We start from the raw sequence: 71,733 nt of genomic DNA, 5'->3' as shown, positions 1-71,733 counted from the left end.
CTCCAGTGTTTGCATGCATGTACGTCTCACCTTGTGTTCCCATCTAGAAGGGATGCTCCTTGCGGACAGTGGTTGCCTCCTATTAGCTCAGGCCTGTGCACACAGGAACACAAAACTTATGTGAGGCTTTGACTCCTTGTGATTTAGGATCCAGCACCTAGGAGCTCCAAAAGGCCTGACAGGGTGTCTCCCCCACCTCCTTTTCACATGCTAATAAGAGTGATTACATCAACAAGTACCTACCCTGTGCCCGCCACTGTGCCAGACACTGACAGTGATGGAAATATATGAGGCTGCTTCCCTCATGAGTTCACATTCAGCGTGGTAGGATGAGAAGAACGGAGACAAACAAAATAAAACCAACATCAAGTGAGTAGATGACTGAATAGAACTTTTTTTTTTTTTTTTTTTTTTGAGACGGTATCTCGCTCTGTCACCCAGGCTGGAGTGCAGTGGCCGGATCTCAGCTCACTGCAAGCTCCGCCTCCCAGATTTACTCCATTCTCCTGCCTCAGCCTCCCGAGTAGCTGGGACTACAGGTGCCCGCCACCTCGCCTGGCTAGTTTTTTGTATTTTTTAGTAGAGATGGGGTTTCACCGTGTTAGCCAGGATGGTCTCGATCTCCTGACCTCGTGATCCGCTCGTCTCGGCCTCCCAAAGTGCTGGGATTACAGGCTTGAGCCACCGCGCCCGGCCAGAACTTTTATAAATTGTGGGCTGGGTGCAGTGGCTCACGCTTGTAATCCCAGCACTTTGGGAGGCCGAGGTGGGTGGATCATTTGAGGTGAGGAGTTCAAGACCATCCTGACCAACATGGTGAAACCTGTTTCTACTAAAAATACAAAAATTAGCTGGGCATGGTGGTGCATGCCTGTAATCCCAGCTACTTGGGAGGCTGAGGCAAGAGAATCGCTTGAGCCTGGGAGATGGAGGTTGTGGTGAGCAGAGATCGCGCCACTACACTCCAGTCTGAAAGACAGAGTGAGACTCTGTTTCAAAAAAAAAAAAAATTATACATTGTGGACATGCTAGGAAGGAAATTAAAAGGTGATGATTGAGAATAGTGGGTTGTGGAGGAAAATATAGGTGGTAAAAAAAGTACATAAAGGGAAATCATTTAAGCTGAGACTGCAGGGCTGAGCCAGCCATTCACAGGGTGAGAAGGAAAATTCCAAAGAAAAGGGCATAGTCTCTGAGGCAGAAAGCAGCTGGCTTCTCCAGGGAACTGAGAGTGAAACCAGTGCAGCTGGGATGCAGTAGAGAGGGAGAGGCTGCCACGAGGTGAAGTGGACCTGACTCAAATCGGGTAGGGCCTTGGAGACCATGGTATAGAGTTTGGATCCTATTCTAGGTCTAAGGGAAAACCACTTAGAGTGTTTTAGGATGGAGGAGCCCAGTTACATTTTTAAAAGACCTTGCTGGCTTGCAGTATGGAGATTGTGGTTGGAGGGGGACAAGTGGGGAATAAGTAGAAAATGTTGCATTGGTCTTACTTGAAAAAGTAAGATGGTGCTTCTAATTATAGTGATGGTGATAGAAATGTGGAGAAACTGGTGCTTTTTAACATAAATTGGAGATAGAATTAGCAATATTACTAATGGATTAGATGTGGGCTGAGGAAGTTGGGAGAGAAAAAAGACATGAAACTGGATGTGTGAAGTTTGATATTTCTGTAAGACATACAAGGAGAGATGGAAATGAGGCAAATATGTTAGTCTAGAGCAGTTGTTCTTCAACTTCAGTGTGCATCACAATCAGCTGGAGAACTCATTAACACACAGACTGCTGGGCCCTACCTTCAGAGTTTCTGATTCAGAAGGGCTGGGTGGGGTCTCAGAATTTGCAGTTCTAACAAGTTTCCAGGTGATGCTGATGCTGCTGGTCCAGGATTCCCACTTTAAGAACCACTGGTCAAGACAGAGGATAATTCTTGGAGTCTAGTAGGCATCAGCATAAAGATAACATTTAAATCCGTGGAACTAGATGAGATTGCTTAATGAAGCTGAGCCAAGAAACAAGAGAAAGGGAAAGAGGTTCCAGATTAAGCCAAGAAAGGGTAGAGAAGAAAGACCCAGTAGAGGTAGGATCAGAGGAATAGAAAGAAAACCAAGAGTGTGGAGTTTCAGAAGCCAGGCGAGTTGAGGGTTTCAGGTCCAGATTGATTGATGATCATGATAAATACTGTTGAGAAATAGAATAAGAAGAGAGCAGTGAAGTGTCCATCAGTTTGTCATATTAGAAACATGATTAGGAGCAAGTACTTTACAGACATTATTTCCCCAAATCCTTCGAAAATCCTATTATATTAGTTCAGCTGGCCCTCTGTATCCGTGGGTTCCTCATTCACAGATTCAACCAACCACAGATCAAAAATATTTAACACAACTACAGCAATAAAAATAATACAAAAAAAAGCATAACAACTCTTTACATAGCATTAACAGTGTATTAGGTATTATAGTAACCTAGAGATGATTTAAGGTATACAGGAAGATGTGCAAAGGTTTTATGGAAACATTACACCATAATATATCAGGGACTTGAGCATCTGCCGATTTTGGCATCACTGTGAGTCCTGGAAACAATTCCCAGCAGATACCAAGAGATAACTGTACTGTTGTTTCCATTTTATAATGAAGGAAACTGAGGCTCAGAGAGAGATTATACAGGTCGCTAGGGCAACAAAGGGCCTGAAACCCAGATTTTTTTTTTCTCCTAACATCCTAGGGAATGTGAAGATTGCTGCATCCTCTACTTGCTGTGAAAATGCACAAGGCTAGCCCACCTTTGGCAAAACCTTGAAGCCGGTATCCTGGTCATTGCTCTCCAAGGCACCCAGTACCTGTGGCTGCTCCCAGATTCTTGGCAATAATGGCCTCTTCCCTCCATGTTCACCTTCCTTCCCAGGGAGCTCTTTGTGCCTCCCAATATTTTCATTCACTTCCCAGCCTCAAAACTAACCTGGACTTCATTCCTTCTTAATAGCATACACTCATCTGTGATCAAGTGATAATGGATGAAAGTGGTTGCTAATCGGTAGTGTGCAGTAAAGGTTCACACTTTTTTCCCCCATAGAGGTGGGGAGAGATGAACATGGTTGTCTCTCACGAGCTGCTGTGAGCTAGTTCCAGCACACCACTGGAATGATTTAAAATGCTGATTTTCAGGTAGCATATTACCATTCTAAACATGGCCTTCCAGAGAGAATATCTCACTCTCTCTTATAGGGACTTCAGGCCATCTGCTCAGCTAGTGGAAGGAGATATTAGCAACAGGGAGGCCTGTGTACACTTGTTAGCCATACCTCAAAAGCAGTCACCTGCTTCCTCAATGTCCAATCTAGCCCAGGAGCAGAAGGTATGACAGTTTAAAAGCTAGCATTCATTACTTTCTCTGGTTTCTAGGGTTCATGAGTGTTCTTTTATGAGGATTACAGGCTTGTCCTTCATTGGTGTCAGCAGGTGTTTATGATGGCTGGAGCAGAAATGAGAATTGGGGTCTGGAATAAGCCTTGCTGTCTCTTGCCAGGATGCAAAAGCTTGCAGTGGAGATCAGACACAAGTCTTGCTCATGCCCATATGCTACTCTTCTGGAATCTGAGGAGGAGGACACATCATCACACAGGCAGGAATGTCTGCTGAGGGCTCAGTCCTGAGGCATGAGGGATTTCTAATTACCTCTTGTGACTTCCACTGGCTCTTACTCTTGTAGTCCTAAAAGCAAAGGCCACAGACTTGGTCTCCTGTGAGTTACGTGATGTACTATTTTAGTGAATAGTGTTGTAGTAATCGTACCTCATACCACTTAGTGGCGAGGGGATTGAGTTGGTGGGAGTGGGGACAAATGGGAGGAAGCGGAGAAGAGGAGGAGAGCAGCAAGAGGTGAAACTTGGCCCTGCTGATGTGCAAGGGGCAGAACATGGCTGTGAGAGCAATTGAAACTTTGCAGAAGGTGTTTCTTTGCAATCTGATTTTATGGCTGTGTGCTTTGCAAGTAGATATAGTTCATTTGGGAACAAACTCTTTGAGGCTCAAGGTCATTTTTTTTTGGTTGAAAAAAAAAGAAGTCTGAAAAAGAGTTATACTTCAGAATGGATGTGATGGCTCATGCCTGTAATCCAGAACTTTGGGAGGCTGAGGTGGGAAGTCTGCTTGAGGCCAGGAGTTTGAGATCAGCCTGGACAAAATAGCAAGACCTTGTCTACAAAAACATAAAAACAAAAGATAAAGAATTACACTTCACTGCTTTTAGGGAGCTGATCACATAGTCAGGTCTTCATCCTTATGGGCAGCTGGAAGGATCATGGCACTAGCCAAAGAAGGAAAGGACCTAACCCTGGGCTATGGTTGATTTTATACCAGTTACCCAATGCAGTATTTCTTTTTCTGGGCAAGTTCTCATTTATAGGACGGTTGTACTGTGTATAAATTGCTCAGACATAGATGTCCATGGGCTGCCAGAGGTACTCATGGGATGATACTTGAAAGTCACACACTTTCATCCGATGCTCTCAGGTGCAAATTTGCCCACACATGCATGCAGGCATGCAAATGTGTTAACATAACACTAATATTTATAATAATACTTTGCAATTCTGTACTGCCTTTCATCTGTACATCTCGGGGTACTTTGCAAGCATTCATTAATTCTCCCAACATTCCTCTGAGGAAGGTAAATATTATTATCCTCCTCTTTACAGATGAAGCAATTGAGTCAGATAAGTGATTTGCCTGAGGCCGGTTAGGGAGTGTGGGTGGAAGACTGAGATTAAGAGCTCAGAGTTCCTAGAGATGTCCATTAGGGAAGAAACCCAGCAGTGAAAACACTGAGGGTGCTGTGGCATGCAACACACTGGGGTGTTGCTAGGAGTCGCTTTTTCCTGTTAAATCTATCACTATGGTAATAATAACTACTACTTATTAGACATTTGCTATGTTAGGGGTGCTTTACATATATCATTTCCTCTGCTCATATTAAAACTAGAATTATCCCATGGGACAGATAAGGAACTGAAATTTGCAGAGATGAAGTATCTGGTCCAAGATCACTTAGTTAATAAGTGCCTGGGCTGGAATTCAAACCCAGATCTGTTTGCTTCCCAAGGCCGTGTTCTTGTCCCCAGCACATACCTCATACTCCTTTGAAAATTGCAGGGAGGCACCTTTCTACCCTTCCTAGTCTCTTCCTTTAGTCTTTGAGTCCTTATTTGTTCTAGCTGTCTACCGTCAATTTCTTTGTCTTTGACAAAGTTTAGAGACTGATATTTACAGCATGTCTGATCTGAACAGTTGAGTTTTAAGCACAGGAAAGAGGAATCACTAAGGAAAGAGGCATAAATCATAAGTCAAGAGAGAAAACTTGAATTATTACTACTTTTTGCTTTACTTTGTGTTATTTTTGGTGAAATAAAACCACTTAGCATCCTTTATACAGAAAAGGAAATACCACAAAATCAGAATATGGATTTTTCAAGTAAAAAGTCAAAGGACTTAGATAAACTTGTAAGGTGAACTTAGTTTTCCTCTAATCTTCGGACTCCTCAGAGTTCTGCTGCTTTCAGGAGCTGAACTGAGCCCTAAGATTTTGATAACTCAGCTTTCAGTCAAAATGGTGTATCTCATGGGCTGGGGTAGCCATGCAATTTATGGAGTTGACAAAGGATTTCTAGAAAGATCTGGGAGCCTGTAGCATAATTGCTGAAGTAGGAATGAGCTTGGGAAATGGTGCACCTCAGAGACATACCTAATGGTGACAGCATAGTCAGTGTGCAGGAGGTGGCCTGGCTCACCCTCTGCAGCAGCTCCTGGAGGGAGGATTCATAAGAACCAGCCTCAGGCCACCATTGCCTGGTTGAGAGTGTAGGGAGAAAGGTACAGAAAGGGGAACCTAAGATTCAGCCAACTAAACCAAAGCAGATAGGATCCGCACCTTTTGGAATTAGACTCTGAGAAGTTGGCTGCGTAGTTTGATTCATTTTGTAAGAAAGATAAGAAAAATCAAGTTTTAATCATGACTCATTTGAAACTGTATTTTTCTTGGAGAAGTGAGAACTAGCTTATAAAAATCAGTGATTATACAGGAATTTGAACCCAGATGACCTGTCTGTTTTGTTCAAATTCTTTTATAATTAGTTTGGTTGTAATCCCAGTGCCCCTTCCCAGCCGTCTCCTCTCCTCACACAATCTACACACAGTTTCTACCATGCTATTGTTGTACGTTTAAAAGCAAGACTTTAAAAAAAAATGATTGATTACACATAGGTTGTACTTTCAGCACTAAAATCCAGGGAGCCCCAGGCAAACTGGGATGAGTTGGTCACCCTAGTTCACGAGGATGTTAAACTGAAAAACCCAAGGTTTTAAGGCATCCAATTGTTTGAAACCCTCCAAACTGTTAACAGACACATCCCAAAATATCAACACAAGCCTACCTTCCACCCTGCCCCGTGGAAGAAATTAGCACTACACAAATTACAGGTAGCCATAACCATTGGAAAACCTTTAGCAAAAGTCCAACATTAAATTTTTGTCTATCTTCAAAGTCACAGAATAAAGATTCTGCTGGAGTTTTGGTTTTTAGCATGAAAGAGAAAAACAGGGCCGGGCGTGGTGGTTCATGCCTGTAATCCCAACACTTTGGGAGGCCGAGGCGGGCAGATCACCTGAGGTCAGGAGTTCAAGACCAGCCTGGCCAACATGGTGAAACCCCGTCTCTACTAAAAATATAAAAATTAGCTGGGCGTGGTGTCATGTAGTCCCAGCTACTCAGGAGGTTCAGGCATGAGAATCGCTTGAACCTGGGAAGCAGAGGTTGCAGTGAGCCAAGATCACGCCACTGCATTCCAGCCTGGGCAACAGAGCGAGACTCCATCTCAAAAAAAAAAAAAAAAAAAAAAGAGAAAAACAGAAAGACAAAAATCCCACAGTGTTCATTCTGTATAGACATATAAACATTTTGAAAAGTGTTAAGTGGAGGCAGTCCTGGTAATAGGACTGTAATAGTAATTGGTGAGGCAGAAGGGCCTACACCTGCTTTGAATGAATGCAGGGATCTGCAGAAAGCCAAGAGTCCAGTGTGAAGTGGCCGGGTTGGGTGACGTGCTCCCATACTCCTGCTTAACCACATAATCATTCAAGAGCAGAAACCTCTCCTCATAATCCTCTCCTATAGGACAGCAGGGAGTGTTAGCATATTTGGACTGCTTCACATTCCTTCTTGCCTACTTTTGAGAACATACTACATTTTAAAACTTGTTGGTTTCTTTCATGTTTTATTTGACCCTATGTAATTGCATTCCTGAAGGAATAACAGGCCCCCCTAGTGATTTACACCCTGTATTAAATGTCAGTTTTGAAGAGACACAGTTAACAGTTTGGTTTAACCTCCTGCCTTCCCTCTCTCTATTAGCTTAGACCTGAATTTGAGCTCCAGCCCTGAGAACTCTCAGGGAGGGATGAAAAGATAAAAAATGAGCTGAAGCAGCAGCAGTGTTGAAGGCAGCCTCTCAGCTCTTGCTCTTCTTACACCTTTTCCCTGAACATAAAGACACCCCCTTTTTTTCTTTAGGCGATCTGTACCTACTGTTTACTTCTGTCCCAACACAGTGGTGAGGACAGTGAATCAGAACCACATTCTGAACTAACTGGGGTTCTACTTCATATTGCCACTCATTGCTCTGGCCCCAGGGACACGAGCAATGGCCATAAACCGTGGTTCTACCTCAGCCATGCAATACCCAATGAGTAGTGGGTTTGATGAAACTGGGCAGAAGGAGGGGGGAAATATTTTAGTAATTTGCCTTATTTTATTTTATTTACATATTTAGTTGCTATAATGTTATTGTCTATTAAATTTTCATTTGCCCTGGTAGATTCACTGAAAATATATTTAACAATTGCTTAATTACCTGTTGTAATGGCATATTCCCTGTGTGTGTGTGCACTTGGGCATGTGTGTGTATGTGTTTAAAACCCTGTGTTACAACCTGACAGGCAACATAAGCAATCATTACTACTTTCAGGAGTTCATATAAAAACATGAAACAAAAGAGATTTTGTGTTATAAACAGTTGTCTACACAGAACACGCACTAAAGTCATCCTCTGCTCTGTTCACCCTTCCAGTTTTTCTCCAATGGTCACAGTCTACAAGGCTTGATTAGAAATGGCTGCAACTTTATGCCAGGAAGAATAAATTAGGAAGTAAGGGCAATTGTGCTCAATTCTCTGCCAATACAAAGAAGTGGTCTAGTGTCATCATGTCAGCACCTGACACCTTAATCCTCAACTCCCACTCAGGGGCCACTTATAAGCCATTAGCCAAGCCATTTACCCTGGACCTCTGTGTCTAAAGGGAGAAAAATGAACCCTGACTTATGAGATGAGAACGTTTGGCTCTTTATGCATGTATTTATTTTGATCTTATTTCCGAAATTATTTTAGGTGGTTTGTAAAATGGATAAAATATAAAAATGAAGGAATCAGGGCAAAGAGAAAATGAGGATAGGAGAAACAAGGGAATCTCAGACAAATGAGTACCCATGAAAGATGTTGGCCAACTATTGAAATAAAACACAATCATCATCGCTACCACTAATGCAACTAATAGCCACTGCTAAAATGGTATAGCTAACACAAGTGCTAGTACCATTACTATTGGAAACCATCGAGAATGACAATTATGGCTTGTGTTCCATTCCAAGTGATTCGTATTTTCCAGTTGTCAGGTCCTGCAGAGATAGACCCTATCTCCCAGAAACAATAAAATTAAAAACTTGAAGTTCATCTTCCGTCAGGTCCTGCAGAGATAGACCCTATCTCCCAGAAACAATAAAATTAAAAACTTGAAGTTCATCTTCCGTTCGCAAGTATCTATTTCCAACAGACAGCTGTTACACTTGGTTATCACGTGTAACTTTCTTAGTGGGTTACTGTCATTAATACTATTATTATTTTCATTATTATTCTTATTGTCACAACTCTGATGACTATGGTGTAACACATAAAAATAAAGTCTGCGGCCAAATATATTATAGCCATATTTTGTAATATTACAGAAAGAGCCTAGGACAATGATTTTGGTCTTCTTTTATTTAAGTCATATCAGCAGAGAAAAAGACCATGATAATCTTCCTCGTTATCAGGCACACTTGCAAAAATTCTCTCCAGAACAAGACACGTTTTTAATGAAATTTAAATTTTCACCAGGGAAAAATCCACTCATAACCATATTAGTTATGAATGTGTACTCTAAGAAAGTTATCACTTGGAAACTTAAGAGAATCTATATCCAGTGCCAATAATTCCCAGACCTGTTTTTAAAACCTTCTGACCCCAAAATCTACATTCTAATTAGCATCAGGCACAACTAAGTGCCAGATATCAATATGTGTGTAACTACCCCCATGCCTGAGATTGTGCACTGTGGAGGCGTTGAGATCTGGGCTCAAATCCTGTCTCTTCTACCCTGTTTGTGGGGCAGATTACTCAACTTCTTGTAGCCTCAATTGTCTTGTAGTAAAAATGGGGCTAAAGTAATAACTACAACTCATAAAGTTGTTGTAGGGATTAAATGAGATAATGTATGCTAAGAGGTTAATATAGTACATGTGTGTGAGTGTGTCTGTGGGTATGTGTGTGTAGAGAGAGCACTGAAAAAGTGTCAGTTACGTCTATGCATGCTATTTTCCTATCTAAAATTTAAAATTTAAGATAGGAAAAATTCAACGCTCAGGAATTTCTTATTTATTTATCTATTTAATAAAAACATATATTGCTTATATGGCAGGTACTGCTTTAAATATTTTTAAAGTTTACTTATTTAATCTTAATAAAATTTAAAATTTGTTTGTATTTTTTAGAGAAGCCTTTGTACCTCATTTGATGACTTATTTTGTGATGTTGTAGAGCTGCTCATCAATGTCAGTATTTCAGTCTCTTGGCCTTTGGAAGTTGAGGCATATATAAAACCACGTGTTAAGTGCCCTGGGCCAGTTTGATATGTGACATGTAGAGTGAACCTATTGCTTTGTAAGGTGAATACTCATTATTTCCATTCTAAAATTCCAGATTGTCATATAATGGACTTTCTTAAAATTGTCTTTCTAGGGCAGGCTTAGCAGTTTGTGAAACTGATCAAAGTAATATTCTAAAATCTCTGCATCTGTTGTTTTAATTTGCATCTGATTGTGGTGGAGCATCACTTGGTGTGTTTATTTGGCAGAAAGGTTCCTCTTCCATGAATTATCTGCTCCCATCCTTTGCCCATTTTTTAATTGAATAGCTTGTCCTTTCTAATATTATTTAATTATTTGATTTAATATTTAGTGTTATTATTTTAATATATTTTACAGGTTTATTATATTTATATATTTAAACACTTTAATTAGTAATAATCATTTAATATTTTAATATTATTATTGCTTGTGACAATTATTTAACTGTTGATACTAATCCTTAATATATATCATATATAAGAATATATCTTATTGTATATAAAATATATTTTATAAAAATAATTATGTTCATTTTAGAAAATGCAGAAAAACAAAAGAAGAAAATATTTTTTCATATAATTTCCACAGCTAGGAATATCTTGATGACTATCCTTTTTAGTCCTTTTTCATACAAATATATATGTATTTTTTAACATGTTTTATAATCTGACTTTTCTTATTATCTATATATCTTGCACATGTTTCCACATTACTACTTATCTACAATATAATTTTAGTTTCTGGATAGAATTCCATTATATTGCTGTGCCATAATTTATTTAATAATCTATATTTAGACAATTTTGGCAATTTTTTAAAACTACTTGATGAAATTATATTAATTATTTATTTAATTTTAAAAAATTGTTTTTTACAGACAGGGTCTTTCTGTGTCATCCAGGCTGGATTGCAGTTGCATGATCATAGCTCACTGCAACTTCAAACTCCTGGGCTCAAGCAATCCTCCTGCCTCAGCCTCCTGAGTAGCTGGGACTACAGGTCTATAACACCATGTCCAGCTAATTGTTTTTTTTCATTTTTTTTTTTAGAGATATGGCCTCACTATGTTGTCCAGGCTTAATTACTTATCTAATATTTGTCTCTTCTGTTAGACTTATGACTTTTATACCTTTCTGACTGCAGCTCAGGATAAAAGTACATAGTAATTTGTGACCCAGCACTCACCTGTGTATCGGACGTATGCATGTAACACACATATAAGTGGAAAAAAAGTCATGAAATGAAACTTACTTTCTGGTAATTTCTGTTCATTTCAATATCATTAAAATTTTTTCCTGGTCACAATCTACTAAAGTTATTTCGTGATCCACAGATGAGCTTTTACCCTCAGTGTGAAAATCAGTGCCTAAGTCACTTCTTCCAGGGGAACAAAGACTGCGCTTGGCACACAGAAGACATTAATGCATTTGTATTGAAGGAACAGCCTGTCTCGAAATCTTTCTGTTCATCCGTGACGACTGGTTAAGTGGTATAATGTATGGTTACCTCTAAGGTAGAAATAGACTTCAGAGTCTACCTGACTTCAGAAATCAGACTGTAAGGGTTTAAATACTGGCTCTGCCATGTACTAGCTGGTGACCATATGTAACTTACTTGACCTCTCTGTGCCTCATTTTCCTCAACTATAAAATGAGGGTAACAATAGTGCCTAACTCATGAGATTGTTATGAAGATTAAATAAGTAAAATTCAAAAATATTTAAAACAGCACCTGCCATGTGATAAACAATATATTTTTATTAAATAAGTAGATAAGTAAATAAATAATAAGAAATTTCTAGAAGTTGAATGATTAGATCAAAACATATGTAAAAACTTAAGGCTTTTGAAATGCGTAGGTAAATACCACACATCCCTCTCTCCTCTGCTTCCTGCAATATTTGAACCAGCTTTTATTCCCCCCAGCAGTACAGACTTGTGGAAGTGATATCCTGTGGTGGTATTCCCTGTTTATCACTTAGCTGAGGATGTTTGGGCTAGTTAAGAGTTAGAGTGCTAGTGACTCAAGTAGTGCAAGAAGAGAGGCCTCAGCCAGTTGCTCATGAAAAGCGGCATTGAGGGGATGCCTATGGACACTGGGCAGAACTCTCTGGCGCATCAGGGTAGGTGAAACCTCAGGGGTACTCTGCAGAGGGAGTGGGAGGATCTAGCAGATGCCTGGGCAGTAAGACTCACAGGCAAACACTGCTCTCCAGGGCACGTCTTTCTTACTGCCATAGTCGCTACTCTGCCACTTCTTGCTCTAAAATCCTGTCTCAAATCTGCAAGTAAATATCTAAATCCTATTTAGTCTGTGTAGATAGGTGGCTTTGTGAAAAGCAGGCGTCCTCCTGAACTACACACACTCGCAGACACATACACACAGCCTGTCGTTTTCTGTTTTGGTATTTGGAGAAATACGTATCCAATTCAAGTTCCAACTTGTCTACAAAGTCTCCCCTGACAACTTCAGCCCAGGTGGATCTCTCTTTCCTCTGAGCTCTCACAGCAATTTTAGGCAGTACCACAGTATTTAGTACTTAATTATACACTGTCTGGTTCTGGAATTGTCTCAGGGTGTTAGCCATTTTCCCCAACTAAAGGATAAGTTCTTTGAAATCAACTGCCATGTCTTATTTTTTTTTTTTTTTTTTTTTTTTGAGACAGAGTCTTGCTCTGTTGCCCAGGCTGGAGTGCAGTGGCACAATCTCAGCTCACTGCAAGCTCCGCCTCCCGGGTTCACACCATTCTCCTGCCTCAGCCTCCCTAGTAGCTGGGACTACAGGCGCCTGCCGCCAAGCCCGGCTAATTTTTTGTATTTTTTAGTAGAGACGGGGCTTCGCCGTGTTAGCCAGGATGGTCTCGATCTCCTGACCTCATGATCCGCCCGCCTCGGCCTCCCAAAGTGCTGGGATTACAGGCTTGAGCCACCGCGCCCGGCCTGCCATGTCTTATATTTCTTTTGGATCCCTCGTTGACTTGGCATGTAGTAGATCTTTAGTAAACAGTCACAGATCAGTTGATTGATCCAAGTGTACATTGCGTGAGATTTGCATTGAAATAAAATTACATCAAGAAAGATGTTTGCCATACTTTACAACTTTCATAAAATAAACTCAAAATGGAGCAAATATTAAAATATTTTAAAATCAAACAATAATACTACTAGAATAAAATATGTGTAAATTTATTTATAGCAGTAGAATTAATGAAATGAGCCCAGCCTTTCTAAACAGGATGCAAGCCTGGAAGCCATTAGAAAGAAATGATGGATAAATTTGGTAACAAAAATTTTAAAACTTTTCTACGGCAGACTTTGTTAATTTATGAGGATCTTGTACAAATCAAGATGACGAACAACCCTTTGTCTCCCCAACCCAAATTGTAAGAGGTGGAAAATGGCTCGATTTTCTTTCCAGCCTTGTCCTTCACTCAACAAAGGATCTTTCACCTCAACTGAGGATCTTGATCCTGCTCCTTCAAATTCTGTCTCCTTAGCTACGTCTTTCTCCTTTCTTTCCTTATCAGTTTTCCTTTATGCTCTGAATCTTGAATATTCAAAAAGTGAGGAACTTTGTGATAGTGTTTTAAGAAAAGAAGAGCTTTCTTTGAACTTAGTGCAGTTGGCAGAAGTGTTAGCAAGTGACTTTCAGTGGGCATCCCAGTCACATATGCCTTGGATATGTCAGAGTGTCCAACACTGCATGGTTGTCAATGGTTAATATCACTGGCTAAACGTTGTGTGGCTAACTTTTCCTGAGTAGCGTGCTTTACCCAAAAGTCAGTGTATTAGGTGATCCACTGAGAAAGGCTATTATTATAACACCACAGCATGTAATTTTGGAAAACTTGTAATATCAGAAATCATATGCAGCTTCATTTTAGGGTGAAAACTACAGCATATGCAGGAAAGAGAAAATCCTGTGTCAAATTTTAAATGTTTGCTTTCTAGTTTTAATTTTATTTAGAATAACAGAATCAAAACAGGAATGTGTTTTCTTTTCTTATCACCAAGAGAAAACTCAAGTCTTCCTAATGTTACCAAGCAATTGAAAAAGAGCTACTGTTCATAGAGAAGATGTTCAAGACAGAGGTGAATAGATGAGCTCTGTTGGATGATGTTTTTAAGGATATTGTTAAGAAAGTTGGTGTATAAATAAGGAAGTCACTGAAATTGATCTAGGTTAATTTTAGTTTCTTTGAGAACCCATTAAAAAGTATCATTGTTTATCAAGTGGAAAGAAAAGTTGATAGTGAGAGAAAAGCTTATCTTTTATAGAGTATAAACTATTACAAGGAATAAGGAGGAATTAAAACTATCGGGTTAGAATACCTGAGGGTGTTCCCTTAGAAATGCCAAAGTCCTGACATTCTGATTATTTCAAAGAGCAATGAAAAGATATGAATGTACAAAAGTGGATGCCTTTGTTTTCCTTTGGAGATCCTTCAATATATCCTGGAAAATGTAGTTTTCTCAAGCCATTTTTATTCAGCAAATTTGGAAAATAATTTTTTTTTTTTTTTTTTTTTTTTTTAAAGACAGAGTCTCGCCGGGCGCGGTGGCTCACGCCTGTAATCCCAGCACTTTGGGAGGCCGAGGCGGGCGGATCACAAGGTCAGGAGATCGAGACCATGGTGAAACCCCGTCTCTACTAAAAATAGAAAAAATTAGCCGGGCGCAGTGGCGGGCGCCTGTAGTCCCAGCTACTCGGGAGGCTGAGGCAGGAGAATGGCGTGAACCTGGGAGGCGGAGCTTGCAGTGAGCCGAGATTGCGCCACTGCACTCCAGCCTGGGCGACAGAGCGAGACTCCGTCTCAAAAAAAAAAAAAAAAAAAAAAGACAGAGTCTCGCTCTACCGCCCAGGCTGGAGTGCAGTGGTGCAATCTTAGCTCACTGCAACCTCCACCTCCCGGATTCAAGTGATTCTCCTGCCTCAGCCTTCTGAGTAACTGGGATTACAGGCATGCACCACCACACCCTGCTAGTTTTGTATTTTTTTTTTTAGCAGAGACATGGTTTCTCCATATTGGTTAGGCTGGTCTTGAACTCCCAACCTTAGGTGATCCCCCAACTTCGGCCTCCCAAAGTGCTGGGATTACAGGCATGAACCACCACACCCAGCCAGAAAATAATTTTTTAAAATCATAAATATCACCGACTTTCAGCAAGGCTGCGGCTACCATGTTCTCTTGTACAGGCATCGCTGGGCTGTTGGCCTGGACCTTGCAGCCACAATGGATTCAAGTTTGAAATACGGCAGCTTCGAAAGATGTTACTATGTGACTAAAGTCCATCAAAAACATCCAGAAAATTACCAAGTCTATGCAAATAGTAGCAGCAGCAAAATACGCCGGAGCTGAGAGAGAGCTGAACCCAGCTTGAATATATGGATTGGGATGTTTGCCTCTGTATGAAAAAGCTGATCTCAAGGTGCCTGAAGACAAGAAGGAATACCTCCTTATTGGTGTGTCTTCAGATCGAGGACTGTGTGGTGCTATTCATTCCTCCATCGCTAAACAGATGAAAAGCAAGGTTGCTACACTAACAGCAGTTGGGAAAGAAGTTATGCTTATTGGAATTAGTGACAAAATGAGGGGCGTACTTTATAGGACGCATTCTGACCAGTTTCTAGTGGCAGTCAAAGCAGTGAGAAGAGGCCGGGCGCGGTGGCTCAAGCCTGTAATCCCAGCACTTTGGGAGGCCGAGACGGGCGGATCACGAGGTCAGGAGATCGAGACCATCCTGGCTGACACGGTGAAACCCCGTCTCTACTAAAAAATACAAAAAAAACTAGCCGGGCGAGGTGGCAGGCGCCTGTAGTCCCAGCTACTCGGGAGGCTGAGGCAGGAGAATGGCGTAAACCCGGGAGGCGGAGCTTGCAGTGAACTGAGATCCGGCCACTGCACTCCAGCCTGGGCGACATAGCGAGACTCCGTCTCAAAAAAAAAAAAAAAAAAAAAAAAAAAGAAGTGAGAAGAAAGCCCCCTACTTTTGGAGATGTGTCAGTCATTGCTCTTGAATTACTAAATTCTGGATGTGAATTTGATGATGGCTCCATAAACTTTAATCAATTCAGGTCTGTCATCTCATATAAGACTGAAGAAAAGTCCATCTTTTCCCTTAATACCATTGCAAATGCCGAGAGCATGAGTATCTACGATGATGTTGATGCTGATGTACTGCAAAATTACCAGGAATACAATCTGGCCAACAGCATCTACTACTATCTGAAGGAGTCTACCACTAGTGAGCAGAGTGCCAGGATGACAGCCATGGACAACACCAGCAAGAATGCTTCTGAGATTATTGACGAATTGACATTGACATTCAACTGCACCCACCAAGCTGTCATCACAAAAGAGCTGACTGAAATTATCTTTGGTGCTGTAGCTCTGGATTAATGAAAATCAAGTTCTGTCCTCAGACAAGGGGTAAAAAAGGAAAATTCAGCCAGCTGATTTTGTTTATTGCTTACTGCTGTCTTTGTCAGAAGAAACTCTTCCTCCATTGTTTTAATTACTGAAGACAGCAAGATATTTGTAAATTATTTTACAATAAACAACTTAAAAAAAATCATAAATATCACTTATCCTCATGCACTTGTATGCAAGATGAAAGTTAGTATTTATATGGTACATTTTGTCTACAGATGTGGAGACTTTAAAAATAATAAAATGCCAATTTGCTGAAAAAACAGACACAAGCATGATGTGTCATGTGATGAGTCTCAGGTGAAACCTGGCAGTGACTCTACTAAATCCGAGGCCATTTTTCAAATGCCAAAGTGAGTTTCTGGGCCACAGATTAGCCAGTCCCCTTAACGATTATTTTCATAGGATTTCATTCATTTTGGTTAATGTAAACACTCCATTATTTTTACTATTTGGAAGGTAGATGTGTTAGTAAAAATTGAAATCTGATCCATCATCTCTATTTAAAAGTATTTAAAAATACTTCAATGTGGCATTGTGTCAATTGGGAGGTAAATGGAATTCATGAAGCCCAAAGGGGAACAGGCTTCTGTTCCTGTGAAGGTCCACTAGCCTACAAGGCATGGAACAGAGGGGCAGATGAGACCCACCCATAGCACACAAGCCACGAAGCAAGGCTGTGAGTTTTTTCAGGGGAAGTTCATTCTTACTTCAAATCAGAGCATGGTGGAACAGAACAGACTCCTGCTGTTTAAGGATTTATACTCTGGCAAATGAGATACATATCTTGAAGATAGTTAAATCTTTAAAAGGAACAGATACATTAAAAATGGAATACAAACAATGGAAAGTGCATTAGTGAAAGAGTAAAGTCAATGGTGTTATTTATTTACATAATTTTTACTGAGAGGAATCAAATAACTTTTTTTTGATTGATCCAGGAGGGTGTCATAGTTGGAGAGAGATTTTGGAACCTAGCAGAAGAGTAAGAAAGGGGTGGTTTGTTTAAGATTCATTGCATTAAACACTTTGTGATCTGACCTTTTAAATTGTAAATAGGAGACTATTCTTTTAAAAATACAAGCAGGTATTGCTTGAATCTATATCATGTTAAAGATAGTTTTCATGTTAGTTTAAAAATTTGCTCATGAGCAGATTTGTCTTGGTGTTTGTAGTCACAATTTAAGCAGTTGTTTGTGTTGTGTGTGGAAGGACTCTACATTCTAGCACAAAAGAGGATAAACATGTTCTAGGGATGCTGACCATTTAGATCAGTAATCTGACTCTCACCATCCAACATTTCTTTGGTCATTGAAGAGGCTACAATGTTGTCACACTAAGGCTCAGGGACTGAGTAGGTGACAAAACTCAGAATTGGGCCTTCGGTGTGACCTGGCCCAACAGCTGCTTAAACAATAAATGGAGTTCAAGGGTTTCCATTGCCCTACCCAAGAAGCTCAGGTCAAACCTGAAACTTCTGCTATATGATCTACATACCAAGATATATGGTTACAACACAATACTCATTGACAGCTTTATCACTTATTTTAGGGTGGGTTCCCTAACTAGGGATTTGGAGACTCTCGAGGAAGTCAGCAAATTCTTTGAAATTATGAGCAAAATTTGGTGAATAGATGAGCGTGTGTGTTTTCCTTGGGCACAATTCATCAGAGTCTCAAAGGAATTGTAATCTCAACAAAAATGAGAATTACATCTCTAGAATGGAAAAATTCTCTACAGTTTTCCTAATGGGCAATAGTGTATAATTTCTGGCTTCTTCTTTTTAGGAGAATTAAGTTGAACAATTTGAAACATGCTGTGGTTTAAATGTGTCCCTCAAAAGTTCATGTGTTAGAAACTTGGTCCCCAGTATAGCAGTGTTGAGAGGTGGGACCTTTGGGAGATGATTATGTCATGAGGGCTCTGCCCTGTGAATGGGCTGTTAATTAGATTAATGGATTATTGAGGGAATGGGTTAGTTATCATGAGAGTGGGTCTGTTATAAAAGCCAGTTTGGCCATCTCTTATGAGGCCTCTCACCATGTAATGCTCTATATTGCCTCAGGACTCTGCAGAGATTTCCCACCAGCAAGAAAGTAGTCACCAGAAGCAGCCCCTAGGCCTTGGACTTTCCAGAATCCAGAACTATAAGAAATAAATGTCTTTTCTTTATAAATTACCTAGTTGCAGATATTCAGTTATAGCAACAGAGAAAGGAGTAATATAAAATTTCATTGCATTTTCCTTTGTGTATAATTTTCATTGCATGCAAATACAAAACAGTATTTTTTTACCCAGAGTTAATCTTCTCATGTCCAAAAAAATGTATGTGAGTTAGTTCATTGATTGCAAATGAAATGCTATTTTAAAATTCCGTTAAAATGAAAATGCCATGCCATACTTGAACATTCTATTTAAATTCTGTTTTAACTAAAAGATCTCAAAGTTTTTCTCAGAAGGTAACAAAACCACAGCCCCCTCCCAACCCATCTTTAGGAAATACAATGTAATCAAACTTTTTACAACTGAAAAGTATATTACAATTCTAGTTAACCATTTAAAATGTTTTTCTTTAAAAGAGATAAATAACAAGTCAATGGAAAAGATAAAATGAAATTAGGAAAATGCTCAAATAAACCCAGAAAAAGCAGAAAGGAGAAAATAGAAACTAAAGCCAGGCATGGTGGCTCATACCTGTAATCCCAGTAAATAGGAGGCTGAGACAGGAGGATTTCTTGAGGCCAGGAGTTCAAGGCTGCAGTGAGCCACTGCACTCCAGCCTGGTCATGACAGAGCAAGATCCTAACTCAGGAAAAAAAAAAAAAAAAAAAAAAGTGCAAGGAATAGAAAACAACTAGCAAGATGGTAGAGTTTAATCCAATGATACCAATAATGACTTTAAATGTAAATGATCTAAACACACCAGTTAAAAGACAGAGTTTGTTAGACTGGATAAAATAGCAAGATCCAATTACATATTGTGCACAACGAACCCACTTTAAATGTAAAGGTTTAGATCAAAAAGTAAAAAGATGGGAAAAGATATAAAATGAAAACACAAACTAAATGAAAGCTGAAGTAAATACACTAATTTTAGATGAAGTAGACTTCAGAATAACAAAAATTATCAGGGATAAAGAGAAACTTTACATAACAAAAAATGAGTCAATTTTCCCAGAACATACAGCAATCCCAAATGTGTATGCATTTAAAAATAGAGCTTCAAAACACATGAGGAAAGAACTGACAGAAGTAAATAAACAGACGAATACTATGATTATAATGGCAGACTTCAACACTCCTCTCACAGTAATTGATAAAACAAGTTGGCAGAAAATAACTAAAAATATAGATGGACTGGACATAGTGGTTCACACCTATAGTTCCAGCTACTCATGAGGCTGAGGTTGGAGGATTACTTGACCCCAGAAGTTCATGGCTTCAGTGAGCTAAGATGGCACCAGTGCACTCCAGCCTGGGTGAGAGAGTGAGACCACCCTCTCTAAAAAAAAAATTTTAATTTTAAAATTAAATTAAAAATAATGACCTAAACAGCATTATCCAGTAACTTGACCTAATTGGCATTTACAGACTGCTCCACCAGTGGCAGTAGAACACATTCTTCTCAAAAACACATGAAACATTCACTAACATAAACCATATTCTGAGCTATAAAATAAACCTTAACAAAATTAAAAGAAGAGAACTCACATTGTATTTTTTAGTCCATTTTCCCACTGCTGATAAAGACATATCCTTTTTCTGAGGAAAAAAGGTTTAATGGACTTATAGTTCCACATGGCTGGGAGGCCTCACAATCATGACAGAAGGCAAGGAGGAGCAGATCACATCTTACATGGATGACGGCAGGCAAAGAGAGAGCTTGTGCAGGGAAATGTCTGTTTTTAAAACCATCAGATCTTGTGAGACTCATTCACCGTCACAAGAACAGCACAGGAAAAAACTGCCTCCATAATTCAATCACTTCCCACTGGGTTCCTCCCATGACAAATGGGAATTGTGGCAGTTATAATTCAAGACGACATTTGGGTGGAGACACGGCCAAACCGTATCATTCCCTCCCTGACCCCTTCCAAATCTCAAGTCTTCACATTTCAAAACCAACCTTGCCCTCCCAACAGTCCCCCAAAGTCTTAACTCATTTCAACATTAACTCAAAAGTCCACAGTCCAATGTCTCATCTCAAGTGCCTTCTGCTTACGAGCCTGTAAAATCAAAAGCAAGTTAGTTACTTCCTAGATACAATGGGGGTACAGGCAGTGGGTAAATACAGCTGTTCCAAATGAGAGAAATTGGCCAAAACAAAGGGGCTATAGGCCCCATGTAAGTCCAAAATCCAGCAGGGCAGTCAAATTGTAAAATTCTAAAATGATCTCCTTTGACTGCATGTCTCCCATCCAGATCATGCTAATGTAAGCAGTGGGTTGCCATGGTCTTGGGCAGCTCTGTCCCTGTAGCTTTGTAGGGAGCAGCCTCCTTCTCAGCTGCTGGTGTTGAGTGTCTGCAGCTTTTCCAGGCACATGGTGCAAGCTGTTGGTGGATCTACCATTCTGTGGTCTGAAGAATGGTGGCCCTCTTCTTGCAGCTCCACTAAGCGGTGCCCCAGTAGGGACTCTGTGTGTGGGCTCCAACCCCACATTTCCCTTCCACACTGCCCTAGCAGAGGTTCTCCATGAGGGACCCTCCCCTGCAGCAAACTTCTGCCTGGGCATCCAGGCGTTTCCATACATCCTCTGAAATCTAGGCGGAGGTTTCCAAACCTCAATTCTTGACCTGTGTGCACTTGCAGACTCAACACCACATGGAAGCTGCCAAGGCTTGGAGTTTGCACCTTCTGAAGCCATAGCTTGAGCTCTGTTAGTCCATTTCAGCCATGGCTGGAGCAGCTGAGACACAGGGCACCAAGTCTCTAGACTGTACACAGCAGAGGTACCCAGGGCCTGGCCCAGGAAACCATTTTTTCCTCCTAAACCTCTAGACCTGTGATGGGAGGGGCTATCCCAAAGGTCTCCGACATGCCCTGGAGACATTTTCCCCACTGCCTTGGTGATTAACATTTGGCTCCTCATTGCTTACGCAAATTTCTGCAGTCAGCTTGAATTTCTCCTCAAAAAATGGGATTTTCTTTTCTATAGCATTGTCAGGCTGCAAATTTTCTAAACTTTTATGCCCTGTTTTTCTTTTAAAACTGAAGGCCTTTAACAGCACCCAAGTCACCTCTTGTGTGCCTTTTTGCTTAGAAATTTCTTCTGCAAATATCCTAAATCATCTTTCTCAAGTTCAAAGTTCCACAAATCTCTAGGGCAGGGGCAAAATGCCATCAGTCTCTTTGCTAAAACAGAAAAAAGAGTCACCTTTGCTTCAGTTCCCAACAAGTTCCTCATCTCTATCTGAGACCACCTCAGCCTGGACCTTATTGTTCATATCACTATCAGCATTTTTGTCAAAGCCATTCAACAAGTCTCTAGGAAGTTCCAGACTTTCCCACATTTTTCTGTTTTCTTCTGAGCCCTCCAAACTGTTCCAAACTCTTCCTGTTACACAGTTTCAAAATCGCTTCCACATTTTCTGGTATCCTTTCAGCAACACCCCACTCCTGGTACCAATTTACTGTATTAGTCTATTTTCATGCTGCTGATAAAGACATACCTGGGACTGGGAAAAAAGAGGTTTAATGGACTTACAGTTCCACATGGCTGGGGAGGACTCACAATCATGGCAGAAGGCAATGAGGAGCAAGTCACATCTTACATGGATGGCAGCAGACAAAGAGAGAGCTTGAACAGGGAAACTCCTAGTTTTAGAACCATCAGATCTTGTGAGACTCATTCACTATCACCAGAACAGCATAGGAAGGACCCACCCCCATAATTCAATCACCTCCCACCGGCTTTCTCCCATGACACCTGGGAACTGTGGGAGTTACAATTTAAGATGAGATTTGGGTGAAGACACAGCCAAAGCACATCACACATAGAATATGTTTTTAGACCATAATGGAATTAAATGGAAACATAATAGAAAGATAACTGGAAAATCACCAAATGTTTAGAAATTAAACAGCATTCTCCTCAATAATCCATGTGTCAGAGAGGAACTCTCAAGGGAAATTTCAGCACATCAATATGAATCTGGGATTTGATGTGGCATGAAGAAGTTGGCATGGCCTAGCACTGAAATGGAAGCAGGAGCCAGGCCTTCAGGCCCCTCATGAGATGTAGAATGAGGTTCAGGGAAGGGTGGAGTTGTGGGTGTGGGTTGGGGCACTGGGATGGGGAAGTAGTGCATGGAGGACATTTAGGGTGCTTGTGGTATTGTTTCCAGCACAACTGCCCTTCTTTTCTTCCTCTAAATGTTCTGCTTTAATGAACACAGTAAACCACTTCCTTGGGCCAGGTGGATTAACAAAGGATATGGCACAGTTTGCAGTGGAGCACTCAATTCTGAACTCTTTGCTTTTGATCCCTTCCGTCCAAACCTTAAAGTACCCCACACTGCTTTCCCCATTATATTGAAATTGTAAAAATTATAACTACGGGTTGCTGACTATGAGGCAGACACTTTGCTAAGCATTTTACAAATATAACTTTATTCAGTCCTCACACGCACAAAAAATGCTGTCAGGGAGATATTCTTATCCCCGTTTCACAGAAGTGTAAACTGAGGTACAGAGAGATTAAGCAGGCACAAAGCAGGTGGGTAGCAATGTCAGGATTTGACTCCTATTTTGTTTGATTCTGAAGATTCTCAATACCTATGATATGCTGCTTCCCACTGTGGGTATTGAGGATGTGGCTGTTAACTTTGTGCTTCTGGGTATCTAAAAACACAAAGGTCTAAAAGGATCTGACTGAGAAGCGTTTGCTTTCCTTGGGCAGAAATCTAGATTGTCAGGCGTGCCCAAGGAGGGTTACTGAAAAGTTGGTGCAGCAATCATATTTACGTAGAACCATTGAAACACACATTTATAACATCTTCACTACTGTAGGTCTAGGTTTAATCATCCATAGCCCTGCTATCTTCAGTGAGCCTGCTCGTGTGACTGTTCCTCAGTGGGCCTCTGAGACAAAACACAAGCAGCATGGAGGAGAGACTCACTTTAGGCTTGTAGTCTTCAAACGTGGCTTTCTGTAATCACCTGTGAAATACTGAGGCCAAAAGCAAAATGAAGTATTTGAAAATGTGTAGTCATTCTTCTCACCAAGCAGTAGAAATATTGAAAGAGGAAAAAAGGATGCTAACCTGCTAACTTGGAGAGAAAAAATATTTGAGTAGGCAGACAAAGAAAAACATAAGACAGGTTGCTGATGGCATAAAAAATAAAGCATATGTACATTGCAACATGGTGTTTAAGCTCTCCAGCTCTGGATTCAGACTACCTGGGATCAAAAACTGGTTCTACTGCTTACTAGCTGTGTGACCTTGGGTTTGTTACTTTCATCTCTCTCTGCCTCAATTTCCTCATCTGAGAAATGGGGATGATAACAGTGTCTATTATTATGCAGGGCTATTGTGAGGAATACATATACATATATTACATATAATACATATATATGTAGGAATAAATGTTGAAAAAATTTTAGTTATGATTGTTTGTCCAACACTATTATAGAATTAAAACATGTTTGGGGTAGGTAGTTCAAGGCCCAAACAAATGAGGCACAAAAATGTTTACCCTCCTTTAAGATCCTGATCAAGTGTACTTTCCCAAACTTTCATGAAAAAAATCCTTTCCCCTTTCTAAACTTTGGGTAAATTACTGGTTTAACATTCATTACATTTTGAGTAGAGCATAGTTATTTGTATAGAAACATGTTGGAAACTCTTTGAGGGCAAGATAGGATCTCCTTCATCTTTCTCCATTCACAGTCCCTTACCTCATCCTGGCCTGGAAAAACAGATAGCACTTAGAATAGTGTCTGGAACTTAGCTGGCACTGAATACGGTAAATATTTGTTAAATTGAACTGAACCGAATTGAAATGCAAAGACTGGGCCCGCCTAGGAGAAAAAAGACTGAAAGAGCAAGAAGAAAACTGAGATTTTGCTACCATTTGTCATGCAGAAACAGGACTATCTTGCTTATATGTATTTGAATGCAAGGCACTCAACACTGTGGAGTTGTTGTGGCTGAAAGGTAACAAAAGCTTATTTGAGCCTGTTGAGGTGAGGTGGGTGCAAATAATCCTTTAGGAAATATAAACTGGCCAGCCTTGTAACTTGTAGGAATCCTGGCCCCCAATTTTAGTAGGAGAGTCAAGCTCAGAGATCTCTGAGAAGCTTTTTATAAAACACAGCTTGTGCAGCTTTACTTGTGCAAATTAGTGAAAGCTAAAGGCAAGTGTTCAACAGACTTTACTGTGATTCCCCAGTTCATGAAATTCATAGGGATCAAATTTGACAAGAGTGTGTCTGACTTTGTTCTGTGGAAGCCTGAGCAAAGTCATAGAAACCAGATGCAATTAGTGGTCCAGCCATAATCCAGAGAGTCAGACCCAGGAGTTGTATTTGTCCTGCGGTGTAAATACATGCATATGCACACGCACACTCACACTCACAGTCTCTCTCAAACACATAAATACTCAGACATACACATTATTTCCAACACACACACACACACACCACATTATTTTAGTAAGTAATAACTTCATTGATAGAGCTTTTGAGCAGTAACCACAGTGTTGGTATCTAGAAATTGGCTTTTGTCTTCCATAAAACACTTACCAGTACTGAGTGTTTTCATGTTTGGTGCCTCAACTTGTAGTTCTCACCTTTACATTGTCTGTGAAGATCTCCTGTGAAGTGTTTAAAACGAAAATTCCTGGCCCCGCACCTTTAGAGATTCTGACTCAACAGATGTGGGGCAGAGTCTAAGAATCTGCATTTGGCAGATAAAAGGCAATCCAGAACACTTTAGATCGAAAGACTTGCGGGTACTTTTTGAGGCCTAACAGGTCTACTACCTACATTGTAGCATTGAATCAATGAGACAGGTGAGATTTCAGTGGCTTTGGTAACTCCAACATAAAAGTCTAGCTGAAAGGCCAGGCATGGTGGCTCACACCAGCATTTTGGGAGGCTGCAATGGCAGGATTGCTTGAGCCCAGGAGTTCGAGACCAGTCTGGGTAACATAGCGAGACCTCATCTCTACTAAAGAATTTAAAAAATAATCTGGGCATGGTTGCATGTGCCTGTAGTCCCAGCTGCTCAGGAGGCTGAGGTGGAATGATTGCTTGAGTTCAGGGGTGCAAAGCTGCAGTGAGCTAAGATGGCACGACTTCACTCCAGCCTGGGCAACAGAGTGAGACCTTATCTCAAAAAAAAAAAAAAAAAAAAAAAAAGAGAGAGAGAGAAAGCCTAGTTGCAGCCCGTTGGTCCTCCCCTGGGAGGCTCCAGTGTGCTTCTCATGTCTACATCCTAAGAAGGGATGTATTTAAGGGTGGGTCAGCCTGCATAGTTGTACCTGAAATGAGCAAACAGCTCACTCCCTTGTTCTAGGTGTTCACACATAGTATTGCATTTGATCTTGGCAGAGCAGACACTCAAACCCAAATCTCTTGATAATGCCAAACCCAGCCTGAACCATAGCTGTCTTCAAAATGTGACCAGGAGTTTCATAAAATGAAGTCTTTGTACCAGGAGATATTAAAAATACTTAGCAACCAGTAGAGCAGGTACAAGCCCAGTCAGAACTGATGTAGATGTATGAGCCCGGGGGGTGTTGGCTGAGTGCAGAAGAAGGTACCCCTGCCCCACTCCAGTGATCCACCCACTGATAATGGTAAAGCACCCTTCAAGATGTTATCACATGGGACTCAGGCCCCTAATTAGGGGTGGGAGAGAGAAGGAGGACATCACCTGCTTCCACCAACTTCTAGGACAAATGATAGTAATCAGAAAATAATGACCAAAACATGCAAGTTCATTCTTTTCTTGGGACAAGGTAAGGAGCTGAATTAGAAGATTAGTTCCCATAGGAGTGGTGAGAACTCCCCAGCCTGACCCCGTCCCCCTGCAAACATCATGAGCTAGCAAGTGTTCCTGTATCTATGAAGACAAAAGTTCTGAGTATTTTATTTTTGAAATAGAGTCTTGCTCTGTCACTTAAACTGGGGTGCAGCGGCATGATCATGGCTCACTGCAGCCTTGAACTCCTGGCTTCACATGATCCACCTTGGCCTCCCAAGGTGCTGGGATCACAAATGTGAGCCACTGTGCCCGACCTGAATATTTTAAATCATGACTGTTCCTCAAGTCTGTGACAATGCTTGTGAAATCTCAGGCATCATTTGGTGGTCACTACTATGCTTTTTTATTTTCTAACTAGAAGGAATTTTCCTTCCTTCTGGGGCTCAGATGCAAATTCATGGCATGAGATTGCTGGGAGGTCTAAAAGGGTGACTCATGAAATCCCAGCTAACCTCACAGTTTTGCCTGGATCCAGCCCAGGTCAATGGTCCTTGATCTTCTGTCAGGGCCTGGAAGAAGCCCCATGTGGAGTGCAGGTCGATTTTCTTTGAAGATTGCAGTTTAGAAAAAGTTCTGCTCAACTCCAGGCTTCCTTCTTTTATCTTCCTATCTTCACCTTTTTCAGCTGGTGGTTATGTCTTACCTGTTCTCTACTGAATTTTCATACTTAATATTGAATCCTTTTAAATTTCACAGTTCCTGATTCTGTATTTTCTTATTAAGGTGAACTTTCATCTTATCATAGCAGTTTCTAGCCTCCCTCCTTTCCTTTTTTTTTTTTTCGTATAAGCCATTTAAATGTAAAGCACTATTGTCATAAGTGCTCCCTTTCTGACTTAGAATTTTTTTATTTCTGATTTCAAATGATTCCCTTCTGATGTAAAAGCCACACTGAATATGGCAATGTCTACTAACCATGCCCACAAGGTATTTAATGTAATTGGAAAATATTTTATTATAGCTTCACTTCCCTAAAAACATTCCAGCATCACTCATTCAAGTAGCGAAAATAGAAGCTTGATCTTGGAATTAATTAGGGATTAACACGGAATCTTAATTTTAAATGTATCAAAGGAAAGAAAACAATTTAGACCCCAGTGTACATCAAAGGATAATTCTATCTGGCAACATACAATGACTTTGCAGCAGCCTAATCTCTCACCACACCCTGATGCTTCCATAGCTACCGCACCACAGAAGCCACAACAACATCTTTTTTTTTTTTTTTTTTTTTTTTTGAGAGGGAGTCTCGCCCTGTCGCCCAGGCTGGAGTGCAGTGGCACAATCTCGGCTCACTGCAAGCTCCGCCTCCCGGGTTCACGCCATTCTCCTGCCTCAGCCTCCCGAGTAGCTGGGACTACAGGCGCCCGCCCCTGCGCCCGGCTAATTTTTTTTTTTCTATTTTTAGTAGAAACGGGGTTTCACCATGGTCTCGATCTCCTGACCTTGTGATCCGCCCGCCTCGGCCTCCCAAAGTGCTGGGATTACAGGCGTGAGCCACCGCGCCCGGCCCACAACAACATCCTTAGTGCTGTTCCCTCACGAAAGGAACTCTCCCAAAGCACTGGGGCTGGGATTTGATTAATTACGGTTGTTTACAAACTCAGAGAAGCTGGTTATACACCAACACATTTCAAAATCTCCACTGACTCCACAAGTGACCTCTTTGGAAGTCATTGATGAGCAGTCTTCTGATAGCTGTTACTGAACACTGAACCCTGATGAGAATGCCAGCTTAGCCTCTGCCCTGCTTACCAGTGGGAGAGGCTCGTAAGGCACGGGGCACTTGGCCAGAGGGATAAGTCAGAGGCCACGAACAAGGTGGGAGACAATTCAGAGTCGACAGCCAGCTGCATTCAGGGTTCAAAGTGGTGTCAAATGTCAGCACTTTGCAGCAAGGAGATTCCTATGCACATAGCCTTTTCTGGTAGGCAAAGTCTTATGTGCATTTTTCTTCTTTTCACTTATTTGAAAACCTTGCACTGCAGAGCAAGGGATTAGGCACTGAGAGTGTTTCATTTTCAAATGTTTTTACAGAGGACTTTTGCCTTCCACCAACATTTCAATCATACACAGTAAGCTTCACTAGAAAAAAAGTTTTTCATTTAAAATTAGAGTAAGCACCATAAAATCAAAAAGGATTCAGCACGCTTAATTCTAAGAGAGAATTCTGAGTAAAGTAACCATCTTTTTTTAAGAGATGAAGTTCTACCAAAACGCCATCATCCTAACCTTAAGTCAATCTGCTTATAATTTGAGACTTTGGTAGGAAAGTGGCATTTAGAACTTGAAGAGCTAAATTTTTACTTCTTTAGGATACAGATGTTTTAAGTGTATCTTCCTTTTTGCCCACATTTACTAAAAGGCTATTCCTTCTTTTATTTCTTCTCCTTCTTCCTCCTACTCTTTCTTTTTCTGATAAATATAACATACAAAATTGTAAACTTGTCCTTGGTAGGACTCAATTAAATTGCCTCATCTCCAGTGTTGCTACTCTGAGTTTCCAAACACTAAGCTTGAAGTGGCTTCCACTGAAGGATAGAATTTAGTTTCTCCTCGAAGCAGAATGAATATTGTGGAGAGTCTTTTTATCTTTATTTAAAAATACCTCTCTGGGACAACTTTCCCCTAGGACTAAAGCAATTACTACAGCTGTAAACAAGGCCAAATTCTCCACCTCTGTGGACAGCCAGTTCCAGTGGGACTCCCCTAACACTGGAAATGAGTTGTTGTTGGTTTTATTTTTCTTTTTAATCACTAAGTGGAGTTTTTCCGCTTAAACTGATAAACAAAAATATGTTGTTGGTGAGTGTTTTCCTTAGTATAGTGTATCCCTCAAAGCATTTTTCCTAAGAGGAAAATGTTAAGCTCTTGATAAATGAAAAATAAACTTCTTGTTCTCAAAGATAAATTATTACAATGAGAACTTTCTTTAACCTTAAAAATCTAATACTGATGTTTGGCTTTGCATGGTAGAGTTTCTCTAAACTGTTGAATGCCTTCCATCTTTCTCAGACCTTGTTTGGGTAAAGGACAAGGGGAGCATCTCTAGTGGGTGAGTGATTTACCTTATCATCCTTTTACTGTAGCCTCAGAGATCGTTAACTCTTTAAGCAATGGCATTCAAGTCTTAAGAAAACCCAGAAACATGCCGCAGGCTTTAGACATTCTCAGCTAAAAAAAAAAAAAAAAAAAAAAAGGAAAAACTTAAGGCCAGCTTGGGTATCAACAAAGCAGAAAAAGAATAAGCCAATTGGTTCAATTCTGATAAGATTGGCGATCTGCAAATCAGGTAAGCTGAACTGCAAACAAGTGCCTTTGCTTCTCCAGAGGCAGCTCTCCTCTTTCCTGGGCTTTGTACCTGGTGCATTCATTCTCTGGATATACTTAATGGCAAGAAAAGTTACAGATATGCTCTTTCCCCACCGCTGTGAGCAACGGGGCTATTCTTTCACTTTTACAAACATTTTTAATCACATCTTCTTACCTTTCCTTTGTGCGTCCAGAAGAGGTTATCTAAAACTGAATTGTGAGTGTCTCTAGGCTATGTCAAAAAAACTGGTAGAATCATTAGGTTTAAAGGGAATTTTTTTGGCCAACAGTTTGTAGTCCTTGACTGAAATGAAACAGTAGAAATAAGGAATGCTTGGCCTCTGAAATGACATCCCAGCCCCTTCCAAAGGAAAGCCTTCTCTTAAAAAAAAAAAAAAAAAAAAAAAAACAGGAAAAAAGATTGTAGAAAAATACTCATAAGACTTGAAAATCAGAATGCAGTTGTTTCTTTATTAACACTTTGCAAATTGGTCTTATTTTAAACCCTTTTATTTAAAGCCAATATTTTATATTTATAATATGATAGAGAAAAAACCCCTAAGCTAAACTGGTAAGTTGAAAAGACAATGGAAAATAAAAGATTTTGTTCAACTTTTTTTTCTTTTTTCACCAATTGCTGGAAGTGCCGCCTAGATAAAAATTAAAAAAAAAAAAAAAATCTATCAAGTTAAAAAGCAAAAGTGTACCAGTATATGCTGTTTCAACTTTAGTGAGACAGTTCTGAATATTTTACTTCATGATCTTTTTGGTTTTCAAATCAAATGAGGTTTGTATGTAATATTAACTATGAAAAGAATGTAAAAAATAAAAAGAAAGGTTAGGAAGGCCAATATACCTAGAGTTTAAGTGGTCCTTGACCTTAAGTGGTAGGATTATAGTTATTTTTTTCTTTACTTTTTAAATTTTCATAGTTTTTCAATTTTCTATAACAAATACTTATTGCTTTTATATTTTATTTTATGTATGTATGTCTGTATGTATGTAGATATGTATGTATGTATTTGAGACAGGGTTTTGCTCTGTCGCCCAGGCTGGAGTGCAGGGTGCAGTCATAGCTCACTGTAGCCTTGAACTCCTGGGCTCAAGTGATCCTCCTACCTCAGCCTCTGCAGTATCTGGGACAACAGGCATGGGCCACTGCACCCAGCCATTTTAACATTTTAATATAATGTTGTTTAAAGTATAAAATGATTCTGATCATGTCTTTCATTCTTAGGTGGGTTTTTTGTTGCTTTTTTTTTTTTTTTTTTTTTTTTTTTAAGAGACAGAGTCTTGCTCTGTCACCCAGGCTGGAGTGCAGTGGTACAATCTCGGCTCACTGCAACCTCTGCCTCCTGGGTTCGAGTAATTCTCCTGCCTCAGCCTCCTAAGTAGCTGAGATTACAGGCATGTGCCACCACGCCTGGCTAATTTTTGTATTTCTAGTAGAGATGGGGTTTCTCCATGTTGCTCAGGCTGGTCCTAAACTCCTGACCTCAGGTGATCCACCCACCTCGGCCTCCCTAAATTCGGAGATTAAAGGCGTGAGTCACTGCGCCCGGCTCTTAGGTGTTTTAAATATGAACTTTGTGACCCTGTTTCCCTTCTGCACCCTTCTGCTTATTTCTGGGCTGCATTTCTCCTTGGGTCGTTTTTTTCTCTTCTTACTTTTATCCCACGTGCTCTTTCTCCCTCTTCAGTCAGCATCACTTGCCTTGGAACTGAATTGTCTACTGAGCTCTGGGAATCTTTTATGAAAAAGAGGCCAAGGAGGGAGACTGCCATTGCCTGGACCAAGGAAGCTCCTTAGAGATGAGGTCACAGAACATCATAGCTGAAGAGATGAGACCAACTGCCTCATTTTACGAATGAGGAAATGAAGGTCAAAGGGTGGCGTGACTTGCTCAAGGTCATGCCCCCAGTTTGTGACAGAGTGGAAATGAGAACACCGCATTAGTCCTTGCAGCTTGAACCTTTGAAAGAGCAAAAATCCTGGGATGAAGACCATGGAAAGCAGCAAACATAGATGTGTACTAAGAACATGCAGATGTCTAATGCGTGAAGTAGGAGGATTTTTCTAGAAATGTACTGCTGTACAAATGTACCTTCACCTTAGATAGAGATGTGAGCACAGAGAAATGTTTTGGCAAGAAACAGAACAGTGCCAAAGGAGTGGAAAACAGTGACTGACCTGAGGCCTCAGCATCCCAGGACAAGACGGAGCACAGGAGCAGCGGCCACCACGTCTCAAGGGGGCCACTCCGGCTAGTTGTGGCCACCTAAGAATTCAACCCCAATATTACCGGGTTGTCCGATTTTATAAGAGAAGTGAGAAATTAAGGTTATTGTGTAAAATCCCCCAGTTTAGGAAAGTTGTGGCAGTAAATTGTGATCTGCTTGTTGAAACTTGCATGTAACACACCAGTCCTTAAGATGTATGAACCTGTACTCTCCTGACTATTGAAGGACATTCCTCTTGCCATGTATGAGAGGCTGGGTATATGTCCCCCTACTTCTCACCTCCACTTAGAAAAAAAGGCAACCCTCTCCTTCCCACAGAGTTTATTTATTTATTCCTTCTGTATACCTAAAAATTGGTGAAACAGACTGCACCATTGCATTCTTTTAAATTCAACTCTTAAGAAAAGACATTGCTTTTTAAACGAGGACAATGAAGTTTCAGCTTGGCAATCCGACCTAGAAATGATTATCAAAATTAGAGGTATAATGCTTCTTTATATGGTTCTATTTTCTCCAAATTTTCTTCAAAGAATATTTTTTTTATAAGTCAGAAGGGAAAAGTTAAAAAAAAAATCCAGACGGCAAATCAAATGATACATTTATTTGAAGAGTCAGATCACTCATCAGGTAGTTTAAGAAGCCACTGGCAATGTGGAAAGAACTTCAGTTACGGAGTCACCAAACCCAAGTTTAATCCTAGTTTTGCTACTCATCCATAATCTCTGTTAAATGAGTATAGTAATTCCTATATATCAGGGTATTGTAAAGCTTAATGATAAGTTTTGGGACACATGGTGGATTGTGAATAAAAGGTAGTCATGGCTTATCTGGTGACTTTACCTCATGTACCACCCTAGTGGGGAACCCTAGTGAACATTCAAATCCACATGTGTTCATGAGAACGAACCATCCTGAGGTAGACACACAGCTGAGTTTGTCTTTGTTTGTCCTGTTGACCACCTCAGCAGAGCACCACACAACCATGTGGGATTGTTTGAGACCTGTATAAATTCTGTTAGAGAAGTTTGAGTTTTGGTTGGTTTTGTTTTGGGTGTTTAAAAAAGAATCAGTGTTTGAAGTTTTGGAGTCATTTATAAATTCAATTGCTTTTGCATCTTTAAATTTTTTAAAAAAGAATATACATCATTTTTTTCCCAAAAAGAAGCACAAGAATAACCCTGTAGAATAAACTTGGATCTTGTTCCTAAGATTATGACACCCTTACTAGTGCTTTGCACACAGCAAATACTCAATAAACACTTGTTATATGTGATTAAATGCCCAGCCTTCCTGAAAAATGGCCATGGCATAATTAAATCTGATGAAATAGTAGAAGACATATTGCATTGAGTGAAGCTACCTTACCCTCCAGAATTAAGGGAAATTTCCAGCATCTTCAGGGTTAATTTTGTAAATTGTTTAACAAGTTTTAGTTAAAAATTAAAATTTTAATTTTCCCAGCCTACTAATAGTTTGTCATTGTTATGGTTTTGCAACATTTGAATTTACAATTTACCATGCTAGCTTAATTTAAGAGTTTTCTTTTTTTTTTTTTTTTAAGAAACACTAATAAGACTGACTGAAGATCCATGCTCCAATCTTCCTCCAGGGCTGCTGAGCACTGGTGTCTCCTCTGGGCTCCATTGTCTCTGGCCTGGACTATTGTAATTTGCTTCCAGTTGGGCTTCCAGTGTCATGCAATCTACTCATGCACATGACTGCAGCCTTTCTGAAATGCCAATCTAATCCTGGCTTGAGACCTACTGGATAACAAGAGCTAACATTTATTGAGCATTTATTGTGCTTGGCGTTGTGTAAAGCAGTCATTATCTCATTTAATCCTCATAACAATCCCATGAGATAATTCCCATTTTACAGAGAAGCAAAGGGAGGCTCAGAGAGGTTAAGTAAATTGTGCAAGTAAATTGCAGCTTACATTTTGGGCTTTATTCAACCACTTAATTACATACACCCCTCCCCCTCACCACAGCCACATGATGGCAGAATGCTGTAAGTGTGGTGACACTTTTGTCATATGCTGTCTCTCCTGTCTGGAATGTTTTTGTCTGCTTAACACTCAGAGGGGTCCTCTCCACTGTGAAGCCTTCCCAGACAACCCTCCAACACTATACTTAAAGTCCCAGTATTTCTCTAGCACACCTATGTCATGTGTTGCTTTGCCATAGTTAGTTTATCTGTCTTTCCCTTTTATCAAATGCCACGCAGGCTGGGACTTAACCATATTGCATTTGTATTCATTTACACAAAGCCTGGTTAGTAGTAGATGCTTAATAGTGTTTGTAAAATGGATGAACTGTGAGATCCTCAAAGGTATCTTACTGATATTTGTATCCCCACACTAAGCTACCACACCAGGAGGTCACCCTGGAAGGGATCCATGTGATGTGGACAATTCTTCAAGTGTTCATTCCTGATAGTCAGTGGCCCGAGGAACTCACTCTCTCCCACAACTATGTGTCCAAGCCCACTCCTGCATGCTTCTCATTCTCTCTTGAAACTTCCAGCAATGTAGGCTTTATCTTGGAGTCATCCCTCATTTGTTCTGCTCCCTGGTCCTGCCACATTGAAACAGTTGCCAAGGCCTGTCAATTCTTCCTGTGAAATGTTTCTCACCCCCTTCCCTGCCTCCTTCTCTTTATTGTCTATTGCTTCTCTCCTATTATAGGCGGTGGCTCTTCAATTTTTAAATAGGAAAGAACTGAGGGAAGGAATCACAGTCCAGTTGCAAAAGGAGTTTAACAGACTGGCTTTGAAGCTCCATCACAGAACAAAATGCTATTTTATTTAGAGTGCATGTTACAAATTAATAATATAGCAAAGTTCTATATAAGTATACTTTACATAAATTGAGAAAGTATCCATTGTATATATCAAATTATACATACATCTATATGTATAATATATATATATTTGTGATAACGGTTATGCCAGGGGAGGCCCTACTTTATACAGCAACCGCAAGAATTGTTTCTTACATGACTTATTTGACTCCAAGCACTTTCCCTTTTGTTGCTGGATCAATCTTTCTAAAGAACAGCTTTAATATTATTAATACTCACAAACCTTCACTGTCTCCCTATTGCCTACTAAATAAGGAACAATCATTCTGTATATGGACTTTATTGCCCTTCATAATATAGATCCCACTCATTTTTTGACTTTGTATCCCATGGGTCACTGTTGTTTCCTGTATCAATCAGGAATGCCGTTGGCTGCAGGTAACAGAACATCTAATGTATGTTGGCTTAAACAAATAGTGTACTCTTTTTTCTCACATAATAAGAAATTAAGAGGTCTGCTGCAGGGCTGGTGCAGGTACCCAATGATGGTCAAATGCTCCTTCTATCTCTCTGTTCACCATCCCATCATATAGCTTTTATTCCTCTGCTTATCACCTCCGGACCTCAAGAGACACCTCCAGGATGTCATCCACATTTCAAGCAGAAGAAAGGAGAGGGAGCAAAGGGCAAAAGTTTAAGGAAAGTTCATGCTAATTGTGCCTGTCCTATTTTTAAGGATAAAGCAAATACTTTCCCACAATCCTAACCCGCCAATCTTCTGCTTATGACTCAATGACCAGAAGGGTGTCATAGGGTGGAAGGTGCCTGGGGGAGGTAAAGTTGTGGACAGAGGTGGGCTGGCCAATTGGCAGCACCTGCCACCCCTCCCACGCTAGTTAGGCAGCTCACTCACTTTATCCGCACCTGCCGCCTCATCATTTCCTCCACCTTGGATGATCTTTGCCCTACTCTGTCTCTGCTTATTGAAGTTCTTTCATTTTTTAAAAATCCTGATAAAATACCGCTTTCTCCAAGAAGCCTTCCTTGACTCCTTCTAAACCACTCGCACAAAAATTTTCCTTCTGAGATCAACCACTGTTTGTATTTTGCTGTATATAGAACTCCTTACACTGTACTATCGCTAATGTTTGTTTTGTCTCCTTGTCTACATTTCGAGGTCCAAGAGGATAGGGATTGTGTCCAATTCATCTTTGTATTTCCAAGGCAGCTCAGCACAGAGTAGTATTCAATAAGTATTGAATGGATGCAATATTCTATTCTGAACAGAAAAGTCTGCAATACCCATCCTGTATCTATAATGGCCCCTCTGATCCAAGTTAAAGAAGAACATCTGCAGTCCTCTGTGAATATTGGCTGCTGTCTTCTGTCCTCAGTTGAGGCAGGGACATCTGTGGTGGCAACCTGATTATCTACCAATACTTTTTATGTTTTTCTGCCCAAATATGCAGCTGTTTCCTGGGTGGGAAAGTAAAGAAACAGTGAAAATCAGACAAAATAACAACAATTTCAGCAGGAGATTTGTGAGAATATTAGGCTTAAGTTAACAACCTCAAAATTATATTAAAACAGAAGGACTAATAATATTATACCAATTAATACTACTTATCAAGCCCCTTATGCCAGACACTGCACTTTATATGCATTATGCCATGGACTCCTCATAAGAATATACTCATTTATTAAATGAGGAAACCAAGACTCAGAAAGGTTAAGAAATTTGTGCAAGGTTACATAGCTTTTAAGTGGCAGCACTGGGTAGACACTCACTTTTTTAAAATTATTTTTCTTTTGAGACAGAGTCTTGCTCTGCTACCCAGGCTGGAGCGCAGTGGCACGGTCTCGGCTCACTGCAACCTCCGCTTCCCAGGTTCAAGCAATTCTCATACCTTAGCCTCCCGAGTAGCTGGGATTACAGGTGACTGCCACCACGCCTGGCTAATATTTTGTATTTTTAGTAGAGATGGGGTTTCACCATGTTGGCCAGGCTGGTCTCAAACTCCTGACCTCAAGTGATCCACCCACCTCGGTCTCCCAAAGTGCTGGGATTATAGGCGTGAGCCACCGTGTCCAACCTAAGACATTCAGTTCTTTGCACAAGTCCGTGAAGGAAGGAGTATTAGCTTTCTTTTATAGATGAGGAAACTGCAACCCAGAGAAGTCCTGTGAGTTGCTCAAGGCGGGACAGTGCAGTGATTAAGAGGATGGGCCGGCAGGGCACGGTGGCTCACGCCTGTAATCCCAGCACTTTGGGAGGCCGAGGCAGGCAGATCAGGCAGATCACGAGGTCAGGAGATCGAGACCATCCTGGCTCACATAGTGAAACCCCGTCTCTAGTAAAAATACAAAAAAACTAGCCAGGCATGGTGGCGGGCGCCTATAGTCCCAGCTACTCAGGAGGCTGAGGCAGGAGAATGGTGTGAACCCAGGAAGCGGAGCTTGCAGTGAGCCGAGATTGCACCACTGCACTCTAGCCTGGGCAACAGAGTAAGACTCTGTGTCAAAAAAAAAAAAAAAAAAAAAAAAAAGAGGATGGGCCCTGGCATTGGACTGTCTTGGTTTGAATCCCAGGGCTATCACTTATATATGTGCCAGTGGAAACTGTTTAGTTTCTGTGCTTCAGTTTTCCCATATATAATACAGAGATAATAGTTGCTTCATAGGATTTTTACAAAAACAAAATAAGTTACATGCATTTGTAGAGACTGGCCTAGCACCTCATCCCAAACAAGCACTTAGTAGCTTTTAGCCAGGGCTGCCACTAGTCTATATTGCATGGGAACATTCCTCGTGTGCTGAACACAGTGGAGTTGGGCATTCAAATGTGTTTTGGCGCTTTTGGAGAAAAGAAACAAATACTTTCTGACTCCCAGTGGTGGAAGTCCTCACTCTCTAACAAAAGGGACTCCTAGGTTTACTAGCTCCACCCATCAGAGAGTCATAGCTTATGGATAGAATGGCTCTGTCAGCATGTCTCACCACTGCCTGCATTAAGTGACCTAGAGAATTAGCAGGGTTGTGGCTTTGAAATTGTTTTGGGGAAGGACTTTTACCTGGTTTGGGCTGAGTTCTGTGGGGTGACTTTAGATATTTCCATAGTAGAATGCAATTTCATTTTGCCTAGGCCACACCTCTCATTATGATAGCTAGTCTTCAACAGTGGTCCCCGAATGAACCTTGCCTCTTGATATTCACGTCCTTGCATAGACCCCTGCTACGTTGAATCTAGGCAGGTTTTTGTATAACAATAGAATATGGTAGAAGTAACATTGTGTGGCTTCTGAGGCTAGGTCATAAGGAGTCTAGTAGCCTGTGTTCTTGGAAAGCTCTCTCTGGGGGATGCCAGCTACTCTATGAAAAGTCCAACTACCATTAGATCACCAAGGCACGATAAAAGCCACACTAGCCAAATTGAGAGGCCACATGGAGAAGAAGAGACACCTGGCCTCTCCCCAGCAATTTTAGTCATCCAGATGAGAGGCCATACACATGAGAGAAGAAGCCATCTTGAACATCTGGCCCAGTTCAGCCTTCAGATGTCTTTTGCTACAGCCACCATCTGACTGCAACGAAAAGAAACCCCACCCAAGCAAGAAGTGCCCAGCTGAGCCCAGTCAATCTAGAGAACCAGGAGAGGTGATAATAAACTGTGATTTTAAGCTACTCTGTTTTGGGATTGTTTATTTTGAAGTACCAGACAACTGAAACACTCAGGTTTCCCAAAACTATTGGTGCAGTTACAGTACACTTAAATCCACACTATAGATGAGGATTGTAAGCTCTTTCTTTTTATTAAATTAAATTTTGTGTTAAATATACAAATCAGGCCCCATGGAAGTCTGTACGCAATTTTTGTAATTCTTTCCACTTTTCTTAAATGATAAAAGGAGAAATATTGGTCCGACCCCACCTAATATTATATTACGTTTGTCTATTTGATTGCCACTTGTCTTCCCTTTTTGCATGTAAACTCAAAGATGGCAATGCGTTTGTCTGTTTCGTTCTCTGTATGGCAGAGCGCCTGGGTTCTAAAAGTGAGTGATTTAAGGCAACCAATTGGAAGCACTATCACTTTCATGACGTAGTCTTGGATGTTACATAGCATTGGTTCTTCTGTAGCCATAAGCTTACACAGTGTGTTAGGCATAATACTAGCCCTCTAAAATGTCCACATCCTAATCTCCAACCCTGTGAACATGTTACCTTACCTGGACTTTTCAGACCTGACTGAGCTAAAGACCTTGAGATGGGGAGATTATCCTGGATTATCCAGGTGGCCACAGTGTAATTACAAGGGTCCTTACAATCGCGAGCCCGGAGGGTCAGAGTCAGAGAAGGAGATGTGATGCAGAAGCAGAGGGCAGAGTGATGCTGGTCATGAGCCAAGGAATGCAGGTTTCCTCTAGAAAGTGGAAAAGGCAAGAAAACGGATGCACCCTAGAACCTCCAGAAAAAATGCAGCCCTGCTCACATCTTGATTTTATCCCAGTAAGACCTATTTTGGAATTCTGACCTCCAGAATTGTAACAGAGTTATGTTATTTTAAGCCACTAAGACATGGAATTTGTTACAACATCAAAGCTACAGAAAAACAGATTCAAAAGGAGAAAACAAGATCAGGTACAGTGGCTCACGCCTGTAATCCCGGCATTTTGGGAGGCCACGGCAGGCGGATCACTTGAGGTCAGGAGTTACAGACCAGCCTGGCCAACATGGTGAAACCCTGTCTCTACTAAAAATACAAAAATTAGCCAGGCGTGGTGGCAGGTGCCTGTAATCCCAGCTACTTGGGAGGCTGAGGCAGAATTGCTTGAACCTGGGAGGTAGAGGTTGCAGTGCACCAAGATTGTGCCACTGCACTCCAGCCTGGGCGACAGAGTGAGACTCTATCTCGACAACAACACCAAAAAAAAAAAAAAAACAAAAAAGAGAGAGAGAAAAAACATAGACCCCCATGTCTCAGTGGGAAGAGTGTCAGAAGTCACATTCAAGAGCATGTGGAATGGAAGATACTGTTGCAGCCAGCTTTGAAAAATACAGTCTGCCACACTCTACCAGTAATAGGTGGGAAATTATAGGTTGATATTTGTGGGTCTCAGTCTCATCAGTCAAATGAGAGGATTGAGTATAAGGATCGCTAATATTCTGGACCCCAAAGTTCCTGGTCCTATGAGTGAAAGGGAGATGTAGTAATGCCATGAGAATTCCGAATAAATCATGGCTGATTTTCTAAGTAATTTCTTGATACTCACTGTCATTTATATACCGCTCTGAATGGGATGGATGTGGGATGCCTGAACCAGAAAAATTCAACAAAGAAAGCTGATGAATTCCCAAAAAGATAGGCCTCAAAATATGGGTTGTTTTGTTTTTGCAAAATTTGGTAATATAAGGACACAAGGAAGGAAGGAAGGAAGGAAGGAAGGAAGGAAGGAAGGAAGGAGGGAGGGAAGGAGAGAAGGAGGGAGGGAGGGAGGCAGGGAAGGAAAGAAGGAAGGAAAGGAGGGAGGGAGGTTGGGAGGAATTACTAATTCTTTAAGACAGGGATCATTTCTTGCTCATTATTAGACTCAAATTCTAGCACCTGACAAGTGGTCTAGCATGTAGATGACTTCAAAAGAATGTTAAGTGAAAACAAAAAGACAATTAAAGGTCTACTGGTTATATTTCTGACAGCTTTTTAGGGTAGCCCAACCCTTGGTGGATTACCAGATAAGAAGTCTTTTGCCATTTTACTTTGGAAGTTATTTCAATAGTCTTCTTATTGAAGACTATTTTATCCTAATAAAGGAAGTCTCCTTTATACTATCCTTTCTCTAAGTACAGCAACCAGAGTGATCCTGATAAAATTTAAGGTTGATCATGGCACTCTTCTGCTGAAAACCCTCCAGAGTCTTCCTGTACCACTTGCAATTGAAGCCAGAACCCAAACCAGGATCCAGAACTGGGATGAGGCCAGAGAGGCACCTAGGGTGCATGACTTAAGGAGGCACTCCCTCTCAGGTGTCCATCCTACACTTGCACAACCCTGGGAATGATTGCCTCCTTAAAACGTGTGCCCTAGGTGCCATGCTTGTCTCACTTGGTCTCAGCACAGGCTCTGAAGGTGGTGGTGCAAGATCATACACCAGGGAACAGCTCACCTCTCTCACCTCTCCTAATATTCTCCCTTGGCTCCCTCCACTCAATCACACTTGCCTCCTTGCTGTTTCCTGATCACACCTGGCCCATTTCCACCTCAGAGTACATCTTGGTCTTCCTTTTGACTGGACACTGTTTCTCCAGGTATCCATGTGTCTGGCTCCCTCATCTCCTTCATGTCTCTGCTCAAATGTCACCTTTTCTGTGAAGCATCACCTGACCCCCCTATTAAAATTCAACACCATGGCCATCTCTTTTTCCCATTTAATTTTTATTCTTTGTACCTATTGTCATCTAACATGCGATAGATTGTTCTCATTTATTTTGTTGGTGGTCTGCCTTTCCTATCAGATTCTAAGACCCAGAAAGACAATGATTTTCATCAGTTTTTCACTTCTTTGTTCCAGCACCAATAACAATGCCTAGCATAATGTAGGTGCTCAGTAAAAAATTTGTCAAATGAATATAAGAGGCAAATAATTTGTCAGAGAATGTAATGGAGAATAAAGGTTTATAGGATTTTAGAGTAAATAGGAGCTTTACTAGGGGGATCAGCAAACTGTGGCCTATAACCTGTTTTCGTATGGTCTATGAGCTAGGAATGGCCTTATGAACTGAATTGTGGTCCCTTCAAATTCATGAACAGCCAGCACCTCAGAATGTGAGCTTATTTGGAAATTGGGTCATTACAGGTATAATCTGAAATCGTACTGGAGAAGGATGGGTCCCTAACCCATTATGACTGATGCTTTTATAAAAGGGGGTAGTTTGGACATAGATGTGTACACAGGGAGAACACCATATGAATGTGAAGGCAGAGATGGGGGTGATGCTTCTACAAGTCAAAGAATGCCAAAGACTAGACCACTAGAAGTGAGGAGAGAGACATGGAACAAAGCCTCCCTTTCAGCTCTCAATAGAACCAACATTGCCAACACCTTGATCTTAGACATCTGGCTTCCAAAACTGTTAGACAATAAATTTCTCTTGTTTAAGCTACCCAACTTGTGGTAGTTTGTTACAGCAGCCCTAGCCAACAAATATAAATGGTAAACAATTGTAGAAGAAAAAGAACAGGGAGGAGGAAAAGGAAGAGAAGGAGAGGGAGGAAAAAGACTAGGAGGAAGAGAAAAAAATAATGACAGAGACAGCATGTGGCCCACAAAGCCTGAAATATTTACTCTCTGGCCCTTTGCAGAAAAAGCCCATCAACCTCTGAAGTTGAGATATCATATAGCCCACATAACTCATCAAGAAGCAGAGGCCTCCAGAAATAAAGTCACATATCCACGTTCATGCCAATAGTATGAACTAGTTTTAGTTATACCTGAAACCAGGCTACCTGACTTCAAGTCTGTATTTAAAAAAAAACCACACAACAGTGACTAAAGCACTTTAACAAATCATTTCATCAATTCCTCCTTGTTTAAGTATCAAAATGTTACTAAGAAGATGCTTTTGTCTGTTATTCCAGCAATCTGAGTCTCATACAGGAGCACACCATCATTCATAATTTTTTTTAGCAACGTACCTACTATAATCCATAATTTTTTTTTTTTTTTGCTTTTGCTTTTGGGTCTTGACCTCCAGCAACTCATTTTTTGTGATACTGGTTCTCAAGATATAATTAAAACATAATTAAAGATCAAGAACAGATGTCCTTCTGTTCTATGGAACATCCACAAACTATGTAGTGTACAGTTTGCTATTAAGGATTTTATGCTAAAGAGAAATGAAATAGGAAGACTGTGTTGAACAAACCCACATGCCAGTGCTAAAGGCATAAGAAAGTATTTAAAAGAAAGTAGATCAGAGTTCATGGTTGTTTTCTTAATTTCCCTATAACTCAGGAAGCCACGAAATATATCTGTTTTGACTTCTTTAGCTTCATGACTGGGTGCTATACACAAAAGAGATATGTCCTTGCTAATTAACTTTGAGTTAACTTTGAGATATTCAGCCATTCGATGGCTTCAGTTTGGCATCTACTGGCTGCCATAGATGATGCTTCTTAGTTCAAAGGGTTACTGGAAAAAGTTGCAGAAGTGGAGGACAGAGATGCTCTTTCCCTTCTAAGCCTGCCTAATTAGTTAAAGAAGCTAGATGCCACTAATAAGGAACTATGTATATACATTTTTATTAAGACACTAGTGAACCTGAACTGTGGAGGAAATGAAAGGGGGGAAATAAATGGGTTAAGGACAGTTTTCCAGCAAAGAGTATACGAGAAGACTGACCATCTTAATTGTGGCTGCTCTATTTAAAACTCCTGTACTTTTGCACAAAATGCACAAGGAATTAAATTTACCTAAAGCTGTACAAAATTTGCTCTTTTTCTAATATTCCCCTCTTGTAAACAGGAACTTTATCTGAAATCGAAACCTGGTGTTTGTTAGCTGGGTGGCCTTAGGCAAATTACTTAACCTCTCTACACTTCTTTCCTCAAATGCTAAAAGAAAGTTGGTGGTGGTGGTGATGGGGGTGGGGCGATGTGTGTTGATAACTGTGGTATATAAACCACAAGGAGCTTTTTTGAGGATTAAATGAGATAATGAAACATGAATATGACTAACAATGGTCAGGAATCCAAAGTATGTTGATTTTCCTTATAAGTATATGGTTGAAGAAAATATGCACATATTCACATAATTATAATTATTCACATAATTGTTCATTTAATTATGAACAATTGGAATTTCATAATTTCATAATTCTAGCATGTGGAACCCATCAGCATTTATTTCATAAATACCACTAGCCATGTATTTTGTGATCTGTAAATTGGTTTCATGTACACTCCAACGTTTGATCCTCACGTTAAGTCACAAGAGTCTTCAGTGGGTAACTGGTGGGTACAGTTAACGTGGGGCAGAGCAGGGACTTAGGCTCCAGGTCACTATTGTGCCAGGGTCCTTTCCCCTGTGACTGTTGGCTCTTAACAGAGTGGAGTTTCTGTTGTCTCAGTGATGAGTTAAGAACGTTTTGTTGTTGAGTGTGAAAACTAGGTACCACTGGATGAAAGTTTGTTATGAGTGCAACTTGGAGACATATCCCAATAGAAAAGATTTAGCACATGGAAACATAGAGGAAGTCATGCACCCCCAAGCACTTTTACGTTTACATAAAAAATTATCTGCATAAATGTCGGAGTTTTCACAGATCCCCTAAAATCCATCCAGGGATTCTTAATGAAGTCAAATGGCAGGCCTAAGAATCTCTAGTTTAAAGAGATTAACATTTAATTTAAATACAACAAACAAAGCCAACAATCACTTTTATTTACCCCTTGAGAATCTTAGTCCCTTAATCACCTGGTTTTTGTCCCCATTTTTTCTCCCTGAATTTCTTCTAAAACTGGGGAAATAAAACTATATCATCCAAACTCCTTGGGTTCTAGCTGTAGAACTAGTCAAGTCACAGAGTGCCACAGCATATTTGGAGGCATGTTTACCTGTTATCCATAGTTGACATCCTAACTTGTTGGAGGTGAACAAGAAACAAAACTCAGATTTTCAGAATAAAAATCAGAATTCTGAGGAAAAACTTCAAAAGCTAGCCAGCCATCCCTTTATGCTGAATAAAGAAAACTCTTTGTTATGTTTTCTTTTTGTTTGACTGGCTTGCAGGAAGGCTGGAGCCCTTAAGGTTGTGCAATGATTCACTAACCCACCAGGAACTGACTATCTGAAGTGGCCTCTGGCAACCTCACATCTCCTCCAGGCCTTACAAATCTCACTTTCCTACTATCGCATAAGCTTGCAGGTACCACCGCAGGGCTTGGCAAGTGGAAACAGCCCGTCACACAAACTCAGACCTTGGGGGAGCACGCTTTTTTTCTTAACTGATGAGAAAAGCCATCCTCTGCCACCTGGAAAGCCTGTCTTAAGATAGAAATGGTAGTGGAGGGGGCAGCTAGCTAGGAAAGCAAACTTAACAAATACTATCCAAATTTAATTTTCTGCCACTATCATCCGGGCTCCTGTACCCTGTTGCCCCGGCGTCCCCTTGGGCTTCACGGAGAGAACGTCAGGAAGCACGGGCAAAATTGTCCCAGGAGCCGCTCTGCCGCTGCCCCTGTCCCTTTCGTTTTAAAAATTTCATTCATTCATTCCGGGGATGGTCCATTGTTTCCAAGTTCTGGTAGGCGAGAACGCTTAGCGTCTCGGGAACCTCTGGTGCGGATGGATGCAAATTCCGCGCGGGTGGCTCGCCCAGGTTGCCCGGGCGCTCGCTGTTTATTCAAGTGCGGATCAGGTTAGCCACCGGGGGCACAAATCCTGCAAAACGAGTCTGAGAGCGGGGCGAGCTGTTGCAAGCAGGGAGGTGCAGCAGCCGAACTAAAAATAACGAGGGCAAGAGAAAGGCGGGAGTGCCGGCATCGCGCGGTGAAGGTGGCGTGGCGGTGGGCAGAGCGCAGGGCCCAGCTGTGGGGCGCGGTCAGGGTGACCCTCCACCCACCCTTCGCTGACGTCCGTGGAGGCTTACTAGGGCGTCGCCTCAGGGACCGGAGAGGAATGCCCAAGGGGAGGGCGCAGTAGTCGCTCCCCCGCGCCCACCAGCCACTGGAAACAGCCTAGTTCTCACACCCCACTGCTCTCTTCCGGTGGCCCTGGGGCATCGGCGGAGCACGCGGATGTTTCTTTACATTAGGGGATATCAGAGAAGTCCAGTCTGCGCGTGATAAGGGAGGGAATGAGGATAAGGAGCTGGGAAGTTGTTCTCCTTAGCTGGCTCAGGGAGGGGTGGGGAGGTACTCGGACTGGTGATCCTCGTGTCCCCAGCATGTTGGCGCAGCTGCAGTCTAGAAAGACGAAGCGGGCCTCCGAACTTCCCCGCGTGCACACCTTGTTCTTCTTCTGCCTGGAGGAGGTGAGTGGAGTGTGCATCAGGGCTGCTCCTCAAGAGCAGGACTCCCTCCTTCAACCCCTTACCTCATACTTTTCTTGCAGCCCCGCCTCTCAACACCTCTCTTCGATTTCTCTGACTCCCTGAAACTGAGTTTGCACAATCTCTGAGCCTGGCCCTGTGGGTGCAAGATTCTGAAAAGGGTCAAAGCCCGGTCACATGCACTTGACTCCATCTCTCTGCATCAAAGCTGGGATTCAGCTGTGGTGAGGGACCAAGACAGTCACTTGGGAGTCCCATTTTCTCTATCACCATCCTTTCCCCAGCCCATCTCCTAAGCCCCGGGCTCCCAGAATCTGGGGGTGGAGCCCATTTCTTTCTCTTAAACTGTTATCTGTTTTGGATGAAGTTTTACCTTCCTGCATTTTTATCCTAAGAAATACATATCTGATGACCTTGCCATTTCGGCCCAGAGATTGATGGTTTGCAGTGCCAGTCTGAGCTTCTTAGCAAGAGAAGCCAAGGAAGGGAAGAGCTGAGCACAAGTCTCAGATTACTCCAGGAGCTTCTGTTCTGGTCCAGTGGTTACCAGCCCTCCCAAGAGTTTAAGGAACATGCCAGGATTGTGTCAGACATCTTGCCTTCTACCATGGACTGTACCAGTCCCGAGGCTAGGCCTTGGTTGGTACAACTGTTCTTTCTTCTGTGGCCCCAGAGTGGATTTCCTGAAGCCACATATTAGTTTCTCAGGTGCTGTGGCCACCAGAGGACCATAGAATAGGCTCCCCCTGGTTTTGCCCTGCCCAACCATTTGGCTCCAAACATTGTGTATTGCTAGTGGGCTTCAACTAATGGTCAAAGAAAATAACTTTTAAAAAATCATTTTAAAAGCATAGTTTCCATAAGCATTTAATTAAAAAATATATAACACAAAAAGAAAGTGCATGAATATCAAGTAAACAACTTGATGAATTTTTACAAAGTGAACATCAACAAGCATTTTTGAGTTGTATGTTACATCTATACTTAATCCCTGAGAGGATTATAAATACTATGCAATTATTCTTGAACAGAACATTAATGAAAAAGGCTCTCCACCAAAGGGCTGTGAAATATGTGGACTATTAGTAAAAACATCCAAGTTTTACTTATACAGTAACAATTCCTTGGATCACATATCCCTTTGGACAGGTTTCCTTGAGAAAGACTGGAAAGCTTTTAGCATGAATTGAGGGTAGAATATTAGCTGGTATTCCACAATTGGCATCTGATTGGGAAACCACAATAACCATTTGGTACAGTCAGGTGTCCATGTAGCACTCTGCCTCTGCTTCCAAGTGTCACTCATCCTATAGTGACACTATGTTCTTGTTTAGGTCACACTGTTCCCGCACACTAGGGTCAGAAAAAGAGAATGAGAAGGACGTATGAGCACAAAACAAAGACATTTCAAGGTTTAATCTTTTTGATATCCTCTAAAAGAATTTATTTTCAAACAGCATCCCTGTTGTAGAATTGAGTGAGTACCGTCGACTATTTTTTTAGGAGAGGAAAGTGAGAATAGTCAAAACCCAAAAATCTGTCATTGCATGTCAATCCCATCCTGATCATTCCCTAGAAAAGAAAGACTTTCCATATCCATGCCCTGTTCTGCCATCCACATATTAAACATGTTATGACATAAAAAGTCTTTTCATCTGTCTGATATCACTGGGGGTTCATTTAGAAGTCTCTGTCTATTTTGGATTTTTTGTTTGTTTGTTTGCTTGGTTTTTTGCTTGTTTGTTTGTTTGTTTTTGAGACACAGTCTCACTCTATTGCCCAGGCTGGAGTGCAGTGGGGCGATCTCAGCTCACTGCAAGCTCTGCCTCCTGGGTTCATGCCATTCTCCTGCCTCAGCCTCCTGAGTAGCTGGGACTACAGGTGCCCGCCACCACACCCGGCTAAGTTTTTGTATTTTTAGTAGAGACGGGGTTTCACCGTGTTAGCCAGGATGGTCTCGATCTCCTGACCTCGGGATCCGCTGGCCTCGGCCTCCCAAAGTGCTGGGATTACAGGCATGAGCCACCACGCCCGGCTTGGATGTTAATATTGAAGGGTTTTTCTAGAAAGGACCATATTCCAGAAAGTAGCAAGGCAGTAATTTAAAACATAAGGAAACGAAATAGTATTAGATTTTCTTTTTGTCATGAGAAAATATCAGCATCCAGTATTATTTAGTTTGAGTGAGGCATACCAAAGGTTGGCAACAATATTAAATGTTTAGAGAAGGAACAACTTGTGCAATTGGGTTAAAAGTTCATCTTTAGACCAGAAAGAAAGAAAATGAGTTTATGTTTTAGCCTGAGGGACAGGGAAAAAAATTATTAAAAGTTAGAGGTGTTAGGAATCCGAAAACTCAGACGGAAAATGCTTTTTGGACATGTCATTCAGTCTCAGACTATTAGTAAAAACTAATTGCTCAGAGTAGGTATGATTTTGACAGTGAGTAGTTATCTTGGCAGAGCTGTGTTCATGGGTCAGATCTACATAGACAAAACATAATGAGTGGACACTGGAGATTAAGAAATTTGACTGTGATTTTAACGACCAGGTTATATTGTCTCTGTATTCTGGGGCCTGAGAAAGACCTGTGAGGATCCTGTTCAAGCTCCACATTTTACAATGAGGAGACTTGGACCCAGCAGAGATAATTAGCTCCTTTCTCAAGATCATAACCTTTTTCTCAGGAAAGGTCACATAAAAGTCTTGCCCTAAGGTGGGCTTATATAGGAACGTCAGGAAGAAACAAACTTCTAGGTCTTGATTTTATTTTGTTATCTAAGAACTTGGGAAGATATCCTGAAATTCCTGGTAATAGCATGCTGCCAGGATGGAGCAGCAGCTGGTGCCTTGGCCTGGGGAAAGCTTCCAGGATAAGCCTCGGGGATCTATCCACAATACCCCTCACTTGCTCCCCCACCTGCAGGTCCAGGGAGAGGAGAGACTGACATGGTTTGGACTTGGGGTCCACCACCTTCTAGCTTTGTGACCTTGAGCAACTTACAAAGCCTCTCTAAACTTCAGATTCTCATCTGTAGGAAAGAGATTTTATAAGGGTTGTTGTAAGGGCTAGAGATCTATAGGGCAAATATATAACATATGATAAATATTAAGAGGAAAACTAATATTTCTGGCCAATTTCAGAGATCACTTCCAATTCGAATTCCAATTCCAATTGATCTAGCTTATTGCCTCTCAAAACTCAGCAATGACTCTGGGAATTCCTTCCATAGCTTCACCAGACACCTAATTGGCAAAGAAGGTTTGAAGACCTGATGTGGTTCTTAACTGGGGATGGGGAATTAAGGGCTATTGTATCCATAGGATTATCTTTTCACTTGCATAGACCTATTTGGTGTGTTCAGGGCATAGTGATACTATAATTGCCACATTTAACAGTTTATAAAACTCAAGCCAAGCATATTCCTTGCCTGTTTAATGATGTCTTGGTACCAGCCTTTTAATGGCACTTATCAGCATAGAAAATGGAAGCAAAATAGCTTTTAAAACAGTAGCTCTCAGTGGCTGGGCACCGTGGCTCACGCCTGTAATCCCAGCACTTTGGGAGGCCGAGGTGGGTGGATCACCTGAGGTCAGGATTTCGAGACCAGCCTGACCAACATGTAGAAACCCTGTCTCTAGTAAAAATACAAAATATTAGCCGGGCGTGGTGGCACATGCCTGTAATCCCAGCTACTCGGGAGGCTGAGGCAGGAGAATCGCTTGAACCTGGGAGGTGGAGGTTGTGGTGAGTTGAGATTATGCCATTGCACTCCAGCCTGGGCAATAAGAGCCAAAATTCATCTCAAAAAAAAAAAAAAAAATCCACAGTAGCTCTCAAGCTTTAGTGTGCTCAGAATGACCAGAGAACCTTGTGAAATATACAGATTTCTGGGTCCAGATCTGGGGCAGGGCCAGGAAATCTGCATTTTATCTGCACCCCCACCCTACTCTGAGGCTTACAGTCCTGAGAACATACTTTGAAAAAGGCTGTCCCAAGGGCTCGCCGACAGGCTATTGACCAGCCACTCTTTCTTGATGTTCTCCAGGAAAGATCCAACAAAGGAATGCCCTCCATTCAGCAGTAGCAGCATAGGAGCAATAGTTGCTCCTGAATTATGGTGGGTTTCTCCTCTTCATCAATATGCTTTAAGGGTACAGTTTTATTTGGTCTATCTACCATGTTCTATAAAAACATGAAAATTCACAGGTAAGTTTGAGATAGGGAAAATAACTAAACTGATTCTTCTCACCAACTCTGATCACTAGGCTGTGGTTGATTTAGCTCTCTAACCAACAAGTAATTAGTTCTTTGGCACGAGTAAGGGGGGAAAGAGGAAGAGTGGGTAAAAGCAGTTGATAACAGATGGCTTGCACCCATCTAAAATATGGGGAGAGAAATAAAGCTGTCCCAAGAGAACTAAAGCTGAGTTCTCTCATCATATATCTGAAGATTCGTATCAGGGGTCTAAACAAGGTGTGTTGGGTAGCTTAATTGGAAACTCCTGGACTGTGAGTGTCACAGACTCATGGATGGGCCAATCAGTGGCCACTTTATTGTCTGGGCTGCAGCAAAATGAGACAAAAACTGTCATTCAAAAACCTTTGGAATTAAAAAAAACCCAAAACGACATTTGTTCTTTAAAATAAAATAAAGTCCTGCCTTTAAGAACAGCATATCACTGCTGTTTCTGAGTTTAAATATTAAGAAACACATTTTGTTAATGATTAAAACAATAGTGATTGATTTAGGGGTTCAGTGAGCATTTAATCTGTCCTTACTTCAGGTACTGTGCTAAAGGAGCACAATGCCTGGTACTGCAGGAGGAACATTAGGTAACTATTTAATGGAGTTTTAATTTTCTGTTATTATTTTTAATAATTAATTGTGATTTTGAGTATTTGGAAGCTGGAGATATATTTTGTCATCCTTTTGGGGTGGTGTTATTGCCCTGTCCTGTTTTAATCAGAAGTTCTTAGAGAAAGTCAACTCAGGAGTGATTTAAAATGAAAGAAGATGTATGTTGGCTAAAATTACAATTAAATAATCAAATCATTTTCAAATATAAAGGGAGCATGCAGATGATCTGGCCCAATCCTTTCATTCTGCAGATGAGAAAACTGACACTCACAGGAATGAAAAGACTTGCCCAAAGCCCTACAGCTTGTTTCTGTTGTTTGGTGCATTATTAGGTCAAAAGACCTAGGCCGGGAAAAGATGGCAGGATGTCTTGGCCTTGCTCTGACAGTTGCTTTTCTGATCTCAGGTATTTCACACCCTTTGTAATCTGTGTTCCACACAGGAAGCAGTTCTTGTTTTTTAAATATTGAAGGTGTATAAATGTAAAGTTTTTATAGATGCGACACCCGGGGCCAATATCTGTTTAAGTAAAGACCTAAATGCTTTGCGGAGACAGTAAAGTGTCATGTCTGTCCCAGGGAAAGAAATCCAGGACAGGAAATGCTCAGTCTTCCAGCACTCCCCTGGCTACCTGGAGCTCAGGCTGTGAGCCTCAACCCCTCCCTGAAGCATTAGCTCTGGAGCAGAGGCTGTGATTTACTTCAGAGATCTGGGCAAGTCCCTTTAACCTGGTAGTCCTTCCTTTCCTTGTTTGTAAAACAGAGAGATGAGGCTGATAGCTCCCTCACAGCTCCATCCGAGGCAGTGTGTGAAATTAGTTCCTGTTTGGGAAGGTTTAAAAGCCACCATATTCCACCTCCCTGCTAATATGATTACTAAAATGTTTTTATATGAAAGGGCCAATTCCTCATCTCCCCTCTTTGAAAACAGACCAAGGGGCATCTTTTCTTGTCTTGCTGTGGCCTAAAAGGTTATTGCTTCTGTGGTTATCTCCTTGGATAACCACCTGATACTCCTGGAGTGTCAGGATTCTTAGGTACACCAAAAATGAACAAAAAAATCAACATCAACCATAACACCACCAACAAAAATAACTGCTGTGTCGGTTCTTAAGACGGCTTCTGAGCTAGAAACAGATTTTTCTAACTGTAAAAACGTGGCCTCAGCCTGTCTGCAGGCCACCTCTGTCTTTTGGCCTCGTGGGGAGGAGGCAAGTGAGCTCGTTTACTGGGGTCTACCTCAGGGTCATCACCAAGGCGTTCCACAAAACGCACTTGAAGAATGTTTTGGAAGGAAATTCACCTTTTAACAGCCCAAGAGGTATCTCTCACTGGCACACAGTCTGCACACAGCCTGTTTCTCAACGTTTGGAAATCCTTTAACAGTTTATGGAAGGCCACCTTTTAAACCGATCCAACAGCTCCTTTCTCCATAACCTGATTTTAGAGGTGTTTCATTATCTCTAATTACTCAGGGTAAATGGTGATTACTCAGTGTTTTAATCATCAGTTTGGGCAGCAGTTACACTAAACTCAGGGAAGCCCAGACTCCCATGGGTATTTTTGGAAGGTACAGCGACTAGTCGGTGCATGCTTTCTAGTACCTCCGCACGTGGTCCCCAGGTGAGCCCCAGCCGCTTCCCAGAGCTGGAGGCATCGGCGTCCCAGCTCGGACGGCAGCTGCGGACTCGGGCGCTGCCTGGGCTTCCGGGACCCGGGCCTGCTAGGCGAGGTCGGGAGGCTGGAGGGGAGGATGTGGGCGGGGCTCCCATCCCCAGAAAGGGAGGCGAGCGAGGGAGGAGGGAAGAAGGGAGGGGCCGCCGGGGAAGAGGAGGAGGAAGGAAAGAAAGAAAGCGAGGGAGGGAAAGAGGAGGAAGGAAGATGCGAGAAGGCAGAGGAGGAGGGAGGGAGGGAAGGAGCGCGGAGCCCGGCCCGGAAGCTAGGTGAGTGTGGCATCCGAGCCGAGGGACGCGAGCCTGAGACGCCGCTGCTGCTCGGGCTGAGTATCTAGCCTGTCTCCCCGATGGGATTCCCGTCCAAGCTGTCTCGAGCCTGCAGCGCCCCAGTCCCCGGCCCTCGCCCAGGTTCACTACAACCGTTCAGAGGTCCCCAGGAGCTGCTGCTGGCGAGCCCGCTACTGCAGGGACCTATGGTGAGCAAGGCTACCTGGTGAGGGGAGACAGGCAGAGGGGGTCTAGGAGCCTCCTTGGGGGGAATAAGCTGGGGACTCAGGCTGTGACCGAGGCAAAAGGTGGCCTAATTATTTTCCTATAATGGTACTGGAGGTGGGGATGCTGGCGCTGAAATACCTTTAAATACCGGCTGCTGCCCTTGCCCAGGCCTTCTCTGTCCAGCAGTCCCTGGGAGATTCTCACCTTTGGGAAGTGCGGGGCAGGAGAACAGAAGCAAGAGAAGCCCTTGGTAGGGGGTCGTTGGGAAAAACTGTGGGGTCTTGGGCTGAACGCGTTGCCCACGGGCTGGAGGTTGCGATCCCCGGACGGAAAGGGCGGGAGGAGGAAGGAAAGAGCCGGCTCTGAGGTCCGGAGAGAGTGAGGGGGCAGAGCGACGGCGAGATGGGGAGAGAACACCTAGCTGGAGCTGGTTCTGCGGTAGAGAGCGCAGTCTTGCTGGCCTCTGGAGAGTGCGCGCCGCTCCGGAGGCTGCGTCGAGGGGAGTGTCACCCAATCTGGCCCCCAGCTGGCGGGGCGCCCCGAGAGCTTGCGAACTGCAGTTGCAGGAGGCGCCTTCTCCACGAGCTATTTTCGTCGACTTGCGGAACCAAAGGAGCCTCCCCTCTATCATTTCATGGTGTAGGGTCTGTAGAGACGACCGCCAGGATCCCAGGGGCTCCCAGGACGCGCGTTCCTGCGGTGTCGTGTCCTATGGGGAGTTCCTGGCGGGACGAAAGGCGGACGCGCGGCTCTTCCTGGCCCTCCCGGCCCGGAACCGACGGGAAAGGATCCCGTGATTCCCGGGTCCCTGCAGGCTTTTTCCAGCGGGAGTTGGTCCGGGGGCCTCAGACGCCTCCTAAGCACTTCTTTGGAGGATGGTTTTCAAGGATCGCGGTTTATGAGTTGAAGGCTTTGTGAGACGTAAACACCCCAAAAGATACATAGTTGGTAAACTGAGGCTACCTGTAAACACATTTCGGCATTAGGAGAAGATTCGGGTAGGGAAGTGAAGGACAACCACCCCGAGTTGCATTCCTTTCCCCCAAGAAAAAGTTCTGGGGATGAAAGTTCTTTTGGCTTTTATCTTTTCGATTTAAAAATTTGAGAAGAAAAATGTGATGAGAGATGAATCCTGGTGAGTCCGAAATTGAAAGGCAACTCCCCCTTCCCCTCCCTATCCTCTCGGTTTTAGAACCGCGTGCTCCCGCCCCAGGAGATTCCTTGGGGCCGAGGGTTTTCCGGGGATCCCGGGCGCCCGCCCCTTCCACTGTCCCTCTGCCTTGCGGGCACCAGCTTGCCTCCGTCTCCTTTCTCTACTTCTGGATCTGTCCTCGCCGGGCTTTTTAAAGGGCTTCTGCGTCTCAAACAAAACAAAAAAAACCCTTTGCTCTTCCCAACCCTTTCGCAGTCCGCCCCAGCGGTGGCGCGGGACCAGCAAAGGCGAAAGCCGCGCAGCTCTTGCGGGGCACGGACGGTCGCGCAGGGGCGCCCGCGGCCTCCGCACCCGGACCTGAGGTGTCGGTCGACGCCGGGCATCCACCGTCGGGAGGGAGGGCTGAGCTGCTCGATCCTTTACTCTTCTTCCTCCAAGTCTACCTGCAAGTGCCCCTAAGAAGAAAACCAAGTTTTTGCGTGGAGAGTGGGGCGGCAGGCAACCCGAGCCCTTGAGCTCCAGAGCGACCAAAGCGGCAACCAGGAACAGCCTCAGGAAAGGGAGATCGGGTGGAGTGGGCTTTGGGGCAGGAGTCATGGGGCCAGGGTCCCGGGGGCGACCTGGCACGCCCGGCCCTGCGAACGCTGAGTTGCGACGAGTCGGGTTTTCGAAGAGGCCCTTGCTCTGAGCGACCCACGCGCGCCGCAGCATCTTCAATTAGTCAGTACATCCTAGTAATCGCTTGAGCTGTAGGTAGGTAAAATTCTTGAAGGAGTATTTGCTGCGACTCTGCTGCTGGTGCAACGGAGGAAGGGGGTGGGGGAAGGAAGTGGCGGGGGGAAGGAGTGTGGTGGTTTAAAAAATAAGCCAAGCCGAGGCGAGAGAGACGCAGACGCAGAGGTCGAGCGCAGGCCGAAAGCTGTTCACGGTTTTCTCGACTCTCGGGAACATGGTGGGATTTCCTTTCTGCGCCGGGTTGGGAGTTGTAAAACCTCGGCGACATTAAGATCTGAAAACTGTGATGCGTCCTTTCTGCAGCGACGCCTCTCTCTGAATCTGCCCGGAGCTGCGAGCCCCGGCGTCTGTCCCTCCGCCTGGAATGGCTTCTTCGGGGTCTGCTTTGCCGGGGGAGAGGGGCCACGCAGCGGCCGACTTGGTTTGGGGATTCTCCGTAATGGACCTGGAGCAATGATTAGCAACCGCTCCCTCTCACTTTCCCACAGCGATCACCCTCTAACGCCCCCCGCCCATTCCCGGCCCCGTGCGTGACAAGGTCGGCAGCTTTCAGCCGGGAGCTAGATCGGTGGCCCCGCTCTTCGGAGCCTTAGCAGGCGTTCGCCAAGGGGTGACTGGCTGTCATTGGGAGCAATATTTGGCCTTGTGGAGACCCTGGGGAGGAAGTGGCGGGGAGCTCGTATTTGCTTGTGTGTGTGTGTATACGCGCGTGTGCAGGGTCCCTCGGCGCTTTCCTTTTTAAGTGCCTCTCGGTGGTGAGGCTTTGGGCGGGTGAGACTTTCCCGACCTCGCTCCCGGCCCCCACTTAAGCAGGGTTCGAGCTGCAAGACGCAGTCCCTTCAGTGCGCCCCAAATCCTCTGGCTTCAGGTGGCCTGGCGTGGGGGCCCAGTCCGACGCAACGCGCCGAGAACCGGGTTCTCCGCGCGCTGCGCCCTGAGTCTGGGGAGCGCGGCGGCCGCGAGGCACCGGCCGAGGGCTCTGCCGAGCGCCGCCGGGAGCTCCTCCCGGACCGCAGAGGCTCGGGCGGCGGGCGCGGAGGTTGGCCTCGCCTGGAGGGGGCGGGCCCGCGAGGGGCGGGGGGCTGTGGAGGAGGGGAGGGCGCGCAGGCCCTTTCGCCGCCCGCCGCGGGAGGGGCCTCGGCGCTCACGTGACTCCGAGGGGCTGGAAGAAAAACAGAGTCTGTCTGCGCCGGAGTCTCATTATATTCAAATATTCCTTTTAGGAGCCATTCTGTAGTGCCATCCCGAGCAACGCACTGCTGCAGCTTCCCTGAGCCTTTCCAGCAAGTTTGTTCAAGATTGGCTGTCAAGAATCATGGACTGTTATTATATGCCTTGTTTTCTGTCAGTGAGTAGACACCTCTTCCTTCCCCCTCCCGGGAATTCACTCTGCCCTCACCACCCCTGCTCGCCGGCTGTCCCTTCCGTCGGACCTCCCTTGCAATGTCCACACTCTGCTCCCTGGCAGCACTGTCGCTCCCTTCTTGGCCCTGCAGCCGGGGCGCTCGAAGCGTACTGGTTCCTTTTAAAGTGTTGCTGGCGCGCACTCGCCCTCTCAGCGTTGCAAGAAAGGGGAGCGCGAGGGAGCTAAAGAGATGAAAGCCCGGGGTTGTACCTTGAGGGCTAACCACTCCCTTCCCCTACCCTACTTGCCTGGGGGAGCACCCAGTGTCTCAGTGGAGCATTCCCACTGTCTTGTCAAAACTCACAGAGGTTTCTCCTGGGGGTGAGCGGGCACGATCAGGCACTTTTGGCTGAGTATTTCAAAGTCATCGGCCACAATACAATAAGCCTTCAAGCCACTCGGTTAGCTCCTAGACCACCTTCTCGGTTTCTGGATCCTGTCGCCCTCTGTCTTCGCCCAGCCCCTGCCTCTCACTTTCCCTCCCTCTGGCTCTGAACCAACTGGAAGTTGTGAAAGTTGGGCTCTGAGGGTGGAGGAAAAGGGAGGGAAGCTGAAGGTCTAAAGTGGAGAGCAATGTCATTCTAATTCTCCCTCCCCCACCCCTTTTTACCCCCTCAATGTTAACTGTTTATCCTTGAAGAAGCCAAGCTGAGATCATGGCTCAGATAGCAGTTAGGACAAAAAAAGATTAACAGGATGGAGGCTATCTGATTTGGGGTTATTTGACTGTAAACAAGTTAGACCAAGTAATTACAGGGCAATTCTTACTTTCAGGCCGTGCATGGCTGCAGCTGGTGGGTGGTGGTGGGGGGGGTGGTGTGAGGGAGAAGACACAAACTTGATCTTTCTGACCTGCTTTCCATCTTGCCCCTCCATTTCTAGCCCTAAATGCATATGCAGACACATCTATTTCTCCCTATTTATTGGTGTTTATTTATTCTCTAACCTTCCACTCCCCTCCCCCTCCCCAGAGACACCATGATTCCTGGTAACCGAATGCTGATGGTCGTTTTATTATGCCAAGTCCTGCTAGGAGGCGCGAGCCATGCTAGTTTGATACCTGAGACGGGGAAGAAAAAAGTCGCCGAGATTCAGGGCCACGCGGGAGGACGCCGCTCAGGGCAGAGCCATGAGCTCCTGCGGGACTTCGAGGCGACACTTCTGCAGATGTTCGGGCTGCGCCGCCGCCCGCAGCCTAGCAAGAGTGCCGTCATTCCGGATTACATGCGGGATCTTTACCGGCTTCAGTCTGGGGAGGAGGAGGAAGAGCAGATCCACAGCGCTGGTCTGGAGTATCCTGAGCGCCCGGCCAGCCGGGCTAACACCGTGAGGAGCTTCCACCACGAAGGTCAGTCTGTTCCCCCAGTCTGCGTGGGGGAGGGCTAGTGAGACTGGCTAGAGGGGCAGTGAAAGCCCTGGGGAAGAAGAGTTCGGGTTACATCAAAGCCCCAATCCAGGAGGCTGAGGAACAGAGCTCCTTACCTCCAAGAATTTGCAGAGCTGCCACCGAACTTATTTTTTGGAGACAGAGGGGGAGGTGTTCAGGGGAAGGGGAATGACAGCACTCAGACGTGGGCTAGCCCCAGCGGTGTGTTTTTGCTATATCAAAGCCTTTTCTGCTGGGTTTTCTGCCCGTTTTTTTCAAAGCACCTACTGAATTTAATATTACAGCTGTGTGTTTGTCGGGTTTATTCAATAGGGGCCTTGTAATCCGATCTGAATGTTTCCTAGCGGATGTTTCTTTTCCAAAGTAAATCTGAGTTATTAATCCACCAGCATCATTACTGTGTTGGAATTTATTTTCCCCTCTGTAACATGATCAACAAGGCATGCTCTGTGTTTCCAAGATCGCTGGGGAAATGTTTAGTAACATACTCAATAGTGGAAGAGGGAGAAGGTGGTTGTGTGCATGTTTCCTCCTGCCTGTGCTCTGTTGGCCCCTCTTTTTCTTTACAACCACTTGTAAAGAAAACTGTGGACACAAAACCAAGGGGGGGTTTTAAAAGAGGAGTCTGATGGTGGTGCCCTAGAGGAGTTGGCACATGGAAATTATTAGACATGTCAAGGAGGCTGGGAGGTAGTTTCTGTCTTTGGTGCTTGAGAAATGCTAGCTACATTTTGCTGGTTTGCTAGCTGCCCCACTTATCTGCTCCTTCAAATTAAGGGGTATGCTTATTTCCCCCCAGTAGGTTTTCCCTGCATAAGCAGAATTCACCATTCATCGCCCAACCCTGAGCTCTCTCTTGACTCTTCCATCTTTGAAAAAAGTTCATGTGCTTTTTCTTTTCCCCTTCCTTCCTAACTGTGCCTAGAACATCTGGAGAACATCCCAGGGACCAGTGAAAACTCTGCTTTTCGTTTCCTCTTTAACCTCAGCAGCATCCCAGAGAACGAGGTGATCTCCTCTGCAGAGCTTCGGCTCTTCCGGGAGCAGGTGGACCAGGGCCCTGATTGGGAACGGGGCTTCCACCGTATAAACATTTATGAGGTTATGAAGCCCCCAGCAGAAGTGGTGCCTGGGCACCTCATCACACGACTACTGGACACGAGACTGGTCCACCACAATGTGACACGGTGGGAAACTTTTGATGTGAGCCCTGCGGTCCTTCGCTGGACCCGGGAGAAGCAGCCAAACTATGGGCTGGCCATTGAGGTGACTCACCTCCATCAGACTCGGACCCACCAGGGCCAGCATGTCAGGATTAGCCGATCGTTACCTCAAGGGAGTGGGAATTGGGCCCAGCTCCGGCCCCTCCTGGTCACCTTTGGCCATGATGGCCGGGGCCATGCCTTGACCCGACGCCGGAGGGCCAAGCGTAGTCCTAAGCATCACCCACAGCGGGCCCGGAAGAAGAATAAGAACTGCCGGCGCCACTCGCTCTATGTGGACTTCAGCGATGTGGGCTGGAATGACTGGATTGTGGCCCCACCAGGCTACCAGGCCTTCTACTGCCATGGGGACTGCCCCTTTCCACTGGCTGACCACCTCAACTCAACCAACCATGCCATTGTGCAGACCCTGGTCAATTCTGTCAATTCCAGTATCCCCAAAGCCTGTTGTGTGCCCACTGAACTGAGTGCCATCTCCATGCTGTACCTGGATGAGTATGATAAAGTGGTACTGAAAAATTATCAGGAGATGGTAGTAGAGGGATGTGGGTGCCGCTGAGATCAGGCAGTCCTTGAGGATAGACAGACAGACAGATATACACAACACACACACACACCACACACATACACACACACATTCTCATCCACTCACCCACACACTACACAGACTGCTTCCTTATAGCTGGACTTTTATTTTAAAAAAAAAAAAAAAAAAAGGAAGAAAACCCTAAACATTCACCTTGACCTTATTTATGACTTTACGTGCAAATGTTTTGACCATATTGATCATATATTTTGACAAAATATATTTATAACTACATATTAAAAGAAAAAATAAAATGAGTCATTATTTTAAAGGTAAATCATGGCTTTTTTTCTCTTTAATCCTCTCTCTTTTCCTTTGGGCTCATCTCTTTTGAATGAGGCTTTTTTCTGTTGAGGTGAGTTGGAGGCTGGATGGAAGTCAAAAGGTGGTACCTGGAGGTGGTTAAGTTGTAGGGACAGGAAGTAAACTGTTCACAGAGAGAGATGGTAATTGCCAGCATGAATTGTTTTCCATTTCTATTTAATGTTAACAAGGACACAGTATCCTCTCCCATCTGGATGACACATGCCTTGGAGAAATACTGGGATGAAAGGAGTGTAGGTCAGATTAAAGACTTCATTTTGGGCCCCTTGTACATCTTCTGTTTCACTCACCTGTTGAGGCGTATCACAGCTGAGTGTGATGAGGTCTTAACTCTAGAAAAATGATTACCCACCTCTGCTTTTATGATACCTCAGAGTATCTCCAGTTATTACAGGCACCAATGTGATATTTCCAAATCAGAACTAATTTGCACACTCACATCATAATGTGTGTGTGAAGGCATGTTTAAAAAAATTTTTTTTCTCTCCAGGGAGGACTCTTTTGTTTTTGTCTTTTTTTTGTGGGGGGGGGGAACAGGTTCTCTCTCTGTTGCCCCAGGCTGGTCTTGAACTCTTGGGCTCAAGCAATCTTCTCATTTCAGCCTCTTTGGGATTACAGGCATGCACTGCTATTTCGTCTTTTTTTTTTTTTTTTTTTTTTTGGAACAAATAATATACCCTACCTTCAAGAAGTTTGTTGATTACTGTTTTAATATACCACATGATATAATTTCCCATTGTTTCTTGACATTTTCCCTTGTCCTCTGTAAAGGCCTTCATCAAGTTTAGGATCCCAACAGATTGGGCTAGGTGGGGGTTGACAATGGGGTTAGATACTAAAGGGTCAGAATTTCTAAGCAGGCACTGTGAAGGTGTCCCACTATTATACACAAATCTCTTGAGTCAAATGTCAACTCTCCTTTTCTCTCTGTACTGCCTCCCCCATACTCTCTTCCCTTGGGCAGAAAGAGGTAGAGCTGATGTTCTGTGTTAGGGTTTCTTAAAAGCAAAAGCTCAATTTTTGGACAGAGTTAAAAAAAGGAGGATGCTAATGTACCCTCAGTTAAGGGCTCCCAGCAGGCAGACAAATGCCTTTCTGGAATGACGGGTGTAGGGATTAAGAGGAGCAGAGGAGAGGCCTTTGCTTTTTCTACTTGCCACCAACAACTAAATTAAGCCCTGAATCTTGGTCTGTGCTGGCTCATTTCATATGTGTGCTGAGAAAATTCACACATATGAAGTGAGCCAGTACAGACCAAGATCCCTATGGATCCCTTTGGGGCAGAAATAGTGTCTTTGTATGGTGTCTGTGGGGGAAGGCTGATAGCACATTTCTCCATCATGGAGATGTAGATATGAGCGGTAGTACTGCTGTTTCTGGTGGTGTGTGCACCCAAAGAATGTGTGGTGCACACTCCTGGCGTTTGCATTTTTCTGTGTGGGGTGTGCACCCTTGCATTCTTGTACACACACTCTTTCTTACATATGCTCTTGGAAGTGAGGTGGGTGAAGCAGGATTCATTTTTGTTTTTAATTACTGAAGTCCTACACTCCTCCAAAAGAAGCAGCTTAGTGGAAACCAATAAAAATCGAAGCAGGGTGGTTGCCAAAACCCCAGCTCCCCGGAGAGCGCAGGTGGAGAGAAGAGATCAGAGCCCCAGGCAAAGGCAGCAAGACTCCACAGTCCCTCCAAAACTCCCCGCAAAAAGGGATCCTTCCCCCCACCCCTCCAGCCCCCCAGGTCGCTGCCCCTTTGATTAATGGTATGAAGCTCAAATAAATCATTTAGGGAAGCCCATTATGGATTCCCCTCAGGCAACCTCATTTTGTTTTGCCCAATTTCTAGCAACTTTCTGAAATGTCAATGTCATTGAAAGGGAACCAGTAGATCTCCAGCACTTGAACAAATTATCCTAGGGCCAGTACTGAGCCCTGTGGCTGTCCAGTTTCTAGAAACCAACCCCTTCCCCCGTCCTCCCCCCTTCCTACTGGCTTATTTTCAGGAATGGATAATGTTGTTTATTTGTTCAGCCAAATATTTGGTCTGGGGAATTTACCGTGAAATTCTGTGAATTGCGTATACCTAGTTAACAAAATAGTCCTAATGCCACAAATGTTAGCATGGAAAACAAAGAACTATGGCCAGCGTTAACTCTTTAAATTCTGTTTGAAAGCTTAGTCCTGAGGCCGGGGGAGATTAAAAAAAAAAAAAAAAAAAAAGGATGTGTGTGGAGATTATTTAATTCAGGTTTCGGCATTTAATATTTTTGCCTAATATTCAGTTCAGTACCTTATGGAAGTCGTAGGGTGATTCTCGGCATTGCTTTTGGATCAAGCCTACCATTTCGCCCCATTCATGTTTTGTTTTTTTTTTTTCCTCCAGAGTAATGGTCCCATTACTTAAAAGAAAGATGGGGAGGGAAGCTCGCCCTTGCGCAGTTCGGCAAAGTCGTAACCACATCAGAGGAGCAGCTTGGTCGATCCCTATCCAACCCTTAAACTGGAACCGGCTTCCTAGGAGCTTAAGAGCAAAAAAAAAAAAAAAAAAAAAAAAAAAAAAATGGGGGGTGGAGTGGGGAGGGACGCATCAAACATTCCCCTGCTTTCGTTGCATAATTCGCCCAGAACCTGCCAGGTGACCTGCTGACTTTGTTTTCTGTCTTGACCATGCTTGGTTCCACCAGCCCCCTCGCCGCCGGGCAGCGCCACAGTGAGAGGGCTCGGCGCGTCCGCGGGGCTGGCAGACCCCAATAGTCACCCGGCCTTGGACCGGCGTCAAGATCCGGCCTCGCCGGCCCCGCCTCCCGCCCGCTCAGGCGCTCCCGGGCTCGGCGGCGGCGGGGGCACCAGGGGGCGTCCTCCCTGCGGGGGACCAGGGGGACCGTGCACCTGGCGACGGCCCGCGGGAGCCACGCGGCGGGCGGCCACCCCTCCCCATCCCCGCAGACCGTGGACTGCGGGTCCCCCAGCCTGGGCCCGAGAGCCGGCCCGCTCATCAGCCCTAGAGGACCCGGGGCTCAGGTGAAGCTCTGCAGAGACAGACGGATCTGATTAGCGCTCGCTGGTCCTCGGGGCTGTCGCTCGGCTGATTTCATGCGAAATGGGGTCAAACGGCCGCGCAGAAGAGTGGAGTCTGCAGGGGAAGGCTCCCCGGGGTGGAGGGGCGTAAGAAGGGTCGAGACCTTTAGGGATTTTCTGTAGGGGACAGAGAGTGGGAATTAGGGAGCGAGGCTCTCTTGCCTCCGAGCTCACAGTGGCCTGCATATGGGGGTGACTCAATGGGAGCGGGGACATGGGCGAGTGGGAAACAGGCCCGCTGGGTGAGGGTCGGACCTGCAGACTGGCCCTGGAGGCTGAGCCGCTGTCTCGGGCCCCTCGGGGATGCGGAGAGCCCTGGGTCCCAGCTGAACTACAGGTAGGTCTCCGCTCCCCGACAGTCGGGGGACGGAGGTGAACGGGAGAGGCTACAGGTGTGCGAGAGTGGAGGTGGACGATTGCTTTCAGAAATGAGATGCCAAGTCCGGGATACAGAATGACAGCACCTTAGCTGACCTCCGCAGGGCCTCTGGCCGGGGACTCACCGTATCCACCCAGCCAGGAGCAGAAAGCTCATCCGAGGCCCAGGTCTCCCAACTATTTGTCATCAAAGATACTTTTGCTTCAACACAGAACAAATTTTACAAACTATTCACATACTCTCTTTTGAAAAGGAAAAGAGTAATACAAATGCAACGTTGGTGACCTTACATTACCTGGGAATCAGAAGGTTATTAGTATTCCCTAGAGGAATTTAGGATAACTGGTGGACTGCCAAATTAGAATTGATGGAAAGTTATTCAGGGTTACCATGTGATACAAACTAGCACAATTCTGAAAACTATAACTGAAAATTAAATTCAGAGTGATTAGAAATGTGGTCTGGGTGGGATTGCAAGGATCTCATTTCCCTATGCATTTAGCACCTAATGGCAGAATAAACAAACAGAACTGCAATGCTCACCAGTGGAGAAAAGTGGCTGATTTTAGGAAAAATGTAGAATTGCTCTAATGTTAAAAAACAACAACAACAAAACAACAACAAAAAAAGCCCACAGAAATTATTTTGAAAAAGGAGTCAAAAGTGCAAGGTGTGCAACGTTGAGTCAATTGTAGAAAAAAATCTAAAATTTTTTTTCAGCTTGGAAGCCATTTGAAATTACTATTCATAATTCACTTTATTTAAAGCATTAACTGCAGCAAGTTCCAGTTGTTTCTGCTTTCTCTTGCTCTTCAAAATATTCTTTATAAACTAAGTGAAAATATAAAAGTTACAGTATGCTGTTCAGAACAAACAATTGAGAAAATACTATAGGATTTCAAAATGTTTACCTCAAAAATGTGAAATTTGAGGAAAAGAAGACAAGATGGAAGAATAATTTGCTGCGTTGTGTTACTAATGAGAATTTCTGAAGTCCAGCTTTGAGTTTTGCCACATTTTCCAAAGCAAAGATCTCATTGATCTCTTTTAACTTTTTATAGCTTGATTTCTAGCAAAAATATTTTTAAATGACTACAAAGTTCCCCACCCCAAATCCTGGAACCTGGTAGCCAAGTGCAAGTAGATTCTAGTTTTGCAAAATTTCATTATTGGTAGTTTAGCAATATGTTTTTTCCAGTTTTATTAACTGAAGCCCTCATCAGCAGATAATTCTCTAAACAGTCCAGAGCACACTGATTGAGATTTTAATCGACTAGACTCAATAGTTTAGTCCTGTAATTATTTCTGTCTCCCTAAGGTACCAGCAAGTGATTCCATCCTGCATATAGTTGTCCACGATTGAGTTAAGAAAATGTACAACTGTGTTCAACTCAAGCTTCATGCTGATTTAATCTTTTAATCCTTGTCATTTGGTTTTCAAAGCAGTCTGTTTCTGAGGTAGGACCCGGGCAAAGAGGTCAAAGATATGTACCTTATCAGAGAGAAAGAGATGAGGGGTGGTATGGTTAAGATTATACCCAATGTTCCCTGAATTCATTTATAATTCAAATGTAGAAAAATGTGTATCTTTTGAGAACTGATTTATACCCCTTCTTTAATTGGTCAGTGAGAGCTGCATAACCCAAAGTGTTAACTTAGCTCCAGAAAGCTCAGACCCAAGCATTTAATGTCCAATTGCAATGTTTCCTTCCAGCTGGATATACACAACTATCTTTTTCCTTCTATTGTTTCTAAACTGTAGTAAAATGACATTCAGATTCTTTTTTGAGAGAGCGAATTTACTGACAATCTCATCCTCCTAAAACAACTACTTAGGTTTTTGTTTTCTTCTAGTCTTTGTTCATATGTTTACATTTGTGTTCTGTTTTTCTTAATTTCGGATTACCATTATAACCTTAACATATCTTAAATCCTAAATGTATGGTTTATACATATGTCATTGTGGATCACCTCCACTCCTTTGTTAGAAAGTTGGCTGGGTATAAAACTTAAATGTTTAACCTCAAGCAATTTTAAGCAGCCTGGACATAGTATCAGGGCTGTGGGCATCATGTCCAAATCTTATTAAGATTCTTACTGACTTCTTAAGGCTCAGCTTAAGCATTGTGGTCCCACTATTAAACAGAATGCTCCTTTGTGTGATTTAAGTATTCTGAAAAGTGGGTTACCTGACATCCCAGGCTCAGACATTTTTGTTGACTGAGCGCATTGGAAGACTTTTGCATCCGCATGATTTGATCAACTTGGGAATATGTTCCTTCCCTGGAGAAAGTCAGTTGCAACCTGGGGAAGGAAAGACATGCTTAAAAGGTCTCTGTCTCATGCACTCAGAAGCCACTGAGTTGAGCAATTTCCTATTGGACTCAACGTGTGTCTCTCATTTTCATGCTTTGATTTTTTGCACTGGTTTTCTTGGTAATGAAGGGTAGTGGGAAAGGGAGGCCGAATTATCTAAATACAGTAATTACCAAATTGAAACCTATTCAAACAGCTAGGTTACTAGGTTCAGACTGACCTTGACACTTTCAACCCTCAGATTCCAGTTGGTTGGGGTCAGCCACAAATGTCGAGTTGCTGAGTGATTTCCACATGCTTCTTTTGTGTACCTTAACAAGGGCAGACAAAAGATGTTTTTCCAGAGGGACTCACTCTTTATGAGGCCTGACCCTCCAAGGAGCAAATTAATCTCAGGCGATTTTGAGGTTTTAGGGCACTAAGAATTTTTAGAGCATGGAGAAGTAATTTGTTCAATGGTACCTTAAAAGAGTTAATTCACCTCCAAAAGGTGAGTTCCTTTTACTATCCTGAGTCTTTTACTTCCTCTGAGATCAGACTTGTTATTTGCATAGCAAAGCATTCCATTTAGCTCGAAGGAGGGGGTGGGGGATTGTTAACAAGGAAAGTCACTTTTCCCACAGTCTTTCAAAACTCCGCAGCGTGGTAAGTGGGTTTGATCAACCTTTCCCCTCCCCTAAACCCCAAAATGTCATACTGTTTTGCTCATTATCTATCTTGAAATTGACCAGCTTTTCCGGATCGAAGAGCGGTAGGATTTAGTGTATAGCTGCTGAGAGGGCAGTTTTGCTAACATTGTTTGTTTTGGCAAGTTAGTGTAGACTTGCAGATGAAAACTCCAGAAAAACAAACAGCAGACTCCACCAACATCCCTCTTCCCCTTTACAGACATCACTTTTTATTTTTAATGAATCAGGGAGGTGATTTTTAATAGATTCGTGACACTTTGCCTGGGAATTATACACATTTACCTTGGTGTTATGTTTCCCACTTGGCTGTCCTGCTTATTCCACCCAAACTCATCTATGCACCTAAATCACAGTCTCTGAGGACCTACTCTGTATGTAGGTTATTGTTTATTTGCTTGTCACTTAGCAATTCTCTAGAACTAGCTCGTAATTTATTTTAACCAAATGTGCTCCACCTTACAGATGGAACACTGTAAATAAAGGGGACTTTTCAGCATTCTAGAAGATTGAACAATCCAGGGTTCTAATTAGCATCGAATCTACTGGTAGTTCTTTTAAGTGTCTATTCTTTCCAAATTGGGAGATTAGTCACAGGGATCTGAGGGAAGAAACCGGATGTTTAATAAGCCCTGTCGATAAAAAGGGGCAATTGTAAAAATACAAAAGTTTGGCTGCTAGAAGATAAACTTACATTTTGAGCATTTGTGGGAGAATATAATTCTAGCTATATCTCCCTAAGATCACTAATGTTATATGACAAGTCATAGGGACCCGAAGAAAAGTAAATCTAGGAAAATGTTGGTGGATGGGAACAAGAAGCAAAACAAAATGGTCTGTGGCCTATTCTGCGTTATTCAGTCCATTGACAAAGTTTCTAGCCTTCTCTAGGAGAAGCAGGGCTCTGTGTTGTGTATGTGATGGGGTAGGGGAGAATCAGGAGGGGTCTTCTGTTTTCCCTAGAGTAGTTTACAGTGAAAATGTATTTAGGTTGTATGTCTATAATTAAATATAGAATTTTGACAAAATTTATCTCCCCCAACAGAATTTTAAATAACAAAGTTTTTACTAACATAAACATGCATTTATAAAGAATTCATTCCATGGAGGAGAATGAGAAATGTTAATCAGTACAAACAAATTAATTAGAGAGAATGAATAAGACCTAGTATTTGGTAACACAACGGGGTGACTATAGTCAATAATAATTGTATATTTAAAAATAACCAAACGAGTGTAATTGGATTTTTGTAACATAGGGGATAAGTGCTTGGGGGGATGGATACCCCATTTTCTGTGTCGTGATTATTATGCATTGCATGCCGGTATCAAAATATCTCATGTACCCAATAAATATATATGTCTACTATGTACCCACACAAATTTTTATAAAAGAATTCATTCTATCTCTGTGTTATAATGCTGGGAAAGTTTTTTTGTTTGTTTGTTTGTTTTGTTTTGTTTTAAAGACATGGATATGTACATAGACAAAAGTCTGACCATTGGTGGGAAAATTATATTATAATGAAAAGAAAATGCTCCCTAGGTTAATTTAATGCAACACTAACTAAAATTTCTTTAAACATATTTAATGGAACTTGAAAGATATTCACATGGACCAATAAATGGGGAAGAATATGCCCCCAAATTTTAAGGTAACAATAGTCTCCTTGTCTTGGCAGATGTATACAAAATGACAATTTTTAAAAGTCTTCGTTATTAGGCTATCATTGAAAAAAATAGATTGGTGGATAAGCAGATAGTTCAGAAATATATTTAAAATACGATTAGAATTTAACATCTGACACACTGGGAGCAAGACAGGCATATAAGAATTACTAAAAATGCTACTTGGTACATAGCATGCAAAAGTGATTTAATATAGATGTGTATGTTACACTAAACTTCAGAAATGTCTAAACATATTAAAGAGCTAATCATATTTTTAAGTATAGGAAGCTCTATTTTTAAGTATGGGAAAATCGAATTGCCTAGTATCCAAATCTATCAAATAAACACACACATTCAGACTACTTATGAAATTGAGGGCGTTATCAGAAGTTTAAAGAAACTAGGTTTGATAAGTAGAATTAAAAAAAAATTACAGCAAAATGTAATAAAAATGAATGTAGAAAGCGAAAACCAGAGTATGGAACATGATGAGTACTTGATAAATATTTACTATAAAATATATAAATTATGGCTATAATCCCAGGTCATATGAAGATTTGCAGTTAAAGTAACAACAGATGCTGTAGACCAGATATTGGCAAACTTTTTCCATAAGGGGCCAGATAGTTCATATTTTAGGCCTTATGGACCTAAAGGCCTCTGTGGCAACTACTGAACTCTACCAGTCCTAGCACAAAAGCAGTTGTAGAGAGTAGTAAACAAATGCATATGGCTGTGTCCCAGTAAAATTTTATGGACATGGAAACTTGAACTTCATATAATTTTTGCTTGTTGTGAAATATTCTTTTGATTTTTAAAGACTGTTTAAAAATGTAAAAACTATTCTTAGTTCACAGATGGTAAAACACAGGTGGTAGGCTGTGTTTGGCCTGAAAGCTATAGGTTGCCAGCCCCTGCTTGTTTTTGTTTTTGACCTGTGTACCCCAACTCATTTTCCTTGAAACAATAGTCTCAAGAGTTCGTTTCTGAAAAAAAGGATGCCATGATGAAACGTATTTGGAAAACACTGTGATGTGTATTACTGACTTGAAAATTTACAATGAGCATTATATTTTAAAGTTTTCGAGAAATCCCATAGTAAGAAACCTGCCTAGCTTTCGCCAACCCAGTGATGCTTCAACTTACCTAACCTCAGTACTCCTTTTTGTTCCTCACATTCCCGAACCTGCAAGGCCAATGCACAGTTGGCCCTGGCCTATCTCTCCGATGGTACTTGATGCTTCTTCTTCCCTTGTTAACTACATTCCAGCCATACCAGCCTTCTTTCTGTTCTTTAACTACCATGTACATTCATTCATTCTTGCCTTGGATGTTCTTCTGTCTGCTGTCCCCTCTGCCTGCAAGGCTCTTCTGCAAGATCTTCACAGGCTGGCCTTCTTGTTGTTCAGTTTTCAGCTCAAATGTCTCCTCCCCAGTGAGGCCTTCTCTGATGTGCTACTCTAAAACGACTGCTCCATCCAGCATGCTCACCCGCATGCCTCTGTTCTGTCTTCTTCATGGAAGGTTCTATGAATTTTTCACTCTGTGTATGGGTACGTTTATGTGTATGAATGTGTAGCATCTCCTCACTGCAATGAAAGCTCCATGAGGGGTGGGACGTTACCCCTCTTGTCTTTATTAGAACATCCTGTCTCTACATGAAGTGCTTGCCACATAAAATGAATGCAATATAATTTTATTCAGAGAGATTTTAAGAGATAGAGAAAGGGATAGAGATGGAGTAGGGGTGACGGAGAGGGGGAGGGAGAGAAAATATTACACAGATCACGTTTTGAGAAATACTGTGTTATGCAAAAGAAAACACAAATTTTAAATTATTGCTTGAAAAATGCATAATGTCACTAGCAATTACAATGCAAATTCATCCAACTTAAAGTTTACATTACAACTCAAAGGTTATTCTAAGCAGCCCATGTAATTACATCCATCAATTGCTGATGTTTCTGTAAATGATTCAATTTATTTGTTTTTGAGAATGCAAGTGAGCTGAAATAAGAGCTATAAAATTGCTTATGCTCTTTGACATTGTGGAAAACACACCTCATAGAAATAATCTGAAGAGGAAAACGGTAGTTTTTCTTTAATAGATTTGTTATAAACATCAGTTATAATAGCAAAAGATTAGAAACAATCAGTCTAGACTATTAAAAATGGCAATACTGTAAATAACATCAATATCTGGACTTGTGTTTATCATATCATATTAAATGAAAAGAGCAAAACACAAAATAGGTGCTCATCAATTACACCAATGTAAAATGTGCACACGTCCACTAATCATAGCTAGACAAATTTAATTTGCAATAAAGCAAATTACATTTCATTTCATGTTTTTGTTGCAATATTTTATCTGTAACATCAAAAAGTTGACAAAAGAAGAGATTGGAACTTGCTTGCACTGAGGAGAGAAAACTGGTTCTGTACATGTTTTAATTTGTCTGAGGAAACAGAGAAAAGACTTAAATATCCTGAAATAAAGGTGGCAAAGCCCTATTCAGCCTTTCAATGTGAGTCTGAGCCTGTGGTTCCAAAGGCATTCTTATTTCTCACCTAATTCACTTCATTGTAAGTGCTATGAGAAGCAGAAGGTTACTATGTATTATGAAATATTTACATTAAATAGGGTGCTTTGGCATAAAATACATGGAAGACATTTGTTCCTACAACCTTGAATTTATTAGCTTTGTTCTGTTGGTTTCAAAGGTTAACAAACACCTGCTGTTGAAAACGTTCAACAGCAAAACCTTTCTCATGCCTGACCACTCTAGGATTAGCTAAGGAGCAAGAAACCGGCCACATATTTAGGGGATACACTGTGGTCCTGTTCTGGTAAGGAATGAATGCCAAAGTGTCCATCTTAGTATTTGCAGACGAAGTTGTTTGATCTGCAGTACAAAGATCCATTGGTGTGTACGTGACATCCCTGGATGAGCACTGGTCAAAGGAGAACTGTTATGTAATTATAGCATCCACAGCGTCCGACACACCACCCAGCCTAGCCTAAAAGTTTGTACTGGGAAGTAGGTGTCATAAGGATAATGAGAATTAATTAATGTTTATGAATAACAAGATTCATGGGAGAAAAGCACTGTGTAAAGGTAATGTGTAAAAGTGTTCAGGAAAATGATGTTATCTTAAACTAAAAATCAGAGCTGGTTGGGCAGAAATATTATCATTTTAAAGTAAACATTGATTTTAATGCTTTTGAAAGTTTTGCATAAATTTCTCACCTATGAGTCAGCTCTATCTGATGTATGGTAGATATTTTGCCAACATATAAACTTGAAGAATTGAGATTTGACTTGGCTTAATGTATGTCAAATATCATCATCATAATTTTCACCAAGGAACAAATATAATTAATTGTCCAGTTCATTTATAGCTTATTTACAGTATGCACACTAAGCAAATATAATCTCTGTAAAATAGAGTAGTTTACAGTCCAGGAATAATTTATACCCCAGTATAAAGAAATATAATGGTTAGAAATGAATATTTGAATTATTCAAATATTTTTCTTCTTGGCTTAAAAATTAAATTATAATATAAAAATATGTTAAGTGCTATCAATTGAAATTTGTTTATAATTTTAATGTAATAGCTAGCTAGATAATACTTTGTGTGCTATCTTATAAAAAGATTGAACACTGAAGGCAGAAATTAAATATGATTAGAGCTGCAAAGTTAAAGTGCACACAACATTCAGACTACCAGTGGCTTACCTACATGACATATGATACAGAAACATTTTTTATTTCATAAAAGTACAAATAACATAGGTTATTTGTACTTTTAAATGTAACATAGCTTGAGAATAAATTTTTAGCTGATACATACTTTTCTTGCTTCTAAACTTGTGTTCTACGTGTTGTGTAGAACATAGGATTAACACAGTTTTTAGACGTTGAGCAGCGTTTCCGGTGTT

General features: G+C 42.5%; 2 protein-coding genes and 1 pseudogene across 5 annotated transcripts; 2 read left to right on the top strand and 1 right to left on the bottom strand.

Moving 5' to 3' along the window:
- The first annotated feature begins 15,174 nt into the window (after positions 1 to 15,174).
- Positions 15,175 to 16,394, top strand: LOC102134241 (ATP synthase subunit gamma, mitochondrial-like; annotated as a pseudogene).
- A 30,273-nt stretch (positions 16,395 to 46,667) lies between these two features.
- On the bottom strand, positions 46,668 to 55,747 carry LOC135971983 (uncharacterized). Its single transcript, XM_065548823.2, has 2 exons — positions 53,050 to 55,747; positions 46,668 to 47,167 (listed from the first exon to the last, which is right to left on the bottom strand). The coding sequence occupies exon 1, from the start codon at positions 54,707 to 54,709 to the stop codon at positions 54,020 to 54,022; it is 690 nt and encodes a 229-aa protein (XP_065404895.1). The 5' UTR covers positions 54,710 to 55,747; the 3' UTR covers positions 46,668 to 47,167; positions 53,050 to 54,019.
- On the top strand, positions 52,551 to 59,611 carry BMP4 (bone morphogenetic protein 4). 4 transcript variants are annotated; one of them, XM_015453801.4, is made up of 4 exons: positions 52,551 to 52,617; positions 55,957 to 56,081; positions 57,163 to 57,486; positions 58,451 to 59,611. In XM_015453801.4, the coding sequence occupies exons 1-4, from the start codon at positions 52,556 to 52,558 to the stop codon at positions 59,305 to 59,307; spliced, it is 1,368 nt and encodes a 455-aa protein (XP_015309287.2). In that variant the 5' UTR covers positions 52,551 to 52,555; the 3' UTR covers positions 59,308 to 59,611. The 4 variants fall into 4 exon arrangements, with proteins under 4 accessions (XP_015309287.2, XP_005561341.1, XP_005561340.1 ...); XM_005561284.5 differs by having other exon boundaries at positions 57,110 to 57,486; XM_005561283.5 differs by having other exon boundaries at positions 52,551 to 52,826; positions 57,110 to 57,486.
- Positions 59,612 to 71,733: the final 12,122 nt, after the last annotated feature.

This window comes from Macaca fascicularis, chromosome 7 (genome assembly GCF_037993035.2).
Source record: "Macaca fascicularis isolate 582-1 chromosome 7, T2T-MFA8v1.1".
In the NCBI taxonomy this organism is placed as follows: Eukaryota; Metazoa; Chordata; class Mammalia; order Primates; family Cercopithecidae; genus Macaca; species Macaca fascicularis.
This window is presented reverse-complemented; position numbering and strand designations above follow the sequence as displayed.

Bases quoted from the DNA above. Each gene is read 5' to 3' on its own strand.
- BMP4 (XM_015453801.4), top strand. From the start codon at position 52,556: ATGCGAGAAGGCAGAGGAGGAGGGAGGGAGGGAAGGAGCGCGGAGCCC. The intron at 56,082-57,162 runs GTGAGTAGACAC...TATTATGCCAAG, and splicing joins ATATGCCTTGTTTTCTGTCA to TCCTGCTAGGAGGCGCGAGC. The intron at 57,487-58,450 runs GTCAGTCTGTTC...AACTGTGCCTAG, and splicing joins GAGGAGCTTCCACCACGAAG to AACATCTGGAGAACATCCCA.
- LOC135971983 (XM_065548823.2), bottom strand. From the start codon at position 54,709: ATGCTGCGGCGCGCGTGGGTCGCTCAGAGCAAGGGCCTCTTCGAAAAC.